The sequence below is a fragment of the Macaca thibetana genome, chromosome 9 (assembly GCF_024542745.1).
Source record: "Macaca thibetana thibetana isolate TM-01 chromosome 9, ASM2454274v1, whole genome shotgun sequence".
In the NCBI taxonomy this organism is placed as follows: Eukaryota; Metazoa; Chordata; class Mammalia; order Primates; family Cercopithecidae; genus Macaca; species Macaca thibetana.
Window position 1 is genome coordinate 8,545,975 of NC_065586.1, and position 72,089 is coordinate 8,618,063.

Genomic DNA, 72,089 nt, shown 5'->3' on the forward strand with positions numbered 1-72,089 from the left:
TAAAGTAAGCATGATGCATTGACTTCATAAATCTGGGCTGCCTGGATTATTCTCCCACCATGACAGTGTGTCTCTAATGTTTCATTCTAATCTCAATTGTCTTTCACTTTCAGAATGGTAGATTCCACACAAGTGTACACGTTCATCATGCTAGTACCCACTATGCTTTGCTTCCTGGTCGATCTTTTTCTTTTAAACAAATAGTAACATTTAGTTCCCATTTTAGAAACCTAAATTCTGTATTTACTTTGTTTATAATATGCATACATAGATTGTTCCTGACAAGTTTCCTAAGTGAGTCACTGCTTTGGAAGCTGCTCATCCACTTTGTTGCAGTCATACTGTCCCTACAATTTATCTTTAGTTTTTTTTCTTTCTGGATTTCTTACTCTCTGTTCCTTGAATTCAGTGTCCTTTCTTGATGGCATCTCGGAGCCTCTGACAAAAAACTTCCCACCCGTTCTTTGTAAAATAAATTCCTCTTCTCAGTCAGTATGCTTGCCATTAAACCGTAACTCTAACATGAGAAAGGATTCTCTCTCTTCCTATATATACTGTACTTTTTTTTCATTGACTATAAGTCACAAGGGCTTAATTTAGGAAAAAAATGTTGATTATTACTCTACCATCGACTGAACTGATTGTTAAAAACTCTATCATCTTTTCTGAAATCAAGTCTTACGATGAAAGAGGAATTGAGACATTACTTGTGCCCTCAGGTCTCTGTTTCTTGACCTGAGCTTCAAAGTCTCCAGAGATACATGGTAGATTTTTAATGACTGTATCATGTGTTCCTACATGAATCAGCAGAGGTGGGTAGTGATCATCGTCTGATTAGTCCTGGCAGGTTGTCTGCCGTAGCTTGCATCGGTGCTATGGGAAGATGGTGGAATTCCCAACTTGCTTCTGCAAAATTGTATGTATTCATCCCCCTCTGCTCTCAGTAGAGTGTTACCACCTACAGATCCTTTGCTTTCCCCGCTGGATACTTACAACCTTTTTCATCATTGCTGGTACCTATGGAATTGAGTGTTGAATGGAACAGATAATAGTCTTTCTCTGTAATGTCGGAGTTATTCATAAGAAGAGGCAGTGTTAGACATAAGAAAGAGCACTGGGCAAAGAATCAGACAACCAGAATTTCGTTCCATTCTTTTATTATCGAGGAAAAAAAATCAATATTATTTTAAGATACAGTCCCGAGTCTCAAAAGGAATTTGAAAGCTTCCAGGGTCTAATCTAGGCCATGCCCATTCTGTCTTCCCTTGCTGTGTGCCCCCGACACAAGCATGGAAACACGTATTCACTTACCTTTGCCCTTGGGAACACTTTGGTGGGGAAAATATTGATATAGGTTAGTATTTTTATAAACTGTCAAGTTGAATGTATATAAATTAATAGGAAAGTTTTAATGAAAAGTGTCCTTCCCTGGGGTAAATAATTCCTCCCTGTCTTTCTGCTGTGCTCTGTCACTCCACACTCGCACCCACTGGCATCTCTTCCCTTATCCTCTGGGACACTTCCTCTTTCTGGCTTTCTTCCTAGAATTTTTTTCTCCCTTCTTCTTTAAGAATCCTTTGTTGTACAAACTGGGCAACACAGTGAAAGCCCGTCTCTACTAAAAGTACAAAATGGTGGTGCTTGCCTGTACTTCAGCTACCAGAGGCTGAGGTGGGATGGTTGCCCGAGCCTGAGAGGTCCATGCTGCAGTGAGCTGAGATCACGCCACTGCACTCCAGTCTGAGCGACTGGAGTGAGACGCTGTCTCAAAAATTAAAAAACCAAAACAAAAAACAAAAAACAAAAAACACTGTAGAGAATAATCTGGAGTGCTGAGAGGTATTATGTGAGGCCCTTTATCTCAGCCTGTAGCGGGGAGATGCGCTTGCATCTGTGTCAAGTAGAGTTGGTCATAAGCTCAGGCAGAAGACACAGGAGACTCCCTGTTTTGCAGGCCACAGTATCTGCTCCGAGAGCCTCTAACTGAACTCACAATTGTTAGGATTCCCCCATGGACTCTCCGGGGAAATTTATTTGTCATCGTTTGCTGACAAGTTCTTACCCCATAGCAATTAAGTGCTGGGGAGAAATTTCATGTTGCTGGGAGAAAACATACTGTGTGGCCTGGAGGCCTCAGAATATTTCCATAAACAGCAGATGTTTGATTCCTGCTGCAGTGATTCATGAAGCCAGACTTGCTCTCATGATAAGAATTTGAATGAGAAGTCAAACTTTTACTTCAATCAAAGAAATGATTAGTGTCCATAAGATAGAAGTTTATGCATGCATTAGTGATGAGGCCCTGATCTAGTTGATTATGATATTTAAAGTCAACCAAAAGGGGCCTTATTTTCTGTTTTAAAAGTAATTGTAGAAAATTTGGAATATACAAAGTGCAAAGATGGAAATGAAAAATCTGCAAATCCATCCTGCCCCTTCCGAGGACAAGTGTATCTTTAGTGATAAGAGACTGATAATAGGGAAAGGGCATTGTCAACGTAATACCAGACACCGTGTCGCCATCTCAGTGACCGAGATGGAATGCCAACCCAGGCAGACTGTTCATCATCTGTGCTCCTAATCCTTTGTGGCACTGCTCCCAACTGACGGTATCTGAAAGAGTGCTTCTAGGATCCCAGAATAATCGTAATGCAAATGACCAAGGTGCCAGGCACCAACCATGGGTCATCCTAGTTAATCCCCTTAATAACCCTTTGAGGAAGATACTATGATTATCTCTGCTTCTTAGGTGAGGAAACTGGGGCTTAGAGAGGTGATAAACCTGCCCAAGGCCAAGTTTACACAGCTCATGAGCAGGGCAGCTGGGATTCAGAACAGATCTTTTGAGCAGAATCCTTACTCTAGGGAACCATAATGAACATTTACGGCTTTCCTGGACTGTTAGAGTTAGAGGGGATCCTAGCAGTCATCTTTTCCAAATTGCTTGTTTTATAAAAGGGGCAATTGAGAATCAGAGACCTCAAGCAATTTGCCAAAGGAAATAGAGTCGGTCGACGGCCATGCCTAACATCCAAATCTCCTGGCTAGCAGCACGGGGTTCCTTCAGTTGAGCAGGGCTCCAGTTGCAGGAAGCAGAAAGGAGTTTCTGAACCTTGGGCAGTTTCTTTCAGAGGAACAGTTTTATATCATTTCTTACATCATTTTCTTGGATCATCCTCCATGACACACACACAACTTCTCATATTTCCTTTATTTTTCACATGCTAGGAATTCATCTAAGAAAAGTACAGTTCAGCTGGGTGCAGTGGCTCACTCCTGTAATCCTAGCACTTCGGGAGGCCGAGGTGGATGGATTACCTGAGGTTGGGAGTTCAAGACCAGCATGGCCAACACGGTGAAACCCTGTCTCTACTAAAAAATATGAACAATTAGCAGGTGCAGTGGTGAGTATCTGTAATTCCAGCTTCTTGGGAGGCTGAGGCAGGAGAATCACCTGAAAATGGGAGGCAGAAGGTTGCAGTGAGCTGAGATCATGCCACTGCACTCTAGCCTGGGCTACAGGGCAGGGCTTTGAAAAAGAAAGAAAGAAAGAGAAAGAAGGTAGGAAGGAAGGAAGGAAGGAAGGAAGGAAGGAAGGAAGGAAGGAAGGAAGGAAGGAAGGAAGGAAAGAAAGAAAGAGAAAGAAAGAAAGAAAAGAAAGAAAGAAGAAAAAGAAACAAAAAAGAGAGAAAAAGAAAGGAAAGAAAGAAAGAAAGAAAGAAAGAAAGAAAGAAAGAAAGAAAGAAAGAAAGAAAGAAAAGAAAGAAAGAAAGAAAGAAAGAAAGAAAGAAAGAAAAAGAAAGAAAGAAAGAAGTTTAGCCCCTAGGGTGTTAAACTCCACTTCCCAGAAACTCAAGGCAGTGTATGAAAGCCAAAATTCCATTCCCATATAAGTCATTGGATGGACTTTTAACTCTCTTGTTCCAAATGTACAGGAAGAGATCAAACACAAGAGAAAAATCGCCAGAACACCACGTCCCTAACTATGGGAGCAAACCTTTCTTTGTGCTAAATAGATGAAAGGTAACGGACGCTTGAACCTTAGCTCTGGTGAGACAGATCCAGGTGAAGTGTCATCATTGTCTGAATGGCCACATAGCTCCATTTTTCAATCAACAGAAGCTCCATGTATGGAAGAGGGGAGCAAGGCACAAAGGCAAAGGAACGAGGCGGTAAGTGAAATATTTAAGGTCATGAGGTGACGGAGGCTTAGAAGCCAAGAAAAGAATTCCAGAGGTATCATCTGCAAGAAACAATGAATTATGTCTTCTCCAAACAATGTATTGAACAGACAAGCTCACGTTGGGCAATCTCACTGCTTTCTTATTGAACTCCTTATTCTCTGTCTCTGTCTCTCACCCTTTTACCTCTTACACAATGTATTTCTTTAACCCCATATTTGCATTGAAGAGTAGGGTAAAGGCTCACAAAATCTGCTGCTTACCGGAGGTCTTGCCAATAGAGTATCAGGAAGACAGCCAAATATTCTCAGTGGCTGAGCTGACCTAACAATCAAGAGTGTATGCCTCGATGCAGTTGTTATCTTTCCTGGGTGTACCTTTTAGGTGCAGCCTTCTTTTGCACCTAAGTATGCCTAGAAAAAAGAAGTCTTCCAGGTTTTTCTGTATCCTGGAATTTCTTGTCTCACTTCCCCCAGTAAGTGACATAGCACCTGCTCTTTTACTGGTTGTACGTGTGTTTTTAATTAGACACATGTCTTTTGGAGGCATTTCAGGAGCCATTAAACTTTTTTTCTTTTTCTTTTTTTTTTTTTTTTGAGACGGAGTCTCGCTCTGTCGCCCAGGCTGGAGTGCAATGGCGCGATCTCGGCTCACTGCAAGCTCCGCCTCCTGGGTTCACGCCATTCTCCTGCCTCAGCCTCCTGAGTAGCTAGGACTACAGGCGCCCGCCACCGCGCCCGGCTAATTTTTTGTATTTTTAGTAGAGACGGGGTTTCACTGTGGTCTCGATCTCCTGACCTTGTGATCCGCCTGCCTCGGCCTCCCAAAGTGCTGGGATTACAGGCTTGAGCCACCGCGCCCGGCCTTAAACTTTTTTTCTCTTTTTGAATGTAAAAAAAAAAAAAATCCCCAATTACTTCACTGCTTGTGTCAGCCTTGATTTTGACTGTGGCAGCCAAACATGTATCATGTTTCAAGTTATGTCAGTTGCATGATTTTTAACAAAGAAAAGTCATCTGGTGGATGACCATGGTTGACAAAAATCAAAGTAATGTTTACCGTGTAGATCAATTTATTCAACTTACTGGAAATTTGGATAGAGGAAGAGAAAAATCTCTAATATTAGAAACTTCAGCATCCCTAAAGGGAAGTGCCGGACAGGTCATTTGTAAGTCCTGGTTTATGGTATTTCCTCTTTTCCAGTGCTCAGGTCACTCTTAAACATTTGGCATAAAGTAGTGCATTAAACCTCTAATTCCCCTAGGGTACTAAATGATACCTCCCTATTTTGAATATCTGATGGTGGGTTGGCTTTCAGAAATCTACCAGACCTGCTTCTCCTCCCATGATAGTTTATCAATTCCATTATCATTCAACTAAGTAGAGTGGCCTAGAATTGCCTGAGTTTCCTGAAGAAGTAAAGATAATCATCATCAATAAATATTTATTGAACACCCTCTTTCTGGTTAAGAGACTGTGCCAGGCACTGTACAAAATCTGATTATAGCTCCACAGCTACTGCCCAAAGGGGCTTGCAATCTAATTATAGACAGCCCAGATGAGATAAGCACAGATGACAAGCTCTGGCCAGGCAATCCTGTGTTGTTCATCTAAAAGACAGAGAGGATTTAAAAAACATAGTGTACTTTGTTGGGTTAAAGGAAAAATGACTTTCTCTCTCCTCCAATCCTTTGTGTTTATTTTCAGTCTGGGTTTAGGGAAATAAGTTTGAATTTGCGTAAATGTTGCTATCCATGAAGTCTTATCCACTGCTTTATAAAGTCCGAGGCACATTTCATAATTTTTGCTGTTCTCTCCCTTCCTTTCTTCTTGAACACCCCAGGCCTTGAGCAGGACTTAATGCCACTCAAAGCAGAAACAAGTGGTATCCAAGAAATAGCCTTTTCATAGCAACAAGGTTTTGGCCTTCCTTATGTTCTGAAGCACCAAAGCAGCAGAGAGACTCAGAGGAGAAACCATATAACGAAGGGAGGGTAACAAAGATCCCTCATGCTTTATATCAGTGGTTCTCCAACAACAACTCCTGAACCACAGCACTGACACCATCTGGAAACTTTTACAAATGTGCATCTTCAGGCCCCACTTCACATGGACCGAACCAGGACTTGCAATGGGACTCAACCACTTGGGCTTTGAAGAGCCCCGCCAGTGATGCTGAGGTGCTCTCTGCCTGAGAATAGCTGCTTGTGCCCTGTGACTGAGAATCGCTGCTTTGTAGGCTCCACAGTCACAGAGGTTTTGAGACAGCTCTGTCACTGCTCCTATTTGGGGCCTACTGGTATACAAATCCCAAAGCAGACATGCTCCTAGAATGTCGTTTGACTGGAGTTGAAAAGGCATCTCCATAAACTCAAAACAAGCAGATTTAGGACATTAACAAGGAAGGACTGAATGAAATTTGTGAGAAGGGGGAGAGGCCAGAGGCCTTTGGAAGAGTCTTGTTTCCTAGGGGGACCCCAGTTTGCTCTGGAAGAATCTGAGAGTGAATACAGGGATAGAAGTCCCTGTGATCTTCTATGATGTCTTTGGTTCCACTGGAAGTTTGTAAAGTACAAAAGCCACTGTCAGTGTGTTCACCCAAGTGACCTAATGATTCATCAGTGATGACCTTGTGAGTGAAAATTACCTCGGCTGTAGGAGACGATTGCTTGCCAGGACCTGGTACCAGGAGTTGCAAAGTTGGACATCTTAGATGTGGAAAAAGAGATGGCCAAGGCAGCACAGAGCAAGACTGTTAGCCCACTTTCACGCTGCTGATAAAGACATACCTGAGACTGGGCAATTTACAAAAGAAAGAGGTTTAATGGACTCACAGTTCCACATGGCTGGGGAGGCCTCACAATCATTGCTGAAGGCGAGGAGGAGCAAGTCGTGTCTTACATGGATGGCAGCAGGCAAAGAGAGAGAGCGTGTGCAGGCGAACTCCTCTTTATAAAACCATCAGATCTCATGAGACTTACTCACTATCATGAGAACAGCACGGGAAAGACTTGTCCCCACGTTTCAATGATCTCCCACTGGGCTCCTCTCACAACACATGGGAATTATGGGAGCTACAATTCAAGACGAGATTTGGGTGGGGACACAGGTAAACCGTATCAAAGACCGACCAAGGGGAGCAGGAAGACCTGACATTCCTCCAAGAAATGGAAATGCAACTGTTGTTTGAGTCTCTACTAACTTGCATAGAGAAGGCACAGGTTCAAGACATGAAAGAAGAGACCCAGAGCCAACAAATGAGACATAGAGCTTTATCAGGGGCTAACACACAGGGCAGAGAGTCCAGTGGCAGCGGGCTGCATAGGAGAACCACCTTGCGTACGGTCCAGTGGCAGCAGGCTGGGAAGGAAAACCATCACCACTTGCAAACAGCATGCAGTCTATGTAACATTTTCATTTAACATCCTCCCCTTAGTGACCTCCACCTGGCAACCTTCATCCAACCCAAAACTCAGGGCCTCAATCCCCTGTATGGCCTATGTTCCACTGGATAGGCAGAAGGGCTCAAATGTTCTTCACAGACAAGGAATGAAGAACATTTCATTCAGGGTTGGCCACTCCAGGATTCCCTGGCTTGGAACACACATTCAGGTACATCTGCCGTACATATTCAGGGTCATTCTGAGGGTATGCTTAAGCTATTGCTATCAGACACGTTTATCATACAGCAACCATATGACTATGTGTGGTCCTTACACAATGGATAGGTTTATGACTTGATTATCTAAGGAAGGAATGAAAGGGAAGAGGAAACAAATAAAAGTGTGGGAACCAATGGGAGGTAACTTGGGGCGGATCAAGGGAGTCTTAACAACTTTGTATACAGTATCTCATTTAATACTGACTCCTAAAGAGAGTTAGGTGACTGACTCAAAGTTTCTACCATCTGTCCATTTTGCAGTCACGAGTTGAGCTTAGGTCTGATTGACTCCAAACCCTGTAGAATGCCAAAATGTATCAGATTCCCATTATAAGTGAGGCATGGAGCTCTAAGAATTGTAAATACTTACTTCTCGCAATTTCACAATGACTCTCTCTTTTTGGCGTGATTATCACCCCGAATTTAGGAAACAGCCTGAGAGCCAGGAAACAGTAATGGAGTTAGGGGAACAGAGCCCTGTGGCTTCCACCTTCACCTCTGATTTAGTCGAGGAATGAGAGCTCCAGTAGATGTAAAAGCAATGGCGGACCTCAGTAAAGGGGCAACCACATGCCCCGGAGGAAAGATGCTCCATGGTAAAATTATGAGGCTGTGCTCTGATTTCTTGGTTGGGGGAGACCTTACTTAGCTCATCCTGGAAAGATTTCTGGAGCCCAGAAAAGGACTCTGACTTTAATATCTCATTGGGATGATGGAGACTAAGCCTTTCCACTCAAGATAGCAGAGGGTTTATACAGCATGGCACTGTTCTTTTCAGCGTAACTTAAGTGGCTACTTACAGTGCAGAAAAGACTGACTGAAAAACCAATAGTGATTCCGGGACCGAGAATGGAGAAGCTTTTTGATTTAGGGTCCCAGGAATTCCTATGTCTAGAAGGAATGTGCTTCAGGACTCGGAGCATCCTCACAGAGCTCTATAAGACTCACGGGATTACTGAACCAATTCAGAACTCTAACATCTCTGCATCTCAAATTTCTTTTCAAGGATAATTTAAGTAGGGAAACCCTTCTGGAAATATAGGACTTGAAAGCAAATAAAGGCATTCTATTAAGAATTAACTAAAATTAATACAGGAATATATTCCGTTAATTTCAATTTAAATTAATAGGGGCATATTATAAGACTTTGGTATTACTAGGATACTCAACACGAACAACATTTAGTTTTACAATGAATGTAAAAGCTTCCGTCTCTTAACGTTTTATATAATGCAATTAAAAAAAGAATTCATTTAGCTATAATGTGCACATATATATTTTTAATATAATTATGCGTGTATGCCACAGCTATCCATTTATAGATTTAACTATGTATAATTTTAAAAATTTAAGCATATACAAATATAACATTTATAAAGACTTATTCATTTTCGATACATACATCTATGTATATCATTCGTATAAAAATGACTGCAGAGGAAAACATTGAGTATGTTGCTTTCAGTTTATGTCTTGCTATATTTTGAGGAGTAACATTTTAAAGATTGGCTTGCTTTAAAATACCGTGGTAAAGTTATCTATGAATATAGTGCATTGGTTTGTTTGATAAAGAATTATGTCATTTAAAGAAATACTGGGCCATTATGTCCTAATGACAAGCCTAATGAGAAATGTCTGTCTCCAAATTTCACAAGAATAGAGAAAAAGTTGTTATGCAGCTGAGCCAAATTATGCTCTCCACCCCATCTGAGTAATTTAAACCCAGGCTGAATTGGGACAGGGACAGGTGTAATTGGCCTAGTGTCTGCTGTTTCCAGCCTTGCAATTACCGTAATAAGGTTGTCTATAGAGAGGTCAGAAGCTAACGGCCAGTTTGGCTGTTGCCTTCTAAGACTGTCATCGATGGGAGAACAAGGAGTCCATTGGGTCGGAAGGAAAAGCTGAATAGATGGTGGTAATTAGTCTAGTGACAGGAAGATCTACCAGAAGACAACAGAAATAGTCAGCGGTGTTGAAAGACAAGGTAGCTACAGGGAAGCAATGTGGGATGAATGACGTCAGTGGATTTATAATTATAGCATAAATGAGGCTGGGGAGAGGCTGTGGGCCTGTAGTTAACAATCCAAAAAAATGTTATGTGCTGGCTGTAAATTCATTAGAAAAAGAAACGTGTAGCCATAACCAGCTCTCTTGACTTATCCTACATGTCCAGGTCATAATGCAAATCTCAGAGGAAGAGAAAGTGCTGCTAGTCGATTTGGGAAGTGTCAAGCGTTCCGTAACGGACCGCTCTGGGGGACTGTTTTAGAATGAAATTCTAAAAGGGGGTCTCTTTAAGCACAGACTATTTTACTTTCCTGAAAAAATCACACTGGTGACACTAGTTTCCTGGCGTGACTGACTTTCACAGCGCATAGATGGTGCCCAAGGATGCGGATAGGGCAAACCAGTTTCATTCCTAACGGCTTTGGACCTGCGTAAATCTTTCCATAGCCTAGACCAAGAGCCCACTATCTCTTGCTGCCTCCATCCTTTTCATTGTAGGTCTGTCCACATCTGTTGTCTTAGGTTCAGTCTCGTTTGTGAATTAAAATGTGCAGAACTGTTGATTGATGCTTTTCTACCAGTCTTGGAGCCTCCCCTTTTCACTGAACGAGTTCCAGTTCAACAAGAACTTCATTCATGGTGCTCCTTTTCGATAACTCTGTAGTGATGAGCAGTAGTTGCTACAATAAAATTCAGTCCAGTGGCAGTCTTCAAGTGTGCTGCTGTGAATCTCTAAGAATAGTTCCTCCAAGGTACCTTGTATACTAGGAAAATAGAATTGACTTAAGAAGAGAAGAGGCTTTTGTTACTCTTCGTTTTTCGGCCTGTTGACTATGGAACCACTTCATCTCTGCTATAACACTCCTACTGCGTCTCCCTATTCATTTTGGATAATGTACTACTTTAACATCTGCTGAACGAATGCTTCCCCCCACCCTCTTCTTTTTTTTTTTTTTTTTTTCTTAAGACAGGGTATCATTCTCATCCAGGCTGGAGTGCAGTGGTGTGACCATGGCTCACTGAAATCTCTGCCTCCCAGATTCAGCAATTCTCCCACCTCAGCCTCCTGAGTAGCTGGGACTACAGGTACACCATGCCTGGCTAATTTTTGCATTTTTTTGTAGAGATGGGGTTTCGTCATGTCACCCAGGCTGGTCTCGACCTCCCGAGCTCAAGAAATCCACCCACATTGGCCTCACAAAGTGCTGGGATTACAGGCATGAGGCATCGGGCCTGGCCTTTACAGATGCTTCTTAAATGGATGAATGAATCACAGAAGGAGATCTTTAAATGCAAAAGGACTCTTGTATATTAATATAGGTGACCTTTTGTTGAAAGTTGCAAAAATCTTTTCTGCAAATTTTCTATTGTCATTATGGAAAGGCGTGAAATGAGTTCACAGCATGCATGAAAGAAACTGCTGCTTTGTTTTCAGATGAGGCATGACAGAGCCTATTTTTTATAAGTCAAAAAATGTATATTCTTATGAAGGAGATTGGTGAAGAAAAAGTGATATATATATAAATTATATATATGTATATATATGCACACATATATCACTAAAGAGTGATATATAATATATATAACACATATATATATTACTCCTAGCGTAATACACACAAACACACATACACACACACATATGTTTAGTACAAATATATATATATATATGATTCTAGGAGTATAGAGAAGAGACACTTAATCCAGCCAGGTTCGTGAACAGCTGGGAGTGTCTGATATGTGTTTGAGATAAGTAAGAGACAAATTAATTAGTTAAGGCTTTCTGGATGAAGTGAAAAACTTAAGCAAAGAAAGTCACATAAGTAGGAAAATGAGATAGTAGAAAGAGATGGAACATGATGTCAGAGAGACAGAAAATGGTTGTATCATGAAGACATTTGTGAAATGTACTTATAAAGCATGGATTGAATACCTACAGGATGCCATTTGAATTGAATACTTATAGGATGCCATTTGATAATTTAAGACAGGAATACCCTGGCCACATTTATATTTTCTGCATGTAATGTAACTCTGGTATACAACTGTGATATGCTTTTATTATGAAGTGTAAAATTCTTTATATCTTTTATATTTTACTATAAGATGTAAATTTTTCTTATAGTAAAATATAAAAGAATGGGATGCTCAGTTAAGTTTGAATTTTTTTTTCTTTTTTTAGAGACAAGGTCTTCCTGTGTTGCCCAGGCTGGTCTCCAACTCCCAGTCTCAAGCCATCCTTCCGCTTTGGCTTCCCAAAGTTCTGGGATTACAGATGTCAGCCATGGTACCTGTCCAAGTTTGAATTTTAGATAAATAAGGAGTAACGTTTCAGCATGAAACATACCTATACAGTATTAAATCTTGTTTGTTATTTATCTGAATTTCAAATTTACCCAGACTTCCGGTATTTTATCTGACCACACCGTTCCAGGGCAGTGTGAGCGATGGGTTCAGGGGACTCTAGGCAGGAAACGTGGAGCCCAATTACGTGGGCAGAGAGTGGCTTGAATTAAGGCTGGGTAGTGGGAATGTGGGAGGAAACTGAGGCTCAGCTGGATGAACGAGTCTGTTCATCCCAAAGGACCCCAGCTAGGCAAAACCAAATTTGATTCTAGGTTTCTTCAACTTAAAAACCCATGCTTTTAATCCCCAATGGTTTATTCGTCCATTAACTGGCATACTCACCCTGTTTTCTCATTTAAATGACAGAGACCAACTGGTCTAATGATTACGATCATTATTATTATGCAAAACTGCCTCAGTAGATACCAACCCACTCTGAAGATTGGCTGTCCCTACATAAGGTTATCACTTCTGGATCAGTTAATGGTTGACCCCTTGCTCAAGGTCAACCGAGGGTTCCTTTTTTTTTTTTGCAAGCACTGCATGCGTGGCAGATTCTGTGAGGTGCATGCCAAACCCAGGGAGAAAAATGGTGGAAATTGGAAAGTTACAAGGGTGATATTTTCCCGTGATTTGCTCTTTCCTCTATTGCTAATGCTGGTTGACTGACTAAGATCTTGACATATGTAAGGTTTTTAAAAACTTTCCTATCAACCATAGGAGGTAGGTTTTATTATTATTTTTGATTTACAGAGGAGAAATCGGAAACACGGCGGGTTAGGTAATTTCCCCAAGTAAGCAAGTTCGCAAAGCCTCTAGTGAGTGCCTATCTCCAGGATGTATGGGTGTGTGAAGATGGAAATGAGAAATGTTTAGGATCAATAAAAATCATCCCCAAACTTAAAAGTAGCTATGGGAACAGATCTCAACAGTGTAGAGGCAGAGATATAACTTGGTAAGGCTTTCTTCTTAGCTGGGTGAGCTTGAGCAGGTTCCTTAAACACAGGATTTGTAAAATGGGAAAAATTCTCTCTTCACAGCCTCTTTAGGAGAAGAGCCTGTTTTTTATAAGCCCAAAACTGTTTTATTAATGTTGCTATAATATAGTTTTAAGGTTTTTTTTAATTGTTATTTTACTTTAAGTTCTAGGTTACATATGCACAACGTGCAGGTTTGGTACATATGTATACATGTGCCATGTTGGTGTGCTGTACTCGTTAACTCATTTACGTTGGGTATATCTCCTAATGCTATCCCTCCCCTGTCCCTCTTCCCCCTATCCCCTGGTGATGTTCCCCCTACAACCTATCCCCTGGTGATGTTCCCCACCCTGTGTCCATGTGCTCTCATTGTTCAGTTCCCACCTATAAGTGAGAACATGAGGTGTTTGGTTTTCTGTTGTTGCGATAGTTTGCCCAGAATGATGGTTCCTAGCTGCATCCATGTCCCTATAAAGGACATGAACTCATCCTTTTTTATGGCTGCATAGTATTCCACGGTGTATACGTGCCACATTTTCTTAATCCAGTCTATCATTGATGGACATTTGGGTTGGTTCCAAGTCTTAAGGTGATTTTTTAACTCAATGGTAATTTCCTGCCTATGAGCCAAGTAATGTTATCACAATTTGAAATACCTAGTTCTATTGATTATTAAATTATGACAAGATAATAAGATAATTTGTGATTATTAAGCAATTCAGCAAAAACACTTCATGATTTAGTATCGTTAATATCATTCTTAGCTTCAACTTTTTTTCCCTAATATGCTTTTTATTATACTTTTTAGAAAGTGAGATTTAAGTTTCATCTCGCCTGGACCTTGTCTAAAGTTTTTTAGTTCTTGAATACAAAAATGATGTCATTAAATGAAGGGGTGGCTTGCCCCTTCACACCTGTGGGCGTTTCTCGTTAGGTAGAATGAGAGACTTGAGAAAAGAAATGAGACACAGAGACAAAGTACAGAGAAAGAAAAACTGGGCCCAGGGGACCTGCGCTCAGCATACAGAGGACCCACGCCGGCCCAGGTCTCTGAGTTCCCTCAGTATTTATTGATCATTATCTTTACCACCTTAGAAAAACGGAAGTGGCCGGATAATAGGATCAACGTAGGGAGAAGGTCAGCAGTAAGACATGTGAATAAAGATCTCTGTGACATGAATAAGTTTAAGGAAAAGTGCTGTGCCTTGATATGCATATGCAAACATCTCCATAAACCTTTTTAGTGCACGAAAAGCAGCATTGCCGCTAGCACGTCCCACCTTCAGCCCTAAGGCGGTTTTCTCCTCTCAGTAAACAGAACATACAATCGGGTTTTACACCGAGATGTTCCATTGCCCAGGGACGGGCAGGAGACAGATGCTTTTCTCTATCTCAACTGCCAAGAGGCCTTCTTTCCTCTTATACTAGTCCTCCTCAGCACAGACCCTTCACGGGTGTCAGGCTGGGGGACAATCAGGTCTTTCCCTGCCCACGAGGCCATATTTCAGACTATCACACAGAGAGAAACCTTCGACAATACCTAGCTTTCCTAGGCAGAGGTCCCTGCGACCGTTGGCAATGTACGTGTACCTGGGTACTTGAGATTAAGAGAATGGTGATGACTTTTCACAAGCATACTGCTTTCAGGCACTTGTTTAACAAAGGACACCCTGCACAGCCCAAAATCCGAAAAAAACCTTGAGTCACCACAGCACATGTCTCTTGCAAGGACAAGGTTGGGGGTAGGGTCACAGATTAACAGCATCTCAAATACAGAGCAAAATGGAGCCTCTTATGTCTACTTCTTTCTATATAGACACAGTAACAGTCTGATCTCTCTTTTCCCCACAATTAAATGTACTCATCACCATGTAAGGGATCCTACACAATGCATACTTAGGATAGAATAATTTAAAGCCTCCAGTGTTATGTAGCTTTGATCTTATTCTCCTTGTAATAAGAGATATTAACTAAATCAAGTAACATCTTTAAAAAATAAACAGATTAAGATATATCTACATGAAATAACCAAATGGGTCAAGCTATATACATTTTGTATGTTGATTAACAGAATGATCCAATACAATTTGACTACTGAAATAAGTTGGTCACGCATGAGGCAGTAATATAGACAGAAACCCAAAGCTACTTACTGTGAAAGTAAAGAAACCTAAAATCTCATATCAAATATCTTTACTTCTCCACACCTGTGTTGTTGTGTTTTAAAACTTTAAGGACTCAAAGTTTTCTAAATAAATACATGCTTAGTTTTTTTTTTTTTTAATTTAACTAACTCAAAATTATTCTGTAAGTTACTAGAAACTGTTCAAACACTGCTTCTTGAAAGAAAATCTTTATTTTTTTCTTCTGGGAAGTGTACATTCGCTTTAAAACAAGATTCTATAGCAAATTAAGAAAGGGGATAGGGGCTTTTATCCATTTCTTTGGAAATGGACATAGAGACAATGAAATAAAACAAATAAGGCCAAGACAACAGTATTGTTTTATTATTTCTCAGAGTGAGCTTCAGATCTTAGGGCTGAAGTCTGGCAGGGCTGTGTTATTTTAGGCTTGGTTACAAATCTGGGTAATTTAAGAAGACAGTTTGTTTCTAGCTTTCCTGGGCTCTACAGCCCCTGTCCTTTTCCTTCCCTGTACCAATTCAAAGGCCAACTCCAGGTCAAATTTGGAGGACCAATGCTGGTAATATAAATACATGTTGCTGGGCGATGTTGAGAACGGAGTCTGCAGCCTACAGTCTGTCCTCTGACTTTTAGTTCTTCATTTGGGGAGAGAAAGTTGATTGAAGTCTTTAAAAGCATTTTAGGCTGGCATGCTTTCAATTTCTTAGGCCAAGTGGCAATTATCTGGAGAAAAGTAGTTGATTACATCTATATGAAACTTTTCATCTGGGTTTGCCAAGGCATTTTTATTAATACAAATTAATTAACTTCACTAAAGTTAAAGGCAGTGTAGCATTTTTATTATGACCCATGGAAGGATTAGGCCATACAACTGGGAGGCTGCATGGTGTAATTCAATGTGTGGTTGTATGGGTCACTAGCAGTAGTGTTTCTGGAGTCCAAAATAGATGTTCCAGTCACCAGCTTGAAGGCTTGAAGACCAGTGGAAACTTTGGAATTGGTCTTCAAGCCTTCAAGCTGACGACTGGAACATCTATTTTGTAAAATGAAAGTAAATTTGTAAAATGTAGGTAAATTTGTTTACCTTCATTCCTCTCTCCCTATTACTGTGCCTCAAACCTATGTGTGGAAACCTACCCTATCTAGATATGCAAATATGGAACCCCATGATAAACCTGTCCAAATATGGCCTCTATTCTCCATGTTTCCCAAAACTGCTGTAATCTGTGATATGTTCAATGAGTTGTTTCTGAGTATTCTGATGTTTCAATAAATTTGTCAATAGCCATGGCTATGGATGGAACATCTTCTTGAAAAATTAAAAGACTTTTTAGTTAGATTTTAAATGCAGTATGAAGATATTAGTAGCTCACTTACCTTTATACTTAGGTGCATTTCAAAGTGAGTTTGCCTTTCTGAATAAATGTAAACTGACACGAGGAAAATTGGCATGTTAAGAGACAAGGGTAGGATTAAAAATGTGCTGTTAGTTCACTGGTACATTATTTAAACCATTGTGGCAAGGTGGGTGTTGACTCTATTTTTCTTGCTGGGCTCACCAGAATATTAAAGGGTGGTAATGTATTTCAGCAGGCTCTTGTGTGAGTAGCTATAAATTGCAGAACTTCTGCCACAGATTATTAATTTTTCTTAACTTTAATTTCTGAAAATGAGGAAAAAGTGAGATAGTAATGCTGAATTTTGAGACCAATAATGGAAACATGATACCTAATTTGGGAAGTAATTTATAAACAGGAAATACGTGAAATGCATAAGATATTTAATAATAATATTCTGTAGTCTTCCTGGAAAATTAAATACAATTAATAACACATTCATTTTAAGGAAATACATTCGAAGTTTAAGTGGTGATATCGTAATTCACCATAAGGCATTAGATCATTATGAATCTAAAGAAGGGTATGTTTACAAGCATCCTATTTCTCTTAGACAGTTCTTGCAAATTCTCATAATTGGAGGGCCTAGCTCTTAATTGCCTTAAGAAGAGCATGCATTTGCCAGTTGTCCTTTCAGCCTTTTCCCTACCATGGTCTGCAGACAAAGATCCTGTATTTGATTTGATAATTTATTTAATTGACAGTTTAATGGGTCATGTTTCCTGGTTCCAATTTTAATAACAGTGTTTGTGGTTCATAGCTTTCTTTTTTTAAATTTATGTCTGTCCCTAGTCCAGGCTAGCAATTAAGCAATTTGTTTGTTTGTTTACAAATGATCCCTCCAAAAATATCAAATAGTATATTGATGATTTTGGGTCATGTCTGCACATTGACCCTGAATGTAATATGGTTAGAAGACTGTGAGAGAGTAATAGGCTTGGCCCAGAGTGAAAAAATCTAACTTAGATTCAAGAAGCCTGATTCCGACACTCGTTGGGTTGAGTGATCTCAGAGCAATCATCAAGTCTACAGATCACTTCTTATGTTTGGAAAATGGCGTCGGCCTAGTCCCCCTCCCCCAGAATAGACGTGTAATAAATGAATGTTGAGTGCAGTTTCCTTCAATATAAAACAATTCTCTAATTCTATGATTATTGTTATTACAGACTTACGGAATCTCAGGGCTAGAATGAATTTTTGGCTCCGCCAATTCAAACTTGACCAACCTTTTCTCCAGTTGCAAAGTAAAGGGGGAAGAAACAAAGAAAGAAAAAGTAGACATGCAAGTCAGAAAGGCAATTTCTTCCCTCTCTTTTATGCTATAATCAATAAAATATTTCCCTATGATACATTCATCACCTCCCTCAGATTACATGTAAATGTCATCCACTGTACAGAAAGGACTGGGCTGTCTCTGGTTGACTTTGATACACGTCATATCTGAAACTCTGAGTTTGATTATCTTACGCAATTTATGTCCGCCTTTTACAATTTTGTACAAAATCCAGCATATGCAGTAATTTGGTTACTTGGTGGTTACTTTCTGGTTTTATTGATTTGGAATTGGCCCAAGACCCTCCTGGTTTGTCATACATTTGGTTTCGGAATTAAAACAGGAAATACTGAAACAGATTAGAATGGAAACAACAACAAAGTGGTATTTTCCAAACATGAATAAAATATTGGTTTAAAGTAGAGGGGATTTCCATGACCAAAATCTTTTTTTATTTCCCTAGCTCCAAAAGAATTGTTTTCCCAATCTGGAATTGTGATATTCCACTGTCAGGCACTGATGAAAGATGAGCTGGAGATAAAAAGATGCCTCAGGAAGGAATGAAACCAGAGGCTCACACCCAGGGGAGGGGCACAGTGCACCTGAAGATTGCCCAGGTGCCCATGGGGCTTGATGTTCACAGTTTTTTTGTTTTGTTTTTAGAGAATACCTCAGCTATGCAACATAGCTATGGCTTTGTGCCTGTGCTCGGTACAGGGATTTGACTGATAAAGTTCCCGCTACATTAGACCTGGAGGCTGAGCCCAACATCTGGAGCCAAGTTTTGCAATCTAGTCTTTATATTGCTAGTGAAGAAATGCTCTCTGCAAATAGGCAGCAAACCACATAGTGTTCCTTCACAGCGTGAACGATTGGCCTGGGCATTTGTTATGGCATTTCTTTCTACGGTGCTTTCCATTTCAGATGCGGCACTAGTAAGAACTGTGTTTCTTTCTTTATTTTTAAGAAAAATAGCAAGAGAGGGTGTTGCTATGTTGCCCAGGCTCAAACTTGGGACTCAAGCAATCCTCCTGCCTCATCCTCCCAAAGTGCCAGGACTACAGACCCAAACCACCACATGAGCCTGGCCAAATGAGAACTTTCTGAAAAAGACATTGTCATCTAGAAAACTTCTTCCCCTAAAGTCTTAGAATTTGATACTCAAATGGTTTCCTATTCAAAAAAATTTATGATTAGATGTTTTGGTAAGACAAAGAGATTTATTCTGAGAATCACGGCAGCCACGCTCTTTGATGAGTATAAATGGTCTCTGTGAAATGCTTTGTCTACTACACAAACATGACTCAATAAAGATTTCTTTTAGCAAATGTTAAACCCATTGATGGAACTGAGTCAAAGAAGAATGGTTCTACATATTCCCTGACTAATTCAAATACCTTGTAGTCAAAATAGTAGTAATGCATTTATTTGTCAATACTTTATTTCTTTATCCCAAGGAAATAATTGGGTTGAATTGTCCCTTTGTGGTATTTTGTAAGATAACTGAAGGAAATGGTGCCTTTATGTAGCAATTGGCAGGAGGATGATTTTGTATTTTTCATTTGCTAGTTCTCTTCCCTTGTTAAGGCAGACAAAACTCATGAGGATTTTTTTTTTTTTTTCAAAGGCAGAACATAAATGCTGTGTGATGCACCTAGAGGGTTATTTGGATGCCTTCTGGCCTTTTGATGAGTGAACTGAATGAAATGGTGTATGTGAAAACTCTTTGATACATATATAGTTCTAAATAAATGCATAACATTACTGGTTATTATAGTCTTTCCACCGAGGGTACAGTGTGCTCTCAGTGCCACACTCCTGTGCTGATCTTTTCAGGATAAAACTATCTAGAAAAGCTCCTTCCTTCCACCTTGTCTTTAGTACCACACTGAGTAGATTGTCTTTGTAGCAGATTTAATATACTCATTGGCCCAAGTCTAGACAAGGAAAGTTACTTATGTGAAATTAAAGAGGAAATTATTGTGGGTAGGTTGTTATTAAATTAATATTGAAGTCACATATACCTTTTTAGATGGCCTACTTTGAAGAGAATTCACCTGCCTTGTCTCTGTGAATGAGAAAAGCCTTAGTTTAGGTCTATTCCTGGCAATCAGGTAACACTATCTCCAAATATAAGGAGGCATGACACTAGGTAGCACTGCATGTTACCAATGGATAAAACCAAGAAGCTCAGACTTGCCTCAAGTCTGTCTAGCTCTGTTTCTACAACTTTGGAAAGAAGTTCAGGAACATATGTATTACTCGAGAGAAGTGTATGATGAAAAGCTTACTGCAGTTGTATAGCTTATGACTTCATGAACATTTAAATGCATTTACCACAAAGGGATAATGTTATTTATGTTTTGGCATAAATAGAGTTGAAATAAATATGATAACTATCTGCAAGCATTAACGTCAAGAGGTACGTAAATTCCTTGTATTGAAAAGCATATATATCTGATCTTTCTGTTTGCCACAAGTCTTGCCACTCTCTGCAGCTAGGAAAATGATTGCTGCAGAACAGAATGTAAATATTATAAACCTTGCCAAAGGAGAAGTAGATCAGTAGACACTGAGAAATAATATGATATCAATGGATTATAGTATGCACGCTATTTTCAAAAGAGTTAAGTATTTAATTTTACTTTAATCAAGTTGGATAAAGAAATTTCTAAAAATAAGATTCATTTCACAAAGGCTATCACACGAAAGGATATTAGTACCCATAATGTCATTTGAAAATGAAAAATAAATATGAAAACATTAAGAACCGTGATATGTTAAAATTATCTGTTTCAGTTTTAAAGTACACTGATGGTCCATCTTCTATAAATGACTTTGTAATTTCATTGCTTACGTTATTTTACTACATTGAGTTACATTATACATAGAAGCATAGATATATGTACAATATTTACGCAGATATATATAAATGTTATATATATAAACATTTTATATGTATGTGTATGTGTGTATATATATATAAAATTTATATTTTGGTCTGAATAAAAATTTCCCCAGGGGTTTAGTCTCAAAAACTATTTTTTAACTTTAAAATATCTAGTCTTCTCTTGCTTTGTGTTTTTGTATTTCTTGTTTTGATTGTTTTTGGTTAGCAATGTTTAATCACTGAGTTTTTGTCCAAAAGGGCTCTAAGGCACCCCTGGGCATATTCTTATGTAAGCATATCTGCTATTATCTTTACTTTTAAAAGACAATTTGGCTGGATAATTCTACCTTTCCCTTAAACTTTCTTTCCTTCAGAACATCCTAAGTGCTGCACCATTGTCTCAAGATGCGCAAAGTTGGAGTCAAGGGAATCTGAGCTTTTCCCCAGACCCCTACTCCCATCTAGCATATAATTCTTGTGGCAACTTGCTTTTTCTTTCCGGACATTTTTTTTTTTTGCTAGGAATATGGGATGATGGCACATAATAGCTGTGATTGTGTTTGTGTGTGTGGAGGGGTGTGGGGTGATGAGGGGAGTATATTGAAAACAATATATAGGATTTATTGTGGACAAGGAGTATTATTCTGGCTTCAGAGGTTATCTGTGAATTCATAGCAATGATATGGTTTTGAGGGTTTCTTTTTCTTTTAGAGAGAGGAGGAGGAAGATTGTTTAATGCTTTTTTTTTTAAACCGAATGAAGTCGAGGTTAGTCAAGAGAAAAGTCCTATCCTTTGACTTTCTTCCAGCTAGAACTTTATTTTTCTTTGGTCTATGAGACTGAAAATAATAAATCCCTGTAAACTTAACTCTAAACAAGAAACTTGTAGCCATATCATTGAGTAACATGAAGAGACAGTTTTTCTGGGGATGTCTTACATTTCAGCATTGGAATAATATTCCTGCCGAATCTTTTAACATTTCCTCTGTTGTAATAGGAAAGTTTCTCTTGTTAAAAATAATAAATAAAACTAAATGTTAATGATATAAATGCAATTTGTTTTATCTTAGCCAATACATTGTTATTGTTGTTGTTTTATCCACATGTATTACCATGGTACAACCACAAGATATGATGAGATCATTGGCCCAGCAGCAAGTCTTCAGTTAGGTACGCCTTTCCATGTGATGAATTACAACATGCTTTTCCACCTATAAACTACAACTTAATTTGCATAACTTAATACAAGCAGAATTAATGTAAACGTTATACTTATGTAAGGTTATAATTTTGATTGCCATTTGAAGACATAAACACAATTAGTTTCATTATAAAATTACACTATTTACTTGCTACTTTATAACTGTTCATTACCTCCTTAATGGAACACAGATTTTCTCTACGATTTGAGAAAAGTCACTCCACATGTTACCTAGTGATCACACTATATTGGGAAGCAGAAAAAGCTATGAAAGGCTTCAAAGCTTCTGAGAACCTTAGCGTGAAACACTCTTCCAAAAAACTTTTTACACTTATCAGTAGTTCCTCTTTACATCAGGTTTATAATCACCAGCAATCTCTTTTCCATGCTTTATTTCTGAGGCTTATTGAAAACAACGGCATTGACCTTCATTCTGACTCATTGGTTTCCATTGTTTTCAGGATTTTTCATCTATGAGAAGCAGCAGAAAGAAAAAGTTAGATTATTAGATTCCATGTAAGCGATGTAGATTCCACGATTTTACATTTCCCACCAGGGTACAAGTATTTCTACTTTTCTATCTGATTGTCTCTACTTTCCTCCATGTGTATTTCTTTTCTTTTTCTTTTTTTTTTTCTGTCTTTTTTTTTTTTTCCTTGAGACAGAGTCTCACTCTGTCACCCAGGTTGGAGTGCAGTGGCACTGTCTCAGCTCACTGCTTGCAGCCTCCGCCTCCCGGGTTGAAATGATTCTCCTGCCTCAGCCTCCTGAGTAGCTGGGATTACAGATTTGTGCCACCACGTCCGGCTAATTGTTGAATGTTTGGTAGAGACAGGTTTTCTCCATGTTGGCCAGGCTGGTCTCGAACTCCTGACCTCTAGTGATCTGCCCACTTCAGCCTCCCTCCCAAAGTGCTCAGATTACAGGCTTGAACCACTGTGCATTTCTTCTGCCATTCTGACAACTCCTCAACCCTGGTTATTCGTAGTTTGTACATAAATGCTTCAAATAATCTCTGGCTCCCTTATAAACATCACAACCTGGTTCATTTCAAAGGGACCACATTCCTTTCTCAATGGCTGTTGATCTTTTTTGATGCACCTCTGAGTAGGTGCACACAGCAGATTCATATACTAGAACTGCATGGTACCACAGGAACTCTTCTCATCCAGAGAGAAAACAACAATTACATTTTCTTGTTGCAAGTTACGAAATATTACATTCTAATCCTACAATTCCATTTCAATGGAAGAATCAGATATATGCATAAAGAAGCAGGTGCGAGGATATTCATTTTAGGGACATTTAGAAAACTGGAAAGAATTTGAATGTCTAACAATAAAAAATGTTCAACAAATGATGACAAACCATGTCATGGGATATAAAATTTCATATTGTAGTCATTTTACAGAACAGTTAAATACATGGTAAGGTTTATAACAATTTGCTAAGCAAACAAAGTAATGTGATCACATTTTTGTAAAAGATATAGTCACACCCAGCAGCACTTTCCCTGCTCTGATTAGGCAACATCGCCTAGAGAAATAAAATATTCTACTGAGGACTTTCTTTTGAGCAGTGGATATCCTCTTTACTCACTAACAGAGGCCTTACTAAGAGAAGCAACTTAGGTTATTACTCAGATAAGTTCTCCTTCAAGTTTTCGGCTTGCAAAAAGGAAAAGCTACCAAGTTATCCCAATTATAACCCAATGATACACATATTCATTTTATGTAGAGTCCAGAAATGTTTTGAAGCTGGAGTTGAAGACGGTTTAGTTCAAGGCCTTACTTTTACAGACAATGAACCTGAATTCCAAAAGAAGGAAGGTTTTATGGCAGAGGAGGCTGGCGGAAGAATCAGTGCCTGAATCGGGGTCTGCTGTTGCGGGTGCCTAGTCACATATCCAAGTTTTTATTTTTTTATTCTTTATTCATGGTCTAATGTGGCCAAACGGAATGTCTTTTCTGGTTTCTGGCAAGGAAGCACTATGAACTATCACCAGCTTTAGCAACAGGGACCTTTTGTTCTGTAGTAATATACATAAAAAAAGTAAGATTGAGCAAGCAGATAAACCTTTTGTGTGCATAATTAATAACTCACACTTGAATTTCTGCATCTCATTAGAGGTAGTTGTCTCACCTTCAACCAGAGAAGACAAGCTTTATTTTTGTAGTGCTTTGCCCTATTCTGTTCAACGATAATAATTCATGGTGACAGATGTAATCCACCAAACTCATTATTTTCAACCCCGATCCATTTATTTTGCATTACCAATACAGTGTTGATGCCTATCGTTCCCTGAACTGGAGTGCCTGATGAAATGTTTTATTGCAATATGTCAGAGTTTAAATAACAACAGGAATGAGGCTGAAGCCTTCCAAAGTTACTGCGTGTATTATAAAAAAGTATGTAATGCGCCCTGTACTCACAAGAACAGGTCTCAGGAGGTGTGATTTTGATTAGCCAATTACATTTGGGAGAAGAAGAATGGATTCTATCTCTTAGAGAGGGCCACATCTTTTCATATATGTATATATGTGTGTGTATATATGTATGTATGTATGTCTATGTATATGTGTGTGTATGCATATATACACATATGTATTCAGGTTTTTAATATATATGTGTGAGTCTGTGTACATATGCATGTACATGTAAATTATATATATATATAAATTAAAATCACAATGAGGTACCATCTTACACCAGTCAGAGCGGTTATTAGTAAAAAGTCAAAAGCAACAGATGTTGGTGAGGATGTAGAGAAAAGGAAAGGCTTATACATTGTTGGAGAGAATGCAAATTAGTTCAACCTCTATGGAAAACAGTATGGAGATTTCTCAAAGAACTAAAAATAGAACCACCGTTAAATCTGGCAATCCCACTCCTGGGCATACACCCAAAGGAAAATAAGTCATTACATCAAAAAGATACCTGCTCTTCTATGTTTATTGCAGCACTATTCACAATAGCAAAGATATGGAATCAACCTGTGTATTTACACATATGTGTGTGTATATATGTACACACACGCACACATATATACATAGACACACATACATACACACATACATATACACACATACACACACACACACAGACACACAATATATAGCAAAGAGAAAAGTAAACAGGATTGGAAACTTTTTCTTTTTTTTTTTTTTTGAGACGGAGTCTCGCTCTGTCGCCCAGGCTGGAGTGCAGTGGCCGGATCTCAGCTCACTGCAAGCTCCGCCTCCCGGGTTTACGCCATTCTCCTGCCTCAGCCTCCTGGGTAGCTGGGACTACAGGCGCCCGCCACCTCGCCCGGCTAATTTTTTGTATTTTTAGTAGAGACGGGGTTTCACCGTGTTAGCCAGGATGGTCTCGGTCTACTGACCTCGTGATCCGCCCGCCTCAGCCTCCCAAAGTGCTGGGATTACAAGCATGAGACACCGTGCCCGGCCAATTTTTTTTCTTTTGAGGAGCTAAATTTCCCAAAATCTGCGGCAAAAAAGCTCACTCATAATTTAACGTATTGTGCTGTAAAACTGTTTTCTTTCTCTTCCTGATTTATATTCTGCCAAATCCTGGGGCGGGACAGGAGGATGTTGTCCTCTGATAGGCAGTATAGGACTATGTGACTTCCTTTGACTTTAAAGGAATCGCAGGGAAGTTTGAATTGCAACTATTCAACCTTGAAGGGAGAGAAACTAAATGAAACACCTGTTTCTCTGATTACTGTGCCACAAGGCCTTTTAATTAGTTTGTGGAAATAGAAGTTTTAGTTATTGAAGCATATGGTTATTTCCCTCCAAGAGAGTGGACACGTGACTACACACCATTAATTTGTGATTATTATTAAACTAAGAATGCAATTTAAAAGATTGTGTATTAATAGATACATTTTCTAGACTAGAAAGAGCTGCAGAATAAAGTAGGAGAAAAATCCATATAAAATGTCAATCTTTTATATCAGCACCAGTGATTGACTATTTCCATAATGGTGTTCAGAAGATGTGTTTACACACATGGGAACTTCAGTTGGATATGCTGAATTAAACTGTTGATAATTATTTTATGGGTATTAATAATTTTAATTTCATGTAATGCCTTTTCCTCAAAGATTTAGACAGCAATATATCAGTGTAGGAAACAACGGCTGGAAAAAATAGGTATGGCCAAATTGAATATAACCTTAAAACATTTTCTCCATGTTGTATTTATCATGTGGTAGACATTTCTGTCCCATGTGTTCAAGTACATGAATGTAGGCACTTGGAAAATTCTGCTGGACTGTTAGAAACTCTTTCCACTTAGCTAGATATCATCCTAAATTCATTGTAAGATTTCATCTCCATAAAGTCATCGCAAAGCAAAGAGAAACATTTGGCTTTCTGATAGGTTTCTAGACACCTCTGCAACAGAGTTTTGATCAGGATGTCTCAGTTGGGAGCATTTAGGGTATCAAACTCTTACACCTTATAGATATTAATTAAAATCAGGAAACTTTCATGTTAGATGTGAGATGCATAAGATATCAGTAACTTGGTGATCATGTCTTATACTGTGGTATTTTCCCCGCGTAACTCCTTGCTTTGTGCAGAACGGTCATTCAATCAGCATGTGAGGTTCGAGTTGCTCCCTGGGAAAAGCAATTGAATTACTGCTTAGTACTGACTGAAATAAGCGCCGGCAACTTGGTGAGAGCGTAATAATGTAAGCGCAGAAATGATCCCAGACCGTACAACAGCTTTGCTATTAATAAAAATCATGAGAAACTACAAATAAACTACAAGTGTTCCTGGTGGCAGAAATGACTCAGCTGTTGTGAAATTTGAATTTCTCTCACTGTTTATACCTACATATGAAACATACCTGACAACAGCATGAGACAGAACACGTCTTCTCATTTTTCCAGATAATTTACACCGTGAGTTTGGCCAAAAGCACTGATTACAAAATACGACTGCAATTGGATAGCATAGCAAAATGGATTTCCACACCTATGGCATAAGGCTTGGTTTGTTTTGATTAAAGACATAATTGTGATCCAATTTCATAATGTTGATCACAGTTTCATCACCTGTGCCTGGAAGGAGAGGAAAATATATGAGGGGTATAGCAAAGTGCAAACTCATTAAAAATTGTCTGCAAGAAATTATGATTGTTACATTTAAAGCAAAGGTGTGGTATTGTGTTTAATTAAACAAAGTTTGTAAAGCGTTTTGTGAACTTTGCTTGGATTGTGCAAACTTGAACAAGGCACTTTATTCAAACTTATGTTTAATGGAATATTTTGAAAACATATAATTTGAGGATCAGATAGATAAATTATCATTAAAAACACCTGGCATAATTTTGTGTTTAGCAAGAGATCTTACTCCAAAAAGGTGAAGTGTAGTGTGCTTGTTCAATTTTTTTTTTTTTTTTTTTCTCAAATATAATATTCTAGGTTTGTAGTGGGGAGTAAGTTTTTTGTTGTTGTCATTTTGTTTCTTTTGAGATGGAGTTTCACTCTGTCACCCAGGCTGGAGTGCAGTGGCATTATCTCGGCTCACTCCAACCTCTGCCTCCCGGGTTCGTTCAAGTGCTCCTCCCACCTCAGCCTCCTGCATAGCTGGGACTACAGGCCTGTGCCACCATGCCTGGCTCATTTTTTGTATTTTTGGTAGAGACTGGGTTTCGCCATGTTGCCCAGGCTGGTCTCTAACTCCTGAGCTGAGATGATTCACCTGCCTTGGCCTCCCAAAGTGTTGGGATTACAGGCTTGAGCCACTGCACCCAGCCTTGTTCAATTCTTGAGTGGCAAAATTAACATATTTGTTCAGAAGATGTTTACAAAAATGTCAAAAAGATATTGTAACAGTTTTCTTTGACTGCAAAATAGATGTTTAGAAGATAATAACTCAGTGGCAAGTTTTAAAAAAAAATTTTCATGATGTGATTACACCTAGGTCTATTCTCAGTTAACTGTTTAAAAGCGAATAAAGGAAGATGAATCCTAGGACAACATTGTCAAACTTCAGCAAACTGCCGTCCTTCTCAGCCTCTTTACTCATTGTCTAAATGGAGCTTTCTCTGATGCTAAAGCTTTGGTAGAGTAAGCTACATCCTCCTTCAGTGTCAAATATTTGGCTTGAAGAATATTTTAAGTACCTGAAAATCAACTGCATTTGTTGGTAAACACTTTTTAGCAGAATCTCCACCTAAGTTTGGATTAGGGTTTGCCTTCCAAGTTGTGACTGGGCCTGTTTTTTAAAAATATAATTCCGTTAATCAGTTCTATGGGAAAATTTATCATTTTTTGTTCATTGGCTAGAGTGATTCATTTTGAGTATATGTAGATGAATTCTGAAAAATAAAAATTACAAATTTAACTTAGAAAGTTGCGGTTTTATATTTAACATAAATATTTTCACAGAAAGTTTACATTAAAGATTTTAAATTACTGCAGTTAATTCTCAATATTTGCATATGTCACAAGGAAGCTTCTCATGTCCCAAGGCTTAGAGAGGGAGAGGGAAAGAGGATCATCAGTCATGGTGTCCAGGGAGAGGCTAACAGGCTGAGTGGTGAGAGGAAGAGCCTAGGGAAATGAACATGCAGTGTGTTTCTGCCCCTCACACAGACATGTGCAAGAGACCTGGGGGATGTGCATTTGAGATGCAATGAGCAATGGGACATGAGGTCTAACACATGAAATCCTGTCTGGTTGGCAGGGATGATAAATGCCAATGGGTAACAATATTCTATGATTCAAGTCCTAATGATGAATTTGATAGTGATAAATAGAGTTAGTAAATTACACTAGTTTAGAGTCAGAGATTTCTTTTAGAAGGTTGAATTTGAGTTGGTCTTTAAAGATGAATCAATTGCACAGGTTGGAGAGAGAATCTTTATGCACAAAGATGCAACTGCAGAAAAGAGGGCAAACATAAGTAGGTTAGACTAGAATAATTATACCCGTGAGCTTCAGAGCAAATGGCAGCTTATGGAACACTTTCACATGCAATAGCTCATATAATTCTTTAAGCAATGCTGTGAAACAGGTGGGGCAGTTGTTATTGCACAATTTACAGATGTGCAAACTGTGGTTCTGCAGAGCTGCCACAAACACTAGAGTTGGATCTCAAACACAAGTGCTTGACATCTTTTTGCTTTCCAGTTTACTGCAATAGGCAAGTCATGGTGTGAGGTGTGCTATGGTAAGATTAGGTTAAATGGGAAGAGAGTTAGAGTCAGCAGAGTTGCTGACTATGCTCAAATTTCTGCAAAAATAAGAAGAAATGGTTTTTTTGTTTTTTTTTTTTTAAAAGAAAAAGTCTGAATAATAAAATAAAATGATCCAAGAATTTATGGTGAGGACTAGTAAAAAAGTAAACTTCATTTAACAATTATTTTTAAGCTAACCTAGGATGAAGATGCACAAGAAATACTTAAAAATGTAAGACAAACATGGCGAAAACAAAACCAACAAAAGAAAAATAAAAATAAGAACTGAAAGACTTATTAAGGCCTAGCCGAGAGTTCTATGTGATTTGTACTTCCCAGCCTTTACAGTCTCTGAGGATTGTGGCTTACCTGTTGTAATTCAGATATCTCCATTTATTATGAAGCAGAGCACCTATGTACAATTTACCAGGGACATATGTGGCCTTGATAACTATAAAGCATAAGACCATCGTTCCAATATGTCAACAGAAATAGATCATTTAAGCAGAGTGGCATAGTTTTTGAGGCCAATTTGTCCACCAACATTAGTTTGCCTATCTCAGAATAACATACAGAGGGGCAAGAGTTTGAAATGAATGAAAATATATTCAATCCATAATCAAATGAAAAAGTTTTGGGAATGGTGCCAGAAAGCCTTCCTAAATTAGACTTTCTTCAGCACCTAAATTTAGCCATCTGGCATTCTATTTTAAGAGTCATTCAGATTTTTGAAATGAAGGATTTGCCTTTTAATGAAGACATCCTAATTTCATTATAAATATGGAACACGTTGTCCTTGACTTTGAATATGTTAAATTCCACGTGATGAAAGAGGTGACATCATTAGCCACATATTTCATAACCAGTGGTGAAAAAAGAAATTTTCAACTTAAAAGGTATTATTCTGTAAGTATCCGTAATGATTACAATAAAAGTTATTGATTAGAAAAATGCCCAACTTTGTTATCAAGGGCTAAATAATTTAAAAATGTGAGCAATATACTACGGGAAGTTTCTTAAATTCTTGCTTATTATGGAAAGAAGTCTGAAATTCTGTTAAAGGACATAGTATTCTTGTATTTTAATCCCATAATGATTATAAAGTATATTTTTAGCAGCATTCACTAATAATAAAAGAATATTACTATTACACACATATATGTATATATGTATATACACGTATATATGTATATATATACACACACACATATACACACATATATTTTGAGATGGAGTCTTGCCCTATCACTCAGGCTGGAGTGCGATGGCTCAATCTCAGCTCACTGCAGCCCCACCTCCCCAGTTCAAATGATTCTCCTGCTTCAGCCTCTTGAGTAGCTGAGACTACAGGTGTGTGCCACCACACTAATTTTTGTATTTTTAGTAGAGATAGGATTTCACCATGTTGGCCATGTTGATCTCGAACTCCTGACCTCAAGTCATCCTCCTGCCTTGGCCTCCCAAAGTTCTGGGATTACAGGAGTGAGTCACTGTGTCCAGCCATATTACAAATATTTTTAAAGCTGAGATATTTTCAACTCAGTTCCATGAACAGTTGTCATTAAAATTTCTTCAGGAATATTGTTCTATGTCATAGAGCCCTCATTTATTTAACAGATAGTATTATTAGGTTATCATATGTCAGATGTTGTTGTAGGTGTCGCGGCTATAATCATGAATACAAGAATGTAATATTTGTTCTAATGAAGCTAACTGTCTAGTGGGAATAATAGTGAAATAAAGCAGCAGTTAACAGAGTGCAGGGATGAGCTTCTTGGCATAACATGCCTGGAAGGTGAATCCGCAAGAATATATGCTTCAGATGTAATTATTTTTAAGCAAACTGCTATGAATTGCTCTGTTTTTTAATGTGAATTAGAGTTTTGTTGCATCAATCTTAAGGGTGTCTACTGTTTGCCAAACACCTTATTAAGTTCTTTACCTTCATTAATCCGTTTAATTCACACTAATGGCTGCTTGAGGTAGATGGCATTACTCACATTTTGAGAGACTAAAGCTCAGAGGGGTAAAACAGCTGTCCCCTGGCCACACTTTGGCAGTGATTTCACAGAGCCTGTGATCTTTACACTATGTTCTATATGCTTCCCAAGTCACAATTTTACCACATTGTGGAATAAATGTGTTCTATTGACTTATCAAAATTCTAGATGACAAATTTCTTTGTAAAGATTATGTATAAAAACATTTTGACTTACTTTTAAAAAGCCTTAAGCCAAGTGAGTTAGTTATTTATTGCTACATAATAAATTATCCCAAAACTTAGTGGCTTAAAACCTTAAATTTTTAGTGTCTACTTTAGTTTCGGAGGTCAGGAATATGTGAGCAGCTTAGTTCTGTGGTTCTGGGTCAGGGGTTCTCAAGTGGCTGCAGTCAAGACGTCAGCTGGGGCTACTGTCTCATGTGAAGGCTCGACTGGGCTGGAGGTTGGAGGCTGTGGCTGTTGACCAGAGGCTTTAGCATCTCACTACGTGGGCCTCTGGAATTGCTGCTCAGGTCATGGCAGCTAGCTTCCCCCACCAGTCAATGATCAGAGAATGTGTAACTAGATGGAAGCTACAACATCTTCTATAATCGAACCCAGACAAAACTGGGTCTGGGTCTGTATTAGTCTGTTCTCATGCTGCTATGAAGAAATACCTGAGACTGGGTAATCTTTAAGGAGAACAGGTTTAAATGACTCATAGTACTGCATGGCTGGGGAGGCCTCAGGAAACTTGCAATCATGGTGGAAGGCACTTCTTCATAGGGCAGCAGGGAAGAGAATGAGTGCAGAGCAAAGGAGAAAAAATCTCTTATAAAACCATCGGATCTATGAGAACTCACTCACCATCACCATCACAAGAACAGCATGGGGGAACTGCCCCCATGATCTAATCACCTCCCACGAGGTCCCATCCCCAACTTGTGGAGATTACTTTTGGATTACCATTCAAGATGAGGTTTTGGGTGGGGACACAAAGCCTAACCATATTAGAGTATAATCAGGATAGAGGAACAATACAGCAACTTTGACAGGGGAAGTTTAACATAAAGAATTACTAACCATTGAAAGGAGACTGGAATAATGAGGGATGGACTAGTAAGTATAACCTACTCTGAAGAATATGCAAATAGAAGAAACAAAAGACAACCATGACTTCTAGGGCTGAGAGAGCCTTCAAAGAAGAATCCCCTACCAGGGCTGAGAATCAGACTTCATTGAGCAGGTGTGACTATGAGTCATTGAATGTCAGAGAAGTCTCTATTGCATTGCACTTGTGGAACCTACTGGAAATATACACTCTGGAACTTTCTGGAAATCTCCCAAGGTTCTAGGGAAAGCTGTTCATGAGGAGGTGTCTCACTGGAAACACAGAAGTCATCTACTCTTCAGGATCTCCTGCTAAGCTGCTATACCCCAGGAGCTGAGAACAGTTGGAGTTGGATGCTAGAGAAGCTATCCTTATTGTAGGAGCTGGGCACTAGAGAAGTCCTGTATGGTTCAGGAGCTTACCAAGTGAATCCACTAGCACCAGGAAGTGAAAAACATTTCCTTTGGAAAAGTCTCTTCTGCACCCTCTGCTGAGAAAGCTTGACATAACAGCAGGTGGCGAAGAAGGAATATTTAAAGCGCTCATATCCATTTCCACAGAACCGGCAAAAAGGTGACTTTGGAGCTGAGAGGCAGTAAACTGATAACCAGCAGAGTAAGATACCATCACTTCAGTTATATTTCATTGGTTACTCAGATTATCTCTGGTACACTGAGGAAGGGTGGAACACAAGGATGCAAACACCAGCAGGCATTGATCATTGAAAGACCATCTTAGAGGCTGGCTACCATAGTCTACCCTCTAGCACACAATGACTCACATTCCTCCCACTTGCGAAATACTCGGGATTAGCTTTCTATCAGTACCATAATAAATTACCACAGATTCAGTGGCTTAAGACAAAACAAATTTATCTTACAGTTCTGTGGCTCAGATTTTGGGTGGGGACACAAGGCCTAACCATATCAGGGTCTAATCAGGATAGAGGAACAGTACAGCAACTTCAACAGAGAAAGTTTAACATAAAGAATGACTAACCATTGATAGGGGACTGGAGTAATGAGGGATGGACTAACAAGTATAATCTACTCTGAAGAATATAAGAATAGAAGAAACAGACAACCATGACTTCTAGGGCTGAGAGAGCATTCAAAGGGCTGAGAATCAGGCTTCATTGGAGAGCATGTGACTATAATTCACTGAATGTGAATCATAGCTTTGTGACATGGCTCTCACAAAGCTAAACTCGAAGTGTCAGCAGGGCTGTGTCCCCCTCTGAAGGATCTAGAAGAGAATCCCTTTGCTTGCTTGTGAAAGTTGTTTGCTTAATTCCATTCCTTGTGGGCATAGGACTGATGTTGCCATGTCCTTGCTAGGAATTAGCAAAATGTTGTGACTATTTATCACAGAAAACAGAAATCACAAAATTACAGTTGAAATGAGTTCACCTCTGAGTTTTAAAAATAACTTGGTCAATTTATGTTCAATATTTTTACATGATTTATAATGGAGTTTTCATAATTACTCAATTAACGTGATACACCTGGCACAGAAAAGACATACTGTGATGTTAGGAATTGTAAACACACTATGAAATACAACTTTTATGAAAAATATTAATGAATGGTAGAAATTAGTTTCATTTGGGCAAAAATATTGGATAACTTCTAATTTATTGGCCTGTGAGTATTAAAAGTTTGATTCTTTCATATACTCTTTAGTTTTAGTTTATTGTAAAATACTTTTCTGCCAGAAATTGTTTGTATTTTATAAATTATTAACAAATTCATCTAACAAATTCATCCCATTTCAAGCAACAAAATGTCTGTCATTGCAGTTTTTCACTTTCATATTCCCTTTCAAACGATTCCATCTAGGTCATAGTGACCATCACCTTTAGTTTGTTTTAAGAAGTACAGCACATAAGATTCAGTTGTGTGATGATTCTATGTGATGATGAATGATGGAATGATGAATGAATATGGGAAATTAATATGGAGGGAAAGCCACAGACCATTATGTAGAGATAATAAAAAGGAAAACTCAGTATGATCTTTAATCATTTTTAAACTATCATTTTGCATCTATATTTTCAATATCTTTCAAAACAACAGTTAACCTAAAGTATGAGTTATTATTATATTTGGGAAGAGTCAGAGTTTCTTTTGAGAATATTATAAAAACTTTGACCACTCTTTCCCCCAAAATGCACATATGTGCAAACATATGCATTTAATTTCAAGCAATTAATGTATCTCCTAAAGCCATAAGCAGAGTTTATGTATGTGCTTCAATATACCATGGACTTCAAGTTAAACATTATTAACTGAATATAAAAAGGGGGAATTGATAATAATACCAATATCTTACTGCTATTATTGATTAAAAGATAATGTTTTTCAATGCCAAGATGTGCTAGACTGCAACAAATTCTTTATAATAAATTTTAGTCCCAATATGGAGTAAATGATATTAAGCTGGACAATACATGGGCAAATATATATTTTATATTTCGTTGAGTGTCTTCTTTTAGGTACATTCTTTCTATGCCACACCAAAACACTCCTCCTATCCCACCATATACACATATTTATTAATTATCCAGTTTACCAAATGTAGAAATTAGGCTGGACAGATTAAGTAAAACTTCTTTAGAGATTTTGTGTAATAATGGGGTCAAAGATTTCTATGATGTCAGTTTACTTTCCTCTGGGCACAACTTGTCTGATGACGAAAAAATGAAAAAGAATGAAATAAAAAGCAAAAAAGTTTCAGATTCACTAATAATAGTGTTGGCTTCTGCGTGAAAATTAGCTCTGGAAAGAAAGTGCAACATAAAGCAAGACAAGCCAGGGCAGAATTTTGCACATTCCAGTGAAAGTTTTCAGGCAATTCTATCCATGGATATACCCTTAAAGGATGTGACCCAGGTGAGACTTACCTGCTGAAGGCAACTAATCCACAATGAGCAAATTATCCTGCCCTGGAGGGCAAGCTATAATATTGGTCCCATGCTTCAGGAAGAGAAAATCATGTGTTCCTCGAAGAGAAGGAAACCAGGGGCTAGCAGAGGCTTGCCTAGAAATGGAATTGAAATATAAACTGAGAAGTTTCAGTTGATTTAGAATAGGAGGGTGTTCCAATGACCTTACAAAATGTTTCTGACAGGCAATAGATTCGAGTAAGAGAACAGCAGTGGCATCACACAAAAAGGAATTTAACAAATGTTGGCACTTTCATATCCCCCAGGGAGATGAGTGATGAAGACGAACTTCAAAAGTTGGAACTGGTTTGAGTCCAATATGGCTGGAATAGCTTAAAAAGTAAAGTATAACAGCCACCTAGTAGAAAATATTTCTTCTTCATTCCCCCAATAACTTTCTTCTTTTCACAAATGTGTGCATTTGCAGACATATATGTGTGCCCCCCACCTCCATTCACAAACTACATAAACTTAAGAAACTAAACAATGCTGATCGAAACTTCCTGGTTACTGAATCCAAAGGACAAGGTTCAGCACTTCTACGTAATAGGTGTATTCATGGATAAAAAGAATATAAATAAACTGCCTTATAAGATGATTTAATAAGTGTGTGAATATCATAAGTATATAAACAAGTGAGGCTGAAGGAGGTATGTTTGTACCTTGGAAATTTAAAATGCTGTTATGTAGTTATCTTCATCAGATTATCTGAGGGAAATTGTCAAATGAATAGAAATACCATTTTAGAATTTAGACATGGTCATTGAAATTTTTGTTGTTGTTTTTTTTTTTTTAGTAAACCTCAAGGTATTGTTTAAAACCAGTGTGTCTATGTCAAATAGATGACAGATAGGGGATCATGTTGTAAGCATAACATTCCAGCTCTGTGTTGACACTATTGAGAATAAACCACAAATGGCTCAACAGGTAATGCTCATAATGGCTGACCTTTATATCAACTTTTTACTTTCTGTTTACCTGGTATCACTATATAGACTTCTAAATGATGCCTAGTCTCTAATAGAGCAAGTTACAGCAGTCAGAGAAAGAAACAGTGCCATGATGTTAAATTGTTAATATGGAACCACTAATATGCTTTGTACAGATTAAGTCTTCATTCCAAATAGGTCAATTATTTTCTTACTATTATCAAAGAGCTTATATTTTCTTTCTCTTTTTAGCTTTATTTATTTATTTATTTTTTATTTGTATAAATATATGAGGTACAAGTGTAATTTTGTTACATGCATAGATTGCATGGCGGTAAAGTCAAGGCTTTTAGGGTTTCCATCACCCAAATAATGTACATTCTTCCCCTAAAGTAATCTTTTGTCATCCAACCTCCTTCTACTCCTTCACCCAGCTGATTGTTTCATAATAACGAAAGCTAGGCTAACTCAGGTGCAGACATAAATACACATATACATACAGATGTGTACACACAGCTGTTAAATAGGCATAGAATTTTCATATTTAATTTAATAAATGTTTAAATATTTAATTATTCATAAGGGCCAGAAGATATTACTTAGAAACTTCAAAACAGGGAAAAATATATTTATAATATGTCTCCACATTTGATTATGTGATTTTATCTGCTATGTTAGTTTAGTTTAAAATGTTCACACATAAATATTTTAATGCCCTTATATTCATCTTTTATGGAACCTTCCTGTTGTTTCTTAGTTTATCCACTAAAAATCTCCTTTAAAATGTTGTGGACTTCCTATATATCAAATTATGATCAGATACGTTAGATTATTTGTCACAAACATAATTATAAGTGTCACAATTATGGTCAAAAACCTCTTCTAGACAGGCACTTCCTTATGTTGGCTGTGAGCTGGGATGACGTGCAATAATGCCCTTAAGATTCTTAGAAGCCTTTTGTCCAGACAAGAGCACCCATGAATCACTGACTTAGGTCATTCTGAGGTCTTTGCAAGAGAACTTCCAGCTTCATCTTTGATTTAATATTGACCCCAAGGCCAAGTTTTATTGGCAGCCTTCTATTTGTTTCTTTCCTTGAAGTCATTTCTTCCCTTGAAGGTCTTTTGCTAACTGAAGAGATTTTCTGAGCATTTAATTAAATTCTGATTTTAAAAAGGACCCTAAACGGTTCCTTCTTTAGCCTTATTTCTCTCTTACAATACCTTAAACACAGATAAAAGAAGACAAATAACACTTTTACCATCCCTTCTTGGAATCTTCTTATCCAAATGTTCAGATTTTAGGGTACCTTTCCTGTCTTCTTAGTTAATGTGGGCAGCAGTTTCACTTATTTTTCTGCCACTACATAACGCAGGTTGCTGTTTTTCCAGCCTCCGAAGCAATTTTCTCACTACCTTTCCAGGCTCTACTAAACAGCTTTCTGGTCTGTGTGCTCCCCACTCCTAAAGCCAATGGCACATATTTTAGGTTTTGTTATAGGAGCACATCACCTCTTTGCACCAACTTCTGCATCCATTGTTTATTGCTGTGTACAAAACATCCCAAAATTACTGGCTTAAAACAATAATTTGTTGTTGTTGTTGTTGCTATTTTATAAGTGAAGAATTTGAAAGAGGTTCAGCAGGAATAGCTTAGCTCTGCTCCACAGTGTCCAAAGTGCCAGGTAGGATGGCTGAGAAGGTTAGGCCCCTCTCCTCCATTGCTGTCACCTTGGACAGTTCAGCTGGGGCTGGAGGATTCAACGTGGACTTACTCACTTTCTTATACCTCGATAGTCATCCTTTGCTGTGTTTTCACATGGCAGAGGGAGCCAAGGATCTCTCCGATGTCTCTTTTATAACGGCACTAATCCCATTCATGAGGACTCTGCACTCATGACCTAATCACTTCCCAGAGCCCCGCCTCCTAATGCCGTCACACTAGGAGTCAGGATTTCAACATATGAAATCTGTGGGACGAACATAAACATTCAGTCCATTGCAGTGGTGATGGTTACACAACTCTGAATATACTAGAACCCACTGAAATGTACACTTTAAAAGAGTAAATTTCATGGCATATCAATTATATCTCAATAAACCTATTATAAAAATTAATTCTAACTTCTTTATGAAGCTGTCTTTTAATGTGGCTACTAGAAAACATGAAATTACATACGTGACCTCCATTGTATTTCTTCTAGGGGTGAACTGTTCTAGATGACCAAAAGGCAAGCATTTTATGGAAGGCAGTGGTAGAATATTTCAATTCAGTGGTGAGAGTACAATGAGAAGGGAGAGCTGCTGTTTAAGAAGAATAATGTATTGGAAATGTTAACGATACTGCATGGATGAAACAAAAGATTGTGTTTAGAAGCAGATTTGTAGGAGGTGACACTCATTTTGGGAACTGTTCTGATGAAAGGAAGTATCTTGAAATCTACAGAAAAAAAGCTGGACAGTGAGTATCAAATTTGTACGTGCTGCTTTTCTGTTTTACTGGATGTTACAGAAAATGTTTCTATTTAGAAGACATTTCTTCAGTTCATTATTTTATATGATTGAGAGAACAGTAGCTAGAGTATGTTGATAGGATTTCCTAATATTTTGGGATCTCCAAAAACTTCAGAGTATACCCCAAAAATAAAATATTAAAAGAAGGCATTTGATGTAAAAGAGACCCTGCCATTAAAAAAAACTGTAGCATCTTATTTGGGTTGTGGTTCTAAGTGATTTTGGCTTTAATGTTGATCAAATTGTCTTCGTTTTTGGCCTATATATTATTTTATAAAATACATTAAAATAACTGAGAATATCAAGCTCCTGGAATGAAAACACGTAATTCTCAGAGAGATATCTTATTAATAGAAACACGTCATCATTTTTAGGTAACTGATACAGAAAAACATTTTTAAACACTTGCTATAATGAAGTTTTCTTGTTAAGTCAATGTATTGTTTGAAATCTCATTACCATCTTTAGGATCTAAAGATGAAATAAATTAACCAGTTGGCCTCTGTAGCGAATTCCCGGCTTGGGGTGGGGATAGGTGTTTTAAACTTAGCAGTGGAAAAAGGGAAATAAATATATATATTTTTCTACTTTTTTTTTTTTTCTGTTTTTTACTTTGAAACACTTTAACTGCACGTCTTTGGGTCAATGGAGAATATGGAAATTTTAGGCGAGTTAATTTTTTTTTAAATTTTTGCAGGTACATACAGAGTAGGTCTATATATTTACGGGGTAAATGAGATATTTTGATACAGGCACGCAATGTGTAATAATCATATTATGGCAAATGGAGTTTCCATTCCCTCAAGCATTTATCCTTCATGTTACAAATAATCCAATTATACTCTTTTAGTTATTTTTAAATGTAAAATTAAATTATTATTGATTCTCATTACCCTGTTATTCTATCAAATAGCAGGTGAATTTTGGGAAGTTGATTGAGCTGTTTTGGTTTCAAAGACCCTTGGCATTAAATAACCATTGATAAGCTATTTAGCTTGTCTTGTGTCTGTTTATCTTAAAAATAAGGTTAATAAGTGTTGTAATTATCCATGTCATTTAGTCAGGGATGTAATTTTTTGCCTTTTAAAAAAGTATTCAATAGAAAATGATCTGTGCCGATGTTAGAATTGTTTCATTAATTGCCTGCCATCTCACTTTTTCTTCCACCTCCAGTTAGCTTGACAGTAGCAAGCTCTTGATGAAGTGTCAGCATTTAAGGAAATGCACAAACCTTTGTACTTGTAATACTTTGCTCAAGTCTGGATTTGCCCACTGTGCAAAACAGTTCTCTAAACTATCTGAAAAAAAAAATTCCTTTAAAGAATTATAGATGATAGTCATTATTAAAGTTCAAGTCTATGTGACTTTTAAAAATAAAAATATATAATTTCCTCTCTGTTTACTTGGTTTTGAAGCATTAGTAGCATTTGTATATATAAAAGAATATTTATCTATGATCATCAAAAATATGTCTGAAGGTGAAATTGAATGACAAAGTGAAATGAAATATTATATAGTATTCATGAATATGCGTCTCTTATAAAGCAATCTGCTTTAAGAAAGAGTATAAGAAAAATCACTATATTTATATAAGGCTCATGAAATAATTTTAAAGCTGTGTGTTTCATAGTATATGAGTTGTTTTAAATAATAATAATCCAAAATACAGTATAAAGCAATATTACTAACTTGAATTTCCATTTGAACCACAATGGTTCAATCCTTGAATTAATCAGATAAATGAAAACCGATTTTATTGGCTATAATGATGTTAATTGTTTATACTGGAATATTCATAGGGCATTTTAGTATATGTGATCTCATTTAATATATGTATATAACCATTCCAATTGGCCCGCTTTCATAATTTTCTCATCAATTGCTTATATTCTTACTTAGAACCATAAAGACATTTTTAGGATACAATGTATGACATATGAAATGCTCCTGGTATATTGAGATCATTGTCATTTTAATCAATCAAGCAGGAAATATCTAAAGCTTCAACTTATGCTAAGCTGCTACAAAACTCCTTAGCCTTCCTGAATGAAAATTCATCAGACTCATACAATCCCAGCCAAAGCTAGTGCCCTCTATCAGAAGCCATATTACAACTCATTCTGAGACCTACTGATGTCCTCTTCACCATGAATCACCTTCGGTCAAGGACCAAAATGCAAAGTGGACTCCTGGATCCATCCTAGCTCTGGGCCCTAAGACTTCTTCTGAATGCTGAGGTATCAAGAAGTGCTATTGTGTTACAGTGAAGTGAAGTAAAGATTTTGTACAGGTCTTGACTGAAAGTTTCTCTTTTTTCTCCTTACAAATATTTTTCCAATGGTGAATCAGTAACTCTAGGCTCCATGCTCTCTCAAATATATTAGGAAGACCACAGTATGTCATATTGAAAGAATGCTTCCTTGGGAATCAAGAAACAGGCCATAGTTTTCAATTTTATTATTATGGCATGTTTTTATATATCTGGTTTTACATGTTTTGTTCATCTGTTTTATGTTTCTGCTATTTTCTTGTATGCCCTGTTTCCTATAGAAAAGTTTGCTACACAGAACAGCAGCAGATATAAAAATATCGAATGATTATATTTTGAGTTTCAAAACATAGATCCAGCCATAAGATGAAAAGAATTGGAAAAGTGGTCTTTATTTTTTCTGACTGATTAAAGGTTTCCCAGGAAAGAAAGAAGGAGAGAAAATCCAAGGAGAAAGAGAACTTAAAAGCCCAGTATATTAGTCCGTTTTCACACTGCTATAAAGACATACCCGAGATTGCATAATTTATAAAGAAAACAGGTTTAATTGACTCACAGTTCCACATAGCTGGGGAGCCCTCAGGAAACTTACAATCATGGTGGAAGGCAAAGGGGAAGCAAGCCTTCTCACATGGTGGCAGGAGAGAGAGTGAACAAGAGGGGAACTACCAAACACTTACAAAACTATCAAATCTCATGAGAACTCATTTACTATCAGAATAGCTTGGGGGAAACCGCCCCCACGATCTAATTACCTTTGACCTGATCCCTCCCTTGATACGTGGGGATTATGGAGATTACAATTAGAGATGAGATTTGGGTGGGAACACAGAGCCAAACCATATCACCTAGTTTTTGTGCCCGTTCTTCTCAGCTTGGCCAACTTCACGATGGGCAGAGTAGTAGATAACAGAATCCCATGACAGGATTTGAAGATCTGAGAACAGAAACAATCTTTTTACCCTTTTTGAATAGAGACCAGGCTATCCAAAAGAACCTAGAGGGAAACAGATATGTGTTCAGTATGTATTAGGTAGAGGGGTCTGAAATAATCTCCTGGAGTTTCCACGAGCCTCTAGAGTTGGGTCAGAGAAGAGTAAAATTAGCACAGTCATCCAGGAGAATAGCACAGAGGTAGGAGAAGATTTTAGACATTCCAAAAATGCCCACAGGCACTTAGTGGTGTGGAATTTAACTAAGCAGTCTAGGGCCTCAGCAAACCTCACAGAATGAGAATGAAGGTGTACTCTGCTCCAAGGAAATTGGAGACCTTAGTGTATGCTTGCACTAACGTATCCATATTCCACGAATTCTTGTTAAAGCTTTGACTGTGTGTGATTTTTTGGACTCCAGTCTGATTTTTTTCTCTCATGAGAGGTTGCCTCTTTTAATCAATATCTCCTGGGAACATTTACCCAAATACCAGAAAGCTACTTCCATCTTCTTCCTTGCTAAAGGAAGCCTGATTCTGCTCAGGCCTCAGGTGACCACACATTTCAGGGAAAGTGGGACTCTTATCAACTCCAGCAGGTCCATATCAACATAGTTGTTCTCAAACTGTGGTTCCTTAGATTTGCATCATCAGCTTCTCATGATGTAAACCTATGAACATCATTGCAGACCCACTAAATTGGTAACCCAAGGGATAGGGCCCACAATCTGTGTTTTAGTAAACCCTCCAGGCTACTGTGATGCATTCTCCAGGTTTGAGAACCACTGGTTACGGATAATCATGGCAACTCCATTCTCCCAGTAGATGGTTGGTTTAAGATGGGTCAATGGTACAATTCCAGCCAATAAAATCCAAAGTGAATATGGGAGGGCTTTTCTGAAAGTTTCTTCACTCTTAAAACGAGAACCATGGAAGGAATGAGCCCTGCTATCCCTTTCTGAAATTTGAAATTATTGTTTGACCATGTGAGTTTCTGCAGCAATTTGTCTGACAATGAGTAGGCAAGTCTGCGGGTGAAGACGAGCACAATGAGGATGAAAGAGTAGGTGGATAGAAAGCACTTTGCTCTTGTTTGACACTGCCTAGCTCCCAGCCCCACCAATTTCTGGAACCTCCCTATCTCTGGATGTCTCGTTGTATGAGATTAAACATTTTCCTTATTTTCTTGTTTGATCTGGCTGAGTCAGGTTTTCTGTTAATTGCAGTCCAAAGCATAACTGTTACACGTGGTCAGAGAGAAGACCTATTATTATCATTCAGTCTTCAGTGTGATTTTGGGTCAATTATTATCTCTTCCAAGGGCGTTTGTATGTTAGGTCCTCTATTAGTGAATGAAATACATTATCTGCTCAGCTATAGGAAATAGAAGCATCAGACTAGAAACAGGGGAATTCCAAGGCAGTGATTATATGTGCAGGTGTGTCTGTGTGAGTGTGAGGAAGGGATGATTCGTAGATGGTCATTAAGGCAGGTCTAGAAGTACTCTCTAGTGCTAAGCATTTTCAAAGATTAATTCTATATCCAGGGCTCAAGAAGAAGTTTATATTCTTAACACACAAAATTGCTTATTTCATTCAGAAAATAAAAAATAATTCCAGTTGTTAAAAAATGATTTTCCCTTTTGTTTTGGCAGGAAGAGTGCAGACAAAAAGCATATTGGGGATTTGCACCCTCACCTTCCTGGAAGAAAGCATTTTCAGAAACATCTTCATATATCAGGGGAATTAAACTGGGTGTCCCATTATATTAATCCAAGGCAGACTGAAAGGGACCACCCACCGATGAGGAGATAAACACGACCGCCCCACAGGAGTGAGGGTGGATGAACAAGACACGACTGGTGGCAGTTGGTGTGTTTCCCTCAGCCTCAGGCTGGGGAGGAGTGAAAATGCTTGGAAATGCTTGACTCCCAGAGAAGTCGGTGACAGCACAACATAATTTATAAAATAATTAGGCATAGGTTTTGACTGGTATTTTTGGATATATAAGTCCGTCAGCTGTCAAAAAAGGAATTTTTTTCTCTTTAGTTTCACTAAAGAACAACCTAATTTTCTTTTTATTTTTATTTTTGACGGAGTTTTGCTCTTGTCACCCAGGCTGGAGTGCAATGGTGTGATCTTGGCTCACCACGACCTCCACCTCCTGGGTTCAAGTGATTCTCCTGCCTCAGCCTCCTGAGTAGCTGGGATTACAGGCATGCTCCACCACACCTGGCTAATATATATATATATATTTTTTAAAGTAGAGACGGGGTTTCTCCATGTTGGTCAGGCTGGTCTCAAACTCCCAACCTCAGGTGATCCTCCCACCTTGGCCTCCCAAAGTCTGGAATTACAGGTGTGAGCCACCACGCCCGGCCAAACAACCTAATTTTCTAAGAAGTGAACAGGTACCAGTATAGCCAGAAGGTGCACCAGTTGTATTCACACTATGTGTTAGGCAGAGTTGCTTCTATCTTCTGAGTAGTCCAACGAGATACAGCAATATCACCCAAAGAAATGTGTTGACCTGCAGTTCCCTGTAGGCATAATTGTCAATAGTCGACACACTTTTAGAGAACTTATTTTGTGAGCATGTCATCCCTTTCTCTAGCTTCAGTCTAATCCACGGGTAATTTTGAGTGATCCAAACTGTCCAGGACTAATTCAGGAGTATATTTATATATATTACATATATTTTATATATATATATGTTTATATATATAAAGGACCACTTTTTAAAAAAGTGTATTCTGGAAATGCTCACACACTGTTGGTGGGCATGTCAATTAGTGCAACTTCTATGGAAAACAGGACAGAGATTTCTAAAAGAAGTAAAAGTTCACGACCATCATTTGATCCAAAAATCCCACGACTGGGTATCTACCCAAAGAAAAATAAGTCATCTAAAAAAGATACCTGTACCTATATGTCTATCACAGCACTATTCACAATTGCAAAGATATTGAATCCACCCAAGTGTCCATCAATAGATGACTGAATAAAGAAAATGTGATACACACACACACACACACACACACACACACCCATACACCATGGAATACTACTCATCCATAAAAAATAAAATCATGTCTTTTGCAGCAACATGGATGGAATTAGAGGCCATTATCTTAAGTGAAGTCACTCAAAACTAGAAAGTCAAATACCACCTGTTCTCACTTATAAGCAGGAGCTACATAATGTGTACATGTGGACAATGAGAGTGGAATAATAGACACTGAAGACTTAGAAAGACGGAAGGGTGAGATGGAGACAAGAGATGAGAAATTACTTAACGGGTCCAATGACACTATTGGATGGTAGCTATGCTAAAAGCACAGATTTCATTGCAACACAATATATCCAAGTAACAAAACGCATTTATACCCTCTAAAATCTATGAAAAGAAAAAATAAACTTAATAAAGAAGTGTCTTCCTTGAAGGAACTTGCAGATGACCTCAAATAAAAACCTGTTTCTTTATGAATGCTTTTATTAGGTCAATGCAAAAGTTATTGTGGTTTTGGTCATTACTTTTAATGGCAAAAACTGCAATTTATTTTGTGGGAACCTAATATTATCTACAATATTGGGGGTCTCTCTTTGCCATTTGCACTGATGCAATTGTATCCCATCCAGAGGAAGAGAGCAGCATGACAAGGGATTTGCAAAACTAGGGGATAGACTTTCTGGAGTTCCTGGAGCTTTTAACATACCCCAAGTTTTGTTTAAAAAAACTTTAAGACTAACGGAGATGTAGTATAGAATAGCATATAAAATATGCCTGAATTTTAAAAATAAAATATGATACTTCAAAGATGTATCTTGGTCTCAGAAGGCTGGAGTGCTTTTATATCTGGAAAGAAGAGCTCATTCTTCTCTTCCATCAGGAGCAGGAAACATGGAAACTGTTGCTTTGGAGAACTGCAATCCGTTAACTCAGCACTGTCACTGTGGGCCTGGATGGATTATCCCTACGGGCAGTTATGCACCCAGGACTCACTTCTAACTGAAAGTTATTTGCTCACAATAAACGTTTGGTCTTTACATTTTTTCAATTCTTTAATTTGTTGCTCCACTTAAAAAAAAACATTATATGGATTTCTCTACACTATTTTCTGTAATTGTCTTCCCCATAACTGTCCTCAGATCTATGCCGATGTGCTCCATAACCATCATCAATGTCCTCCAACTACCCACCACTTAAATTAGCTTATTTTTTTCACGTTTGAAAGCAAATTCTTTACTTGGTCATGGAGGCTTGTGACGTGCTAGGTCCTGTGCTATGTGCTTGATGTTCTGTATCTCACTGAATAGTCATAACCAATCTGTGAAGCAGATACTAGAAAATGTGTTTCAGAAAACACAGCTAGTGAGTAGTAGACGAATAATCTGAGCCCAAGTTTTTCCAAACCTGATGTCTGTGCCTGGTGATGTCAGCTGGGATTAGGGGAGCAGAAGGGAAGTGTCGTTGAAAGGAAAAAGAATTGGTTTATTTACTGTGGTGAAGATAAAGAAACACATCAAATTGATTGACATCCGACAAATTCAACAAACTAATTTAATGTATCACGTTTAACAAGATGACTGAAGTGCCATGTGAAGTTGACTGATTTTTGCCATGAAAATAGAACTAAAAGGTGGTTGTATATGAAGTGCAAATGTCAAGGGGCAGTTACAGTGGGGCTCTTTGGTTCCGTGTGAAATTCCATTCCATTTGAGTTCTCGGCAACTTCAGAATAAGTGACTTGAGCTAAGTTAACTGGATACTATGTTAGAGGAAACCCAAATAATAGGAATATCAGAATATTTAAGCAACAGACAGTTTAAGGCTTCCATTGCGCAGTAATAGTAAGGACAAGGTGACATGTGGACAATGTGGACATTTCCTAAGCAATTTTGGAAGAAAAACTATGGCTCTTGACATTTCTTCTTCTTCTCCTTCTTCTTCCCCTTCCTCCTCCTCCTCATCGTCGTCCTCTTCTTCTTCTTCTTCCACCTCCTCCTCCTCCTCTTCTGCTCCTGCTTCCTCATCTTCTTCTTCTTCCCCTTCTCCTTTTTCCTCTTCCTCTTCTTCTTCTTCCTCCTCTTCCTCCCCTTCCTCCTCCTCCTCCCCTTCCTCCTCCTCCCCTTCCCCCTTCTCCTCCTCCCCTTCTCCTCCTCCTCCCCTTCCTCCTCCTACTTATTCTTTTTCTTCTTCTTCTTCCTCTTCCTCTTTTTTTTTTTAAGACAGAGTTTTGTTCTTGTTACCCAAGCTGGGGTCCAGTGGCACAATCTTGGCTCACCACAACCTCCACCTCCTGGGTTCAAGCGATTCTCCTGACTCAGCCTCCAGAGTAACTGGGATTACAGGCATGCGCCGCCACGCCCAGCTAATTTTGTATTTTTAGTAGAGACAGAGTTTCTTTATGTTGGCCAGGCTAGTCTCGAACTCCTGACCTCGGGGGATCCACCCACTTTGGCCCCCCAAGACATTTATTCTTTAATATTCTAAGTGTTTTGTAAAAATTCATATATTAGGTCTAAATGACAAGATCCTGTAGTGATATGCACTAATAATGTTGGTCCCAATGTTGTCAAATCTAAACTGAATGTGATCTTTCTTAAGGCTTTAATGGGCACTATGCACTGTAAGGGATACTAAAAGCACAAGGCATCATCTCAACTTCTCTACGTTAAGCACGTTAGTTAGGGGTACACACAGTGGTGCATGCATATGTCTGTGTGTGTACCCAGAAGAGTATTCCCAGCTTAGGGAAGTTCGAGGTGGCATTCCCAGAGCTTCCACTGCTAAGTGGAAGAAGCTGCAGTCTGTTTACATCTATGAGATTTTCACAGGTAAGATGTCATAGTTAGAGAATTAGCTATATAAATGTGTTAAATTGTATACTATGGTCACCAAATTAATGGAAAATAATCCACTATCATGGAGAGTTCTATAGAGATGAAAACTGAAGTGGACTTCCTAGGATGACAAACTTCCAATGTTATTCCAAATAGTAATAATCATAATGGTAATAATAATAAGAGTAAAGTAGCTAACTTTGTTTTGACACCTGTTATGTGCCAGGGACTATCCTAAGTACTTTATCTGTACTAACGCATTTACAAAAATCCTCTGATGTGCAAGACAGAGTTTTAGTAATTTGTCTACAGTTGCAGAGATAACACCAACCCATCCTGTGAATCATATCTACTCAGATCTGATTCTTTTTTTGTGGCATGAAAATTCCAAGAACCTGTATAATTGTTTTTAATCTAAAAATAAACCATATATGTAGATATTTTTCACAGTTAGATAAGGGAACTATACAAAAACTCCTTTTGGTTAGCTCTGCTTGGGAAAATTTTTTTTTTTTAATGGTGAAAAACTTTGAGATTGACAATATTTGATTCATAGACTACTTTAAATACCCTGTACCAAAATATTTCAGGATTACTTGTAGTGCATTTTAGAAAGAAAAATAATACTACAAATATGACCACTTCTCCTCTTTCCACAAGTTCTCCTAACACTGCTAATCTTCCTGTAATTTCTACACTAGGGAAATACAAATACACCCACAGTGAATTTCCTCTGGGGTTTCTCTCTCTCTTCACTTCCCCCATCCAAGGTCAAGAGACTAATTCTGACTCTCACTCCTTTATCTGACCCCAGCGATAAAGTAAACAATGGAAAAAGTTTTTAAATATATGAAATCCTGTTCCTGTAATAGAGGGCTTCTTTCAGAAAAAGGGCAGATTCGTTTACTCTGAAGTTTGTAATGAAAAAGGACGAATTTTACAGTAGTATCATCTTGAATAACAGGCAATAAGCCTAATGGAATCAGTCATTACAGTTTGGAAAAGGAGCCCTGAGTAAAGTAGTTCACCAAATGCTATGCAATTTACTCTGCGTCTATTTAGACTTGATGTATAGACTTACGTCAATGACTATGAGTCTTTAGCAGCTCACAACCTCCCATTGAGGAAAGGGTAATGTTGATTCTGGAAATGGGGGCTCGTTCTGGTTAAGCAACTATTGAATTAGTCTTTGGTGACATATGTTAATGCAAAATAGCTATCAGTAGACATTTTAATGAATGTGTGGGACAAAGTGTAAGTTTACTGCAAAAGTTTCTCTTTATCAGGGATTTTGTTGAGCAGTGGAAACACGTTTTGCTGTGTCCTCTTTTACCCTGATAGAAACACACTAAGCAAAATGAGAACAATTAATGAGAACTCTGGGTGTGCAAGAACCTTTCTCTCAGAAATTAGAAAACACTCATGAAACCTAGTGAAATAGAACGCTCCAAGGAGAACAAAGTCAAAGAATTTTACAAATTGAAAATGCGAATGTATCAGGGGAAAAAGTTCAAAAAGATCTCCCCAGCATCATTGAACAGATTACAGTTTATATATTCTGTTAAAAAGAAATCATTGGTTATGAAAATATTCAAACAACTGGTCAATACGCAACGATCGAACTATTTGTGGGTTAAATTCTTGAATTAATCAGAGAAATGAAAACTGATTTTATTGGCTGTAATGATGCTAATTGTTTCTACTGGGATATTCATACGGCGTTTCAGTACATGTGGTCTCATTTAATACGTGTATACAGCCATTCCAATTGGCCCACTTTCATAATTTTCTTATCAACTGCTTATATCCCTACTTAGAACCGTAAAGATATTTTTAGGATACTACGTATGACAAATGCAATGCTCTTGGTATATTGAGATCATTGTCATTTCAATCAATCAAGCAGGAAGTATCGAAAACTTCAACTTATGCTAAGTTGTTGGTTATTTTGTATCGTAAGCCAGTCTCCTATTTGATTAATTTAACTTTCGTATTGTTTATTTTTTTGCCTTTTTTGTAGGTTTTGGCATGAAACAGACAGCTTTTCTAAAAAATAACAGGCAGCCTTCAGTGTACCGAGCTGTCCCCATACATTCCATTTGTAAATCAGTGAGTAGTTTGGGACCAGGAAAGCACTCTCTCAGGGAGGCAATGCAGGTAAACAGCAGGCGACACTCCAGTGTGGCCCACAGCAATTTTACCTCATACATAATGTGCTGGAATAGACATAGAAATTTGGTAGTCCCGAGTTTCATGAAAATCACTACTTTGGATCTGATTTCAGCCGCGAATACCTCCGATCTCAAGTCCTCATTTCTTTTGAGTCTTTGCCGAGGGTTTGTGCATCTAAACCCCAGAATCACTTGAACCTTCACTCTGAAAAGAGCTGGAGATTTGGTTGGAAGAGAAGTCTGAATAGTTTTGAAGAGTGAGAAACTAAAGTTGGGGAAAGGGCTACATGGGTGACCAGTTGCTCTAATGCAAAAAGACAAGGAGGCGGCCATTGTTCAGTGCCTGGTCAAGCTGTAACAGAGCCTGAGCAAATGGACTTATTAAAATATCCCTCTTGTATTTTGAACCAAATAAAAACAGTTACACCAGTCCTACAGTAAAAAACCTGATATATATAGAAAGCCCCATTTGCTCAAGCTCCTGGCCCTTCCTTCCTTTGTCAACTTCCATAAACCCACCGGTGGGACCCTGATGGCCTCTTTGGCCATGAGGCCAGGGTTGATTGGAGGTGACTCTTCTTGTGTCACTGTAATGTGAGATTGTAAAGCAAACAAACAACAACACGTGCTTACTCTAAAATTTGGTATTTTGTTCATCATGGGTGTCTTACTTTAATTATTATTTTTAAAATATATTGCATTTACATAGTTCCTAACTGGATTACTGAGTATTTTTCGTAATAAACTGCATGCCCCTAGCAAGTGCCTCGCTTACCCCTCTGAACCCTGGCCCTGCCACCATCCATCCCAATTCAGAGATAGTCTGCTTTTGGAAATGTCTGAGATCTTCAGTATCAATCCAATTTTTAAAAATAAGGTGGAGGGAGAGGAGAAAAGGAGGGAGAGAAGGAGCAGGAGGAGAAGTGGTGGGAATTTTCAAGGGTTGTATTAGCATAAAACTCACTGAAACTAATTTATACTCCCACCAACAGTGTGAAAGCGTTCCTATTTCTCCACATCCTCTCCAGCATCCGTTGTTTCCTGACTTTTTAATGATTGCCATTCTAACTGGCACAAAGTGGTATCTCACTGTGGTTTTCATTTGCATTTCTCAATCCCATTACTGGGTATATACCCAAAGGATTATAAATCATTCTACTATAAAGACACATGCACCCGTATGTTTATTGCAGCACTGTTCACAATAGAAAGGTCTTGGAACCAACCCAAATGCCCATCAATATAGACTGGATAAAGAAAATGTGACACTTATACACCATGGAATACTATGCAGCCATAAACAAGGATGAGTTCATGCCCTTTGCAGGGACATGGATGAAACTGGAAGCCATCATTCTCAACAAAGTAACAAAAACAGAGAAAACCAAATACCACATGTTCTCACTCATACGTGGGAGTTGAACAATGAGAACGCACGGACACAGGGAGGGGAACATCACACACCCGGGCATGCTGGGAGGCAAGGGGCTAGGGGACAGATAGCATTAGGAGAAATACCTAATGTAAATGATGAGTCGATGAGTGCAGCAAACCACTGTGGCAGATGTATACCCATGTAACAAACCTGCATGTTGTGCACATGTACCCCAGTACTTAAAGTAAAACAAACACACAAGAAAACCCAAAAAACTCACAGAAAGCAAGTAGAGCCTTCATGTAGGGAACTCAGAGATGTAACTGTATCCTCCAAAGAGCATTGGCAGGACAGGATTTAAATCAGCGTTTCTAAGGTATCTTGAATGCAATGCATTTCTAAAACAAAATTATACTCCAAGGAAAGGTGGCACATGTGCCCTGTAGAATTAGACACGACTAAAAGCCTTGGTGATGCTTTTCGACTGCGACCTGGAAACGTCAGTCCCACAGCATAAGCTCTGTATAACTCTTGATGAGAAATCAGAACGAGTAGATGTTACCTACATTCAACTGTGCCTGTACAGATTAGGCCATAGAGACAACCAAGAATAAAGATTTAAAAGTTATGTTTCTCATAATCAGCAAAAGGTACTTATTAAGTTTAAATTGTGCAATGCAAGGTTTTAAGTGTTTTAACAAGTAAGTGGTATCCAGTTTCTCCTGGTGAGCCCCAAATCAGAGAGACAGGCACCTAGCTGACAAAAATATAACATCGCCATGATTGGCCTAAAAACAAACAAACCAACAAAAAGCCTAATGAACGTGGAGTTAAACAAACAAAAATCATGTATATGACATACACATAGTGACCACTGCAGGTATTGAATTTTTGGGAAAGAGTTCAGTTTTCAAATTTCATGTCTCATTGCCTCTCTAGTTACCTCTGTAGACCAATCCAACACACCAATGTATGTAAAAGGTAACATCATACCGGCAAGGCCAGCATTACCTACCTGGTGTATTTTGAGGTGTTATAAGAAGGATACTCTTCCTCTCAAAGTAACTGTTCCTACATTCTTCATCTCTAAAATGGCCAGTACGGCAGTGCTCTAATGTCAGGGCTATTGGGAGGATCAAATTTATGCCTAACTGTGGTAGGCAGTCACTGCTCACCAAACATCTTGTGCTGGCAGTCAAATGCTTCCATGTCGAGGAAGATCATAAACCTACTTAGCTTTGGAGAGAAATGAGCTGCCAAAAACATTGAGCCTGGATAAAACAACCTTTAAAATTATTTTTATTTTAACTTTTTATTTATTTTTAGAGATGGGGTCTCGCTCTGTCTCCCAGGCTGCAGTGCAGTGGCACAATCTCAGCACTGCAGCTTTGAATTCCCGAGTGCAAGTGATCTGATCCCCTCACCTCTGTCCCCTGAGTAGCTGGGACTGCAGGTGCATGCCACCATGCCCAGCTCATTTTCTGCTTTATTTTGTTATAGACATGAGGTCTCACCATTTTGCCCAGGCTGGTCTTGAGCTCCTAGGTTCAAGTGATCCCCTTTCCTCAGCCTCCCAAAGTTTTGGGATTACAGTCATGAACCAGTGGTGCCTGGCCCAAATAACCTTTGATGAAACTGAAAACAACCCTTGTGTCTTCAATATCCCATAAGCTGGAAGTACGCAGAAAAAGCTGATCAGCCTTCAGAGAGGGCATGTTCTTCAGTGCTCACTTCGTATGCGGCCAAGTTGAAATGGACGCGAAGGGAGCTCCCATACAGTGGATCCTGGGAAGGAGTAAGGAACACAACTGAGGCACTTTTTGAACCATCAGAGCAGGAGACCTTACAATGTTCTTCCAGCAGCATCTGAGAATTGCCACGAGCCGTGACCGTGGACTGCAGCTGCCTTCTATCTTCTGCTTTTCCCTTTTCTAAATGGGAATGTCCATTGTGGTTTTCCTGGCATCATTTCTCCACGTGATTTCAAGTGCGAGAGTTTGGGGAATGCATGTTTGTTTTAGTTCATACATTTCCAGATCAAGAAGAGTCATGTCTAGGTTTGATGAAGACACCATTGAGCAGTGTCTAGATTTTGAGCTGGGTGCTGTGAATGGTCAGGATTGGGGGTTATCTCTTTCAGGGAAGTGATGGGCATGTTATGCATAGGAAGAAAGGACCAAAGCGTAGTCAAAGGAGCTGAGATAGCGACCAGCCACATGCGGCCCCCATTTCCCACTGCCCTTGTCATCAGGATGAGGCACGTGTCTGGGCCTGGCCAACGGACTGGGAAGGCAAGGAAGACTTTGGAGGCAGTGAAGAGCTGCTGTGACTCCTCCACCTCTCCTGTTCTCGGTGTCACTGACCTTCGTAACTCCAGATCACGGAGCTGCCAGGTGCATGCTGTTAAATATATGATTCTTCAAAATTCTTTAACAAGAACACACTTTCTTTTTTCAAAAGTAGAGATGAGGTTTAAAAGACAAATACTTCAAACTGGGAGCGGTGGCTCACGCCTGTAATCCCAGCACTTTGGGAGGCCGAGGCGGGTGGATCACCTGAGGTCAGGAGTTCGAGACTAGCCTGACTAACATGGTGAAACCCCATCTCTACTATAAATACAAAAATTAGCCAGCGTGGTGGCAAGCGCCTGTAATTCTAGCTGCTCAGGAGGCTGAGGCAGGAGAATTGCTTGAACCTGGGAGGCAGAGGTTGCAGTGAGCCAAGATCGCACCATTGCACTCCAGTCCAGCCTGGGCGACAGAACGAGACTCCGTTTCCAAAAATAAAGATAAATACTTCAGTGAGAGGGACCACATAGGCCTAAATTCAAATTGTTCTAATAGTGACAAAGATAGATTATTTTATGATTTCATGTTTTGTTTTTGAAAGGGCAGTGGATATTTGAAAATGAGAAGGAAAAATGAATAGAGGAAAAACCAGAGAAGGGGAAAAAAAAAAAGGAGAACGAACGGGTTGATGGGGCATTAGCACACATTTTGCCTTTTTAACTAGGTTTTGGACTGGCCCAGATTTGGGGTTGAGGGACAAAAAGCCATAAATGGACTTTGTATAATGGGAAAGAACAGCTATAGTAGAAATAAACGTCCTAAATCTAAACAGGGTTATTTTCAAGTAAAATAGTTTCATAAATCTCATACTTTAGTGAAGATCAGAATGTTTGCTCGACTGATTCTATCAAACTATATCAAGAACATAGAGGAAGTTTCCAACATTTTATAGGAAAAAATAAATAAGCATTACTGCAAAATTAAAATGATTTAGATGTACATAGGTAAGCAAATAATGAACTCTTAGAGAGGAGTGTTTTGGTTTTCACAGGTCTGTAAAAACAGACTTGACAAATGTATAACTTTTGATTTACTTAGGATACATGAAGTTATTTTGGCATTGTGCATAATAAAAGTTTTAGCTGTATAAAATTGAATATAGTAAAATGCTGAGATATTTCACCAGGATTAAGCTAATCCTTCTCTAACAACAGAAAAAAATGGTTGCCAATAAACTCTATTTTTAACAGCCACTTGAGAGAAACAAGATGAGACTTATGAAAATCCCTTTCAAGAAGTTTTCCAGTACAGTAACAGTTTACACCCAACACATACATAAATGCATTTCAAAAACTTGGCTTCTGCCAAGTTACAAAGTCTGACTTGTTAGAGTTACATCATGTTTTTAAAGTATGTTTGAAATGAAGCTTGTCATATATCAGACTTCAGTGAATCTAGAAGGATTGTCCTTTTCTTAAGAAACTCAATGGGCTGCATTCCCTTCGAGTTTTTTAGAGAATCATTTTAGTATCACAGTGGCACACATGGAATGAAAAGCAACAATGTGTGCTGCATTTTTTAGAATATATTGTTCTTACTCATTCCAATGTACAGTGCAATTGAACTAACTTCCCCCAGCCTTTGTAATATTGGAATCGGTATGCAGAGATACAAACCACTATAGAGAAAACACTTGATGAATGTAAACCCTTCAATATGGACCTTTTGCATTATAGTATCAAGGCTAGGTCACGAACCAGCACGGCCACAGTAACAGAATTCAAACCTGGCTTCCAAAATTTGTTTACAGAAAAGAAGATTTAATGAACGGTATGGGTAAAGGACCAGACACTAGACAACCCTGAAAGAGCTGGCCCAATAGCAAGACTTATTTTGAAAACCAAGGGACCTATCTAAATGCATATTTGCTTTGCTAATACATATGTAATTTACAAAATGGGCTCCGGATCCAGAATGCCTGGGATCAAATCCCATCCCACCACTCTTCAATTGTGTGATCTTAGGGTATGTTTCCAACCCACTATGAGCCCATTTCTTGATATTTTTGTAATCTCCTCAACATTCCCTTCCTAGAAATGACCTCTAACTAATTATATTCTAGGTGTGAGTTTTCAATTATTGCTTATCATTCCAATTAAAGTGAAACAGACGTGGGTTCTGTCTGTTGACCTCTCTACCATATTATCACTGTCTTTCCCAGTTCCTGGAATTTTGTTGGCCCTCAGTAGAAGACTGTAAAATAAATGGATGAGTGAATGAAGAAATGAGATTTTTAGTTATACCCTCTTTCCAGTAGGAATATACCTGACATCAAAGTGGTCTTACAGGTTATGACCTTAGGCTGCCAAAGGCAGTTTTTCCAAAATGAAATATTTTTGAAATTAAATTATATCTTTTCCTTGCTGAAAATGTTGCCCTGTTTGAGTGGGCATTGTTAAGACTTTTTTTTTTTTTTTTTTTTTTTTGAGACGGAGTCTGGCTCTGTCGCCCAGGCTGGAGTGCAGTGGCCGGATCTCAGCTCACTGCAAGCTCCGCCTCCCGGGTTTACGCCATTCTCCTGCCTCAGCCTCCCGAGTAGCTGGGACTACAGGCGCCCGCCACGTCGCCCGGCTAGTTTTTGTATTTTTTTTTAGTAGAGACGGGGTTTCACTGTGTTAGCCAGGATGGTCTCGATCTCCTGACCTCGTGATCCGCCCATCTTGGCCTCCCAAAGTGCTGGGATTACAGGCTTTTTTTTTTTTTAATTTAAAGATGGTATCTTGCTATGTTGACCAGGCTGGACTTGAACTCCTGAGCTCAAGTGATCTTCCCACTTCAGTCTGGAGGGACTGCAGCTGGGACAACAGCTACACCTGGATTGCTAAGGTCTGCTTTTATGATTCCTCTTTTTCTTTTTTTTTTGCTTCAGGAGTGAGTAACACCTTTCCGTCCACACATTCTTTCTATCGGCATGTTAATATATATCATCCTCTTACTATCCAATCTTACTGGCTTAGGGTTAATTTTATCTTTTTAAGGTAACTTTGTAAATTTTTGTGGATTCATTAAATTTAAATTTTAAGGTTTGTTTTTCAAATGACATTTCCAATGACTTAAGAGGTAAAAATAGGTGCTTCTCTATATCCCCTATGTGCAAACAGTACTAGCACATCTGTCTTTATTATGGCCCTAGATTTATTTGTAGTGAAAAATACAATCACTGATGATAATTGAATAAATAACATGCTATTTTACTAGGGCTTTATGGACTGATGAAGAATGATTCTGAATAATTTAAAATTAGATTTGTTTTACAAAAAGAAATACAATTTCATTTATCAGGTCATATTTCCTATCAGATATAAGGAACGTTTTAGAATGCTGTAATTCTGTTCTAGAACTATAACTACTAAGAGAAAGCTAAATTGAGACTGGTTGAAGTGTTCCAAAGTTAACAACAACAAAAAAAGTAGCTTGACAATATTTTTAATTTATTCTTCCTCTTGTATCGCCTTTTCAGCATCTGTCTTTCAATTTTTAATTTAAATATCAAACATGTCAATCTTAGATTATAAAGTCTTTAATGTATGCATATATATACATCTTTCATGATCTCAAAACCTCTTTATACTGATAGATGTTTCTTGATGGTCAACTTCTTTACTGGTAAGCTGATTAGGCAAATGAGATGATTAGAAATCCCTGCATTCTGGTTTATCCTCGCAACGTATTTGTAATGGATGTAGCCTAAGACTCTTTCATAATGCCTAAATTAGCCATAGTAATTATCGCCCAAAGTTTGTAGTTACTGGGTTTTAAAAACAAATCAGTCTGAAATTACAAAATGATTGTCTTATTTTTGAAGATCTTTGAACTGTCTACAGAAATTCTGTAGTGGAAGAATGTATTTCCTTTACAGTAAAAAAAAAAAAAAAAAAAAAATTTAAAAATATGGAGAGAGTCTTTACTTTGATGGTCTTTAAATGATACTAATAGTGCAATTTTCACTTTATTACTGTCAAGTTGGGAGTTCCTCTTTTGTTTATGGCTGAGTGAGCTCCAATTGGATTAACCCTCTTACAGATAACTATATATTCCGGATAAAACATAAAGGGAAAAAAAAAAGCCTATATGAGGGCATTTGGAAAGAGGCCCAGAGCAGGTGGATCCAGGAGGCAAGCTGACACTAGGCGAAGGGAACAGTGAGGTGTGAGTGTTTTTATGGCTTTGAGGCTGTTGGCGGGCCTGTCTAAGACATGCTGTACTGCTGACTCGTTGGAACTCAGTGGAAAACTCGTGCACTTTCTGGCTTGAAGAACCAGAGCTGAGTTTGGGGCAGGTACAGCTGCTGGAAAGTGAGATGGTAAAAGACGGAAACTGAGTAGGGAGCCCTGCATTATATGTACCTTATAGTTTGCTATGATGACTAATAGATGACTCTTCTACAAGGAGGCACGTTGTAATATCCATTGGGAAAAGGTGTTAAACCAAATTAGCCCTAGACTGTCAATCAATCTAATTCAACATATATGCCATCCTGATGATTATCCAACAGCATGCATATATATATATATATATATAGGACTTCATATGCTAACAGAAATAGAGCCCTCTCTTCTCAAAATACAAATGATGCATATACATTTAAGATTTTTGTAGTAGGTTTCGAATTCTGTGACTACAGTTATTGTCTGTCTGGTGATATCTATTTTGATGGGTATATTTTTAGGGTATGGACATGAAAGTTTATTGACTAGTAAAACGACGTTGCATATTATTTTAAGAAGAAGATACTTCTTTAGATACTTCTTTATTCATCTATTTTTTGCATTTCTAATGTCAATGCATTCCTACTGGCTGAGAAACTTTCAGTTTCTATCATAAATTGCCTCATGGGTCTTGAATTGTTTGTTTGTTTGTTTTTATCTGCTATATAACGTGTCCCAAGAATTTGTTAGGTGGCACCTCTCTCTCTGCTTGAACTGCTACTCTGATTTCTAATTCAACTTAATTATATTGTTGGTGCAAAAGTAATTGCTGTTTTTGCTATTAATTTGAATGGTGAAAACCACAATTATCTTTGCACCAACCTAATATTCATTCTTGAAGCTTCTCTGCTTCCTCTGTCAATTTAGAATTTAAGCCTGTAGTTGATAGACAAGTCGACATCCTCTGTTAGACTGCATCCACATGGATCCTAGCCCAATATTGAGTGCAGCAGAGATGTTTAACAATTATTGAATGAATACATGAATCACAATTTAATGTCCTAGAGAAAAGCAAGACAATGTTAAACAGACTAGAAAGGGAGTGATTTCATGGTCGGAATTTTCTTTGCTAGATCCAGACATCAGACTTAGCTTTACAACTGTCTATCAGAAGCACCATATAGTATAATATTTCTTTCCTTCTTTTCTTTGGAATACCATTTTCTCTGGCCTTCAGGGAAACAACAATAACAAAAAAGGTTTTTCTCTTATTTTGCTAAGTGGGTGACAACAGACACTGAAGGTGTACAGACTTGAAGTTAAATTTTGACTCTGCTTCTTATTCATCTGGCCTTTTGCACGTTACCTCTCCTTTCTGAATCTGTCTCCTTCATCTGTAAAGGATGGGTTGCTCTGGGGATTAAACAAGACACAAACAAAAAGTCTGTAGTAAACGAATACATGGTGCGTGGTAATGATTATAACTTAGTCTTATTAAGTTTCACTCTGTGCTGGGCACTTTATACATATTATTTCAGAAAATCCCCATAGCTGGTAGGTACTATTTTTATGTTCACTTGTGTTACAAGTGAAACAAAACCTAAGACTTGAAGAGTAGTTTTAACGCTAAATCACTGGGGTTCCCATCCAGACTTCTATAGTGAATTCCAAAGTGTGCTTCCATCTCCTTCTCCATGTTGCTTCTTTAGAAGGTGGTCAGGAGACAGGAGCAGCTACCAATATCACCATCATCAACATTATATTGTTTAAGTATCTGATTTATGAAACTGTAGACCACCACTTATATTTATTTTAAAAAGTGACTATCATCAACTTCACAGGACTAATGGTTGGGAGATGGTTAAAGTTGCCATTAATCAAAAGTTAGTGAAGATTTCTGTGTGACTATATCTCCTTCATGAAGTTCACAAAACTAAATTTTCACATCACATAAATTAGAGGATTGTTTGGCTTTTCCCCCAGAGAACTGTATTTTAAACCGTTCGCTAACTCTATATGAATTTATGTCTCCACGTGCCGTCCATGCCCAAAGGAATATAAATCATTCGATTATAAAGACACACGCATGCATATGTTTATTGCAGCACTATTCACAATAGGAAAGACATGGAATCAACCCAAAAAAGTTGAAAAAGAAAGATGTTTAGAATATGCCTAAATCAATAAGAATAAATTTTCACTGGATTTATCATATTCAAAGGACAGGTTTTTTGTTGTTGTTGTGTTTTGTTTGTTTTGTTTTTATCTCATCTAAAAAACACACTGTCAAATTCGAGGGGAGTGTTAACTTAAAGACCTTAGTTGGGTCATTCATTTTTGAAAGTTATTTTGTTCATCCACTAAAAGTCTTTTGCTTGGCAAGGATTGTTCTTGAGAGAAGACAAGCTATGTACTTTCACTCCACCTCCTTGCTCCCAGCCTACATTCATCAATTTTCTCTCTCCATAAAGATGTCCTAGCTGTCTCTTGATCTAATTTATGCTTCTGTTCTTATTTGGCAATTTACTTTCCTGGTTTAACATCCCAAACAAACAAGAACAGCTCTTCTGGGAATCCTTCCCTCTCTTTATTTTATAGTGTTTCTTAAAGTTTGCATCACAGGTCTAAATATTTTGTACCTCTTTATCGAATTATCAAATGCTACCTTAATTTCAAACATACTGTGGTGGGGGTGTTTCCTGTTATTAAAAGCTCTGTGAAATTTTGTTTCAGTGTTTCTCATCTGTTAAATATAAAAATTGAACATATTAAGGTTAGGAAAAAAATCTTCGGTAGCTTTGGATTTCTAAAAATAAATGCGACTAACTGAAAATTATAAAAAGGTCAAGATTAGGTTACTGTTTTTCATAACATTGTTCTGAAATATAGAAAGAAGGTTTTGACTGGTTCCTGGGTGGTGGGGTTCTATATTATCATATTTAAGTTTTCCTCTCTCCATCCTTAATTATTGATTTCACAGTATTCTTTTATCTTTATGTAGGCCCAGTTAGGCCAGGGAGACCCCAAAAAAATACCATGAAACATTTTTGGGGCTGGGCGCAGGGGCTCACACCTGTAATCCCAGCACTTTGGGAGGCCGAGGTAGGTGGATCACTTGAGGTTAGTGTTTTGTAATTCTAGTTTTCTAATTCTACAGCATGAGTTTATTGCAGCAAGGCTACATCTAACTGGTTATTAAGAAGAAGGTGAGTAGATACTTTTCTATTTCAAATGATGGCAAACGGGAATACATACACTTGGAGGCTTACCTTTTTGGCATTTTGTTTTATTTCACTATAGAAATTATTTCAGACTTTATTTGTTGGATTTAAAATGTTTACCTTGGCTGGACACAGTAGCTCATAGCTGTAATCCCAATACTTCGGGAGGCTGAGGTGGGAGGACTGCTTGAGCTCAGGAGTTCAAGACCATAGCTAGACATCATCTCTATGAATTAAAAAACGTACCCTGGTGTGGTGGCACATGCCTGTAGTCCCAGCTACTTGGGAGGCTGAGGTGAAAGGACTGCTTGAACCCAAGAGGTCAAGGCTGTAGTGAGCCATGACCATGCCACTGCACTGCTGTCTGAGTGACAGAGCAAGACTCTGTCTCAAAAATAATAAATGAATAAAATTAAAAATTAAGTAAAATAGCTCCCTCTGCGTCCTAAGACCAAAGATTGTGGTCTCTTTGACATTGTTTGTCGGTAAAAGAAAGTTCTTCCCTCATTCCGAAATTGTGAAGAAGACTAGATCTTCAAGCCCCAAAGACAGACAAAGCCATATAATGGGTCAGGTTTTCTAAAATAGTGTAAAGGTGGTTTCAGAGAACTAGGACTTGGGAACTTGCACCCTTATTCCCCATTTCCTGGAAAACACACTTTGCCAAAATTTGTCGTCCTCACTAATTTGGGAGCTGCACATCCTTGGCTGCCATTGACTGGTCCAGTAATGGTCAGTTAGAATCTTTCCCTAGGATTTTCCAAATAGGACTAACTAGAACCAAAGGAAAGAGAGAGACAGAGAGAGAGAGAGAGAGAGAGAGAGAACAGAGACAGACCATTATTTTCTAGTAGTAGAGCTAAAATGTGTACAATTCCTAGGTTGTTAGTGGTTGTGGTGGGTGAATTTTAAGGGGACCCCCACATCCCTGTTTCTGGTGTTCATTTGCATAATCCCTTCATTTTGAGCATGGGCAGAACCTGGGACTTGATTCTAACCTTCACTGGGCATGGCAAAGGAGAAGGATGTCACTTTTGTGATTCCATTAATTATAGAAGACTCCATCATGGCCTGGCACTGAGAAGCAAGCTTCCATGAATGCAGCGACCACAAGGAAATGAATTCTAGCAGCGACCAGAGGGAGCTGGGAAGCAGATCCTTCCCCAGTCAAACCTCTGATAAGGATCAAGCCCTGGTTGACAGCTTCATTGCAGGCATATGAAGTTCCAGGCAGAAGACCAGATAAGCCAAGCCATCATTCTAACCCACAGGAACTCTGAGGTTTATTTATAAAAATAGTTTTACGCTGCTTAGTTTGTGGGAATTTGTTACCTAGCAGCAGACAACTAATAAGATGGCCCCATGTTGCCCACTCTGTAGGGAAAGCTTGTTGGCAGGGTTAGACACAAGTTGATGTGCAGAGAGAACCAAATCAACGTGACTAGTTTTTAGTTCCAGTTACTTGTGAATCCCAGCTGCATCTTTGCTCTCTCTGTATCTTAACTTTCCAAACCTTCCATGCATTCTATGATAAACCAGTCCTCTTTTTCCCCAAGTCAATTTTTTTTTCAGATCTTTTAACCAAATGAAGCCTATGTACTCCATTCACAAAGCTACAAAGCATAGTCACAAAGAATTAAATCCCATGAATCCTTTCCTTCATTTCCAGGTGAAGGCTGAACCTACGAGACACAAAAATAGCCAGATTAAATGAGAGGGGTTAGATTGTCTTTGGGATGTTTGGAGTCTGAATTTGTTAACCTCTCCTCTGTATTTTGGAAAAGCCTAACCATGGAATCATATAGCCAAAACTGCCAGATGTTTCTAGCTATCTGTGTATCAGGTCATACACAGACATATTTACAAGACTAACTTCATGTTTCATCTTTTAAATGGATGTTTAGATGTTGGGTATAGGCTAAGTTTAAAAGTAACAATGTCAAAAACACTGGCTGTACCCATTCGATTTAATTTAATTTCACTTAATTTTATTTAGTTTGGCAATTGCCAAATATAAGACTTACGGAAAGTCTTGTAGCCCTTTCTATTTTCTATTCTCAAATTATTCCTTTATATTCCTTTTTTTTTTGCTTTTTTTTTTTTTTTTTTTTTTTGAGATGGAGTCTTGCTCTGTCACCCAGACTGGTGCACAGTGGTGCAATCTCAGCTCACTGCAACCTCCGCCTCCCAGGGTTAAGCGATTCTCCTGCCTCAGCCTCCCAAGTAGCTGGGACTACAGGCACGTGCCACCATGCCCAGCTAAATTTTGTTTTTAGTAGATATAGTGTTTTGCCATGTTGGCCAGGCTGATCTCGAACTCCTGACCTCAGGTGATACACCTGCCTCGGCCTCCCAAAGTGTTGGGATTACAGGTATGAGCCACTGTGCCTGGCCTATTCCTCTATTTCATAAAATTTAATTTGAGCACAACTGACCTCAATCATGAACATTATTTCATCCTTACCACTGAGGGTTAGCAATAATCTTCTGGTTAAAAAATTCCTAAATGTTTTTCTCAGTCTCCTCATACACAGTGGATGATGGAAGTATTAGGAAACACAAGCCATCATTTCAGCATGGACCATGAGAATTTAGCTTGATTCTCCAAAGTTCCTTAATAACATTATAGGTTTGTAATTTTATGCTTGTTACACCTTTTATTCTTGGACATAACAACATCAGCTCATCTGATGCTTTCTTTTTTCTTTTCTGCTCTTCTAATATCAGAATTTTGGAATTTGGCCACTCACTATGATATTGTTTGGTTGTGCTAGTAGCAGTGTTAGTCTCAAAAGAAAGTTCTGGATGGCGAAAAAAAAGGAAATGAGTAAATTTCTTCATTAACTGCATTTCAGTTAATGTACATCAGTGATGTGTACATAAGACTGGGAAGAGATGGAACGTGGAAGCCTTCTCAATTACATTCTTCTCTTGGTTACAGTTTCTTTTAAAATTTTTTTTTAATTTCCATTTTTATTCTAAGTTCAGGGGTACATGTGCAGGATGTGCTGGTTTGTTACATAGGCAAACGTGCCATGGTGGTTTGCTACACAGATTATCCCACCACCTAGGTATTCAGCCCAGCATCCATTAGCTATTCTTCCTGATGTTCTCCCTCCTCCCACTCCCCAACCTCCCACAGGCCCCAGTGTGTATTGTTCCCCGCAATGTGTCCATGATTTCTCATCATTCAGCTCCCACTTTTAGCAGTTCAGCTCCCACTTTTAAGTGACAACATGTGGTATTTGGTTTTGCGTTCCCGCGTTAGGTTGATGAGGATAATGGCTTACAGCTCCACACATGTCCCTGCAAAAGACATGATCTTGTTCCTTTTTATGGCTGCACAGTATTCCATGGTATATATGTACCACATTTTATTTTCCTTTCTTTTTTTTTTTTGAGACATTTAATTTTCTTTTCTTTTCTTTCTTTTCTTTCTTTTTCTTTCTTTCTTTCTTTCTTTCTTTCTTTCTTTCTTTCTTTCTTTCTTTCTTTCTTTCTTTCTTTCTTTCTTTCTTTCTTTTTTTTTTTTCTTTTTGAGACGGAGTCTCTCTCTGTCACCCAGGCTGGAGTGCAGAGCATGATCTCAGCTCACTGCAACCTCCACCTCCCAGGTTCAAGCGATTCTCCTGCCTCAGCCTCCTGAGTAGCTGGGATTACAGGCACAAGCCAAAACATCCAGCTAATTTTTGTATTTTTAGTAGAGACAGGGTTTCACCATGTTGGCCAGGTTGGTCTCGAACTCCTGACCTCAAGTGATCCACCTGCTTTGGCCTCCCAAACTGCTGGGATTACAGGCATTAGCCACCGCCCCTGGCCCCCTACCACAGTTTCTTTATCCACTCCATCACTGATGGGCATTTAGGTTGATTCCATGTTTTTGCTATTGGATTATACTTTCTTTTATTAAGCTTGTTCTAAAAGGTAATGAGAGAGAGAGAAATTGTATGAAGATCATCATTTACTCATTTATCTATTAATTGAGAGATTTACTTAACTGTTAACACAGACATATGAACCACATGCTTAATAAATGCTATTTGATGATAAGTGGGGTCTGCAAATGTGTAGAAAGATTGAAATTCATTATGCAGATGTTACTGTGCAGATCTTTTCTATTTCTTCATTAGAGAGATACTTCTCTTTCAAGTGGTGTAAGGCGAGACCATATCATGCAATAGATCAATGAGATCAATAGATGCTTTGACTCATAACACATTTATTGTTCCTACTACATCAGTGCAGACAATTTGTGTCCCCATTTTATAGAGGTAGGGGTTAAAATATATAAAATCACAAAAACGGTGACCCAGGGCAGAGTTTCTCAAATTGTGTTCCTTGAATACCATTTTTCTGAAATCTCACTGGGTGCTCTCAGAACAAAATATATTTCGTGAGTAAATAAGGTTGGAAAATGCCCCTTATGGAATTTTATAATAAACATGAACATATATTGAAGGTTCTGGGCTGGGCATGGTGGCTCATGCTTGTAATCCTAGCTCTTTGGGAGGCCGAGGCAGGTGGATCACGAGGTCAAGAGATCAAGACCATCCTGGCCAAGATGGTGAAACCCCGTCTCTACAAAAAATACTAAAGTTAGCCAGATGTGGTGGTGCATGCCTGTAGTCTCAGCTACTCGGGAGGCTGAGGCGAGAGAACACTTTGAATCTGGGAGGTGGAGGTTGTAGTGAGCCAAGATCATACCACTGCACTCCCGCCTGACAATAGAGTGAGACTCCATCTCCAAAAAAAAAAGGTTCTGAGAAACTAAAATGTATAAAATTATAGTCAAGGAAGGATAGAGAAAGGAGAGAAGGTAAGAAGGAATCTACCTGAAGATTAAGTGAGCAAACTTAATGGTACCAAGATAGACTCTTTCCCAGTATACCCTAAGAAATTTTGGCTCATGCCTGCAAACTCACCTTTTTCTCTCCCTCCACTCCCAAAGCTTTGCTCTGAACAGCAGTATGAGAAGCTAGACCTAGGGTCATTCATCAATAAAACAAATATGTACTGAGCCCGTGCTTTGTGCCAGTCTGTGTGGTAGGTACTAGAAGCTTGACGTTGAGTTGGAATGATGGATATCACCTGCCCTCTATGAGAAGGGATTAACAGAAAAATAAACAAGCAGTTGCAGTGAAATATGATGCAGATCACCGTCAGGGAAAAGTAAAGGATATTAACAGAGTGCATCAGTGAGGCTAAGGGATGGAGGTGGGCATGGAAGGCTTCCTGGAGGAGGTGACACTTAAGCTAAAACCTGAGTGATAGGTTGTTGTTTACCAGATGAAGAAATAGAGGAGAGGTGTCTGTTACAAAAGAGTGACTTTTGCAGGAGAGAAAGGCTGGAGGGAGATTCTTTCACTACGGCTCACTACGGCTGGAGATGCCATTGAGAGTGTCAGTTGTTAAACAGGCCTAGACTGATTGGTAGGAATCAAATTTTGAAGGGCCTTGGAGGATATTTTCTTATGAGAATTTCTTTTAATTGAAATTGGATTTAATTGAATTGGATTACCAATTAAAGTCCCCCACATCCCCCACCATAGACTGGAATTATGAACGTACACTGTTAATGGATCTATTAGCTTCAGAGAGTTAAGAAAGCAGCAGTGGTATGGAGAGCTTCAAAGTGTGCTCTGAGCATTCAGAAGACTCACATCAACTCATTCTATTGAGTGGGATTCAGGAGAATCAAGTTATTTTAAAATAGTTCTGCTTCATCCTAAAACTTTATGAAACTTTTTTTATTTAGCATCTTTCCACCGAAGCCACTGGTAGATCTCCATGCTACCAAATATCAAAGCCAGAGATGCCCACATTTTTGTCCGGCATTTGCTATACTTGAGAGTATTATATGATTGTTCATTTAGCAGCAGTCTCTAAATAAGAAAATATTGCAACACCTGCTTGATTTTTTTTCAATTAAGTTTAAAATGAATGCAGAAATCTGAGCGCTTCCTCCTTTTAAATGGTTTAAATTTAACAATACATTTTGCCTTGTGCAATAAAGAAGCAGCTGTAAATGCAATGAATATTTGTTTATGATGTCTTGGTGGTAATTGGGTTTAGCAAGGCATGCAAAGAACTGTTTTCTTCAAATGACTTATTGGAAATGTGAAAGGACAACAAGTTTCCTTTCTACAGGCAAGCTTCCTTTCTTCAACCCCAGCGATGATATTACGAATAAATTGCAGAACAGATTTAATACCACGCATAAAAGACCTTTGTCCCAGATGCACGGACATAACTTATAATTACTATACTATGTAAAGTATGCTATTACTATTTGACTTACATTTGCTATAATTACTGGGTATTATTCTTCAAGTAGCTAGGAATAAATGATCATTAACATGATGTCCTGTGTAATTCTGATATATGATAACTGGCACAATTTTATTCTTCCCTTTGGAGGTAAAGTGCTTAGCTTATAATAACAAATTAAGACTTGGGAGGGGTTGGAGGATTGAAGCCTGCTTTCTAAAGGATCACTGAAAATGTTTGGCCGCTTTCATAAAATGCTGCTACTTTATCTATTTTCCTTTAACACGCTTATTTTTGACCAGGCTATGTTTTTCTAGTGAGGAATCTTGATCCATCAGAACTGACTTTGTCCCAGCTGTAATGGAACTTTTTTTTTTAATTGCTGTATGAAGACATTCACAGGATGAGACACAATTGTCTTTAATGTTAGAGATTTCACCCGTAACAACGAGGATGACTTTTTTCCAGTGACTGAATTTTCACCTTCAGATCCCAAAGGTCACACAAAGGTAATGTTTTCCTTAAAACACACCTATTAAAGTGACCAGCCTTAACATAAACAAGATCTTTCAAAATGCAGACACCTGAAAAATCCAGGATTTCAATCCTGGCTCCAGTGTTTGAATAGGAAAAGGAGAACCAGGCGTAATGAAATTCCTTTGAAGCGGGACTTCTAACCCTAATTTAAAAGCAGTATTCGGGTTATTTATATTATGTATTTTCCACAAATGGATCCTCGGCTCAGGTTTTCTTATTTTATTGGAAAAAAAATTCCAGTGGCCAATGATAAAATCCTAACTCTTATGAGTTATCTTTTCCAAGTCTCATGTAATATATTTCTAGTCTAGTTTCATGTAATATATTTCTACTGTGTCATTAGAATAAAACAAACCCCCAACCTTTCATGAAACAAACTTTCCCCAACAACATTATCACAATGGCAATGCAAACATTCCTTCCATTTTTCTGACTGTTTGACTCAGATATAAAAGTTTATGAATACGTGTTGTTTTCAGATAGGATTTAAATAAATAAGAAAGAGGAATGGAAACGAATGTGTATTAAATGCCTACTACGTGTTGAGTGTGTTTATAGAAATATCTTAGCTATTAGTCACTTTGTTTTTAAGGAGAGAGTTTCGAAAGCCTACTTTCTCAGCCCTATTTTTTATGTGACTTGTGGTTTTCTGAACTTTGCAAGGCTCTTGCAATCTACCTTGTAAATTCACTGAAGGGCTGTTTGTCTCAAGCTGGAACTGCCCAGACATGATGGACATGGAGCCATAAAAGCTGGATGGTTCGGCCGTGTGCGGTGACTCACGCCTGGAATCCCAGCACTTTGGGAGGCTGAGGTGGATGGATCACGAGGTCAGGAGTATGAGACCAGCCTGGCCAACACAGTGAAACCCCGTCTCTACTAAAAATACAAAAAAAATACAAACAGCAACAAAAAACCCACTAGCCGGACCTGGTGTGGCAGGCACCTGTATTCCCAGCTAATTAGGAGGCTGAGGCAGGAGAATCACTCGAACCTGGGAGGTGGAGTTTGCAGTGAGCGGAGATCGCACCACTGCACTCCAGCCTGGGTGACAATAGAGTGAGGCTCCATCTCAAAAAAAAAAAAAAAAAAAAAAAAAAAAAGAAAAAGAAAAAAGCTGAATGGTCTGATTCATTGCAGGTCATCCTAGAGATAAAACCTGTGTTTCCAGTTCCCGGATATAAGACCAACTGAACAAGAAATGGAATTAACTGAATCTTACCATTTAAAAGGATTCAGCCTTATTTTTAGAGTATGGGCTTTACTTCCACAAACAGGAACTAAAAATATGGGGACTCTTGGGAGAGCTCTCCAGGGTAAGGAAATATCACAATTATTTTTTTTTTCCTGATACTATTTGAAAGAAGGACAGTAAAATATGTGGAGGAGGTTGCCTTAATTCTTGTTCTTATTTTATTTCAATGTATTTTTTCCTGATTATAAAAGTCAAACATGCTAATTTTAGAAAGCATAAAGACATATAAAAAAGAAAATAAAAGTTGGACACAATGCTGCCATTAGGAAATAACCACATTCATTTAAGTATAGGTATAAATACATACTTTAATATTGGAAGACTTATATAAATATTTTTAAAATTGGGATCATAATACAAGCCACACCAAAAAAAACTGACTATGCTTGTATCCTTCTCAGATTTTTATTCACATTGCAATTAGAAAAGCCCCAGAATTTGACTTGAAAAGCTACATGGTCCCAGAAGCAAATATTTTTTTCTGTTTTTTTTTTCCCCTGTACGTTACTGTGGATATCTTCCAGTGTTATTAAATATATTTTAAAATATGATTTTTCATGGATCCTTAGTATTAAGTTCTTTGGCCATAATACAGTTTATTTAAACATCCCTGCATTGTTGAACATTTCATTTGAAACCAGTTTTTTATTATTGTAAATAACACCCTCAGAAAGTCTGAGAGGAACGTCCTAGTCTTGCTCACTGCTGTGTCATGGGTCTAGCACACTCTGCAGTACAGGTATGGTGAGCACTCAATCAAAAGGCTTTGAATGAATAAATAATTATTTTCTTCTGAATGTCTTCCAGTTCTTTGGTAAATATTTCTAGAAATGGAATTACCTGGTCAAAGTTTATGAACTTTAAAATAAGGCTCCCTATAGAAACCTGATTTCTTACTTAACATTAGCACCCATGAAGAGAATGGTTTATTTCTCCTGAAGCTTTTTAATAAACAGAAGTATTTATATTGTGTGTTACGAAGATGGCCTCAAAATCCTCCTACAACACTGGAAACCCTTCTGATCTTCAAATGCTACCTGCCAGACAAAAATCAAATCAATTTTATCTTCTTTTTAAAAATTTTTCTTGAATCATTTTTAAAAATTTCTTCTCTTGAACTCCTTAAAACTCTTAGTAATGGTTATTCTACACTTCCTTTCCAAGTTATTATTTACTTATGCTATTTAAAAAGATAGTGTAGGAAAAAGAAAAAAAAAATCTTTGTATGTGTTTTGATATTTGGTGTCTTATTATTATTATTCTTTTGCCAGCATTTCATGTGGCAATATTTTATCTCTTCAACTAGACTGTAGGTTCATTGAAGAATGGAGATTGTAGTGATTGAGAGCACAGGTTTTAGAGTCCTTTAATATGACTAACACTTAATGGCTCTGTGACTTCATGTGAGTCACTGAACCCTTAGTTTTCTCATCTGTCAGTGGGGCTCATGATACCTCCCTCTCGTGATTGTTTTAAGGCTCAAATGAGAAAATGTATGCGAGGTGCTTGGCACAGAGTCTGGCATACGTTAAGTGCTGAACAGGTTTTATAACCTTGTGGTTGTCTGGAAGAACATAGACATCATTTTGGAGATTATTGCTTGACTCAATATAAGGAAAACATGACCTGCAGGATGGTGTTTCCGGCCCTGTCAGAAACAAATGAATGGGAACTGGGAAGAGGACAGTACATTTTCTGGTATCTACATTCTTACCTCTGGGATGTGCACCATTACCATGACAGACAAATCTAGGATTCTTTTAGGTGTCTCAGTAGTAATCCGTACCAGAAAAATGGGAAGACAAGAATAGTTAGTGCTGTCAATTGAGTTCTCAAAGGATCTCTGAATGCACCCCTTGAGTCAAAGTTCCTACACGGGAACAACACGGGATTCACACTGAGATGACCCTTTCATTGGGAGAAAACATCTTGTTGCATTTCTCCCCGTGTTTTTCATAAACCGTTGGTAATACATGCATACTGGTTTTGTAATCTGGTGCTATTCATTGCTAAGACCTGTTTACCAAGATCTGTTTTGATGAGACTTTGGCAAAGTTTGATTAGTCATGAGAACCCTGTTTTCCACTCTTTGCATGTGCTGTCAAAGTACACTACTGTTCAAGAACTAGGTCAGCTTTAAAGCTCCCTCAGCCTACGTCCCTCTCAGACTTTTATTCTATCCCAATAATAGAAACCAAACTTACAGCCCAGCAACAGCCATAGTCTCATGGGGAAGGAGCTACGATACTTCTGGACCCACTGATTTATCAGTGATGTTGGGAGGTGAAAAGGCTTTTTGACAAAATAAAATAAGTGAAAGTTCAAAGAACTTCTGACTTTTTAATCATAAAAAAGACTAATTTTCAGAAAAGGATGCAAAAATCTTCAGCACCAAAAAAGATTAAAAAAAAAAAAAAAGGTAGAAAAATGGCAAAAGTATCTAAAGACAAACATGAACTCAATTTTATCTTCTTTTAAAAAAATTATCTAAAATAATTAAAAAAATTATCTCCTCTTGAACTCCTTAAAACTCTTAGTCATGGTCAAAAGAAAAGAAAAATGGCCAATGTATCTAAAAAGGTATGTTCTTTAAAGTTAGAATGCATATGATAATAAAGATTTTGAGGTCAAATCTTAGATTTTACATTTCTCTACTTTGCTTTACAGCAATAATTAAAAGCTTGAACAAGAAAGGAAGTTTCAACAGGCTCAGTTTTTCCTATTAGTTTCAAGTAATTTTTCTCCAGTGGAAAACTTGTGGATGTACAGAAGCCATACATATGTGTCCAGTTTTCATGTGTTGGAATCACTGCAAAGTCCTCTAGATTTTGAGAGCTGAGGGGTAGCTGAACATTCACTAGAGAAAAACCCAAGCGAATCTTTGAGATGCAGTGGTAGGGGTGGCATTCACCTTTCAGCGATATCTGTACTTCCCCATCCCACTTCTTTTCTTCCCCTTTCTTCTATA

General features: G+C 38.2%; 1 long non-coding RNA gene across 2 annotated transcripts; it reads right to left on the bottom strand.

Annotated features, from left to right (window-relative positions):
- Positions 1 to 15,691: 15,691 nt before the first annotated feature.
- On the bottom strand, positions 15,692 to 35,392 carry LOC126962653 (uncharacterized). 2 transcript variants are annotated; one of them, XR_007728762.1, is made up of 4 exons: positions 35,272 to 35,392; positions 22,254 to 22,551; positions 17,889 to 17,942; positions 15,692 to 16,042 (listed from the first exon to the last, which is right to left on the bottom strand). It is a non-coding gene; the product is annotated as an uncharacterized LOC126962653 (long non-coding RNA). The 2 variants fall into 2 exon arrangements; XR_007728761.1 differs by lacking the exon at positions 35,272 to 35,392 and adding an exon at positions 26,941 to 27,148.
- Between the last annotated feature and the right edge of the window lie 36,697 nt (positions 35,393 to 72,089).